Source organism: Emys orbicularis, chromosome 15, assembly GCF_028017835.1.
Source record: "Emys orbicularis isolate rEmyOrb1 chromosome 15, rEmyOrb1.hap1, whole genome shotgun sequence".
In the NCBI taxonomy this organism is placed as follows: Eukaryota; Metazoa; Chordata; order Testudines; family Emydidae; genus Emys; species Emys orbicularis.
Window position 1 is genome coordinate 10,782,845 of NC_088697.1, and position 70,616 is coordinate 10,853,460.

General features: G+C 52.0%; 2 protein-coding genes and 1 non-coding gene across 3 annotated transcripts; 1 reads left to right on the forward strand and 2 right to left on the reverse strand.

Moving 5' to 3' along the window:
- Positions 1-3,163: 3,163 nt before the first annotated feature.
- On the reverse strand, positions 3,164-3,235 carry TRNAG-UCC (transfer RNA glycine (anticodon UCC)). The gene has a single exon. It is a non-coding gene; the product is annotated as a tRNA-Gly (tRNA).
- Positions 3,236-15,262: 12,027 nt separating this feature from the next.
- On the reverse strand, positions 15,263-21,690 carry LOC135889556 (zinc finger protein OZF-like). The gene is made up of 4 exons (XM_065417417.1): positions 21,613-21,690; positions 21,254-21,380; positions 16,745-16,837; positions 15,263-16,392 (listed from the first exon to the last, which is right to left on the reverse strand). The coding sequence occupies exons 1-4, from the start codon at positions 21,688-21,690 to the stop codon at positions 15,263-15,265; spliced, it is 1,428 nt and encodes a 475-aa protein (XP_065273489.1).
- A 43,124-nt stretch (positions 21,691-64,814) lies between these two features.
- LOC135889557 (zinc finger protein 883-like) lies at positions 64,815-68,461 on the forward strand. Its single transcript, XM_065417418.1, has 5 exons — positions 64,815-64,830; positions 65,794-65,907; positions 66,244-67,061; positions 67,398-68,192; positions 68,420-68,461. Exons 1-5 carry the CDS (start codon positions 64,815-64,817, stop codon positions 68,459-68,461), a joined length of 1,785 nt encoding a protein of 594 aa, XP_065273490.1.
- The last annotated feature ends 2,155 nt before the right edge of the window (positions 68,462-70,616 follow it).

The following is a 70,616-nucleotide window of genomic DNA, read 5'->3' on the forward strand; positions in this document are numbered from 1 at the left end:
GGGAGCTTTCTGTGATGAACGGCTGGTGCCTGGTTCCCCCAGTTCAGTTCCAAATTCTCTTCTAGAAACGCCCCCCAGGACTAGGGCAACCAGACAGCAACTGTGAAAAATTGGGACGGGTGTGTGTGTGTGGGCGAGGGGGGGGGGGTGTAATAGGAGCCTACATAAGAAAAAGTCCCCAAAATCAGGACTGTCCCTATAAAATCAGGACATCTGGTCACCCTACCCGGGACCCTGCACTCCCCAGCAGGAGTGAAAGGAGAAACCCCCAGCTCTGCACTTAGCTCAGGCTGATTTATTCTTTGCTGCTGAGCAGGGAGCCAGGGCCGTTCTCTGGGAATCAAGGTGCCCAGCCTGACCCAGCTGCTTCATTGCCCCCTGGGGCCCTGCAGGCTCACACCGTCCCTGAGGCAGGGCCGGCTCTGGCTTTTTTGCCGCCCCAGGCAAAAAAGCCTCCCGCCGCCCCCCCCCCCCACAGGGGAGGGCGGCGAGCCCCGCCGGGGAGAGCGGAGCCCCAGCGGCCAGAGCGCCGGGGGGAGGGCGGCGAGCCCCGCCGGGGAGAGCGGAGCCCCAGCGGCCAGAGCGCCGCGGGGAGGGCGGCGAGCCCCGCCGGGGAGAGCGGAGCCCCAGCGGCCAGAGTGCCGGGGGGAGGGCGGCGAGCCCCACCGGGGCTCCGCTCTCCCCAGCGGCCAGAGGCAGCGCCGGGGGGAGGGCGGCGAGCCCTGCCGGGGCTCCGCTCTCCCCGGCGGCCAGAGGCAGCGCCGGGGGGAGGGCGGTGAGCTCCGCCGGGGCTCCGCTCTCCCCGGCGGCGAGCCCAGTCGCGGCCCCGCTCTCGGGCTGGAGCACCGCGCCGCCCCCCTCCAGGTGCCGCCCCAAGCACCAGCTTGGTGGGCTGGTGCCTGGAGCCGGCCCTGCCCTGAGGCCAGGCAGCTGCTCGGGGAGCTCTCCTGGTGCAGCTGGCCGTGCCTGGATATCCCACTCTCAGGGCCTGAGTTCAGCCATCAGCAAAGGCAGCAGCTTTACTCTCCACTTCAGACTTGTCAAGGTGTTGCCGGCACAGAGTGCCCGAGGACAGCAACAGCGGGGTCCGTTACCCGGTGTGCGTCACGCCAATAAACACACCACGGTGGAGAAGCAATCAAAGTTTATTTGAGATCTCAAAGTGGTGCAAGGAGACAGGCACGTCTCAAATCAAGCACACCAACATAAGCAGCCGTTGTCTTTTATACAGTTTGTAACTAAGCCTTTCCCTTCTTCCCCCGCCCTTTCTCAGCCCCCCCCCCCCCCCATTCCCACCTCTCCCCCTTTCTCCCTCTGGTTACATTACACGACCTTGGCTGTGCAGCTTGTTCTCACTGTTTCTTTCTGCAAGTAATCTTGTCCTTTAGCTAAAAGCATGTAGGTTTCCCTTATCACTACTGCTTCCCAGCTGCTGGCCTGTGAGGTTAGTAAAGTTTAACATGTAGGGGCTCTGATTCACTTAGGCCTAGAGCGGGGGGGCTTCATCGACTCTCGGGTCTTCCAACCCCCCAAGTTACCTAGGGTGATGCCTAGTGACACCAACAAAGGCAGAGCTCTGGGGGGGGGGAATAAAGACTCAATCGATTTGCCAGCGCTCATGATTTTGCCATGAGTCTCATGAGAATGATTGTTTTCCGTCAAGCCCCAGCTCCTGGAGTCCAGTGAGCATGTGATGATTTCAGCCTTGGCTTTTAAAGAAACAGTACGTGGCTGTGGAGAAAGCTTCAAAATGTCACCCCAGTGAGCCCTAAAGGCATATCAAGCAGAAGGCAAATAAATACATTAGATTCCTCAAATCTATTATTTTTACAGAATCTCCTGATTTCAAAGTCAATCTGGTGATTTTTGGTGAGCCTGATTCAGGGTTTTTGAACGTTCGGGGTCGGCCGTTCTGCAGACTGAGAGCTGGGCACCCTCCTCCACACCCAGCGCACCCAGACTGTTCTAAAGCTTTAACTCTCTCTTCTCCTTCCTGCCGCTGTAACGCAGCTGGGAATTCCCAGTCCTAGACGTGCTTTTCCACAGACAGTGAATTCCCCACAGGGCTGTTCCGGGGGCTCCAGTCCCCCACCCCAGGACAGACGGGGCAGTAACCTCCCATCACCCCTTTGTGACTCCCAGGGACCCTGCAGGGACAGCAGCTCCATGCTGGGCCCTAGGGCCCCCCAAAGCACCTGGGGGGAGGGGGTAGTAAACCCCCATGTCAGGGGGCTCCTGCTGCCTGGAGGTGACCATATCCTCACAGCCCCTCCCCTCACAGAGACACCCCATGGACCCTCCCCCTCACAGCCCCTCCCCCTCACAGAGACACTCCATAGCCCTCCCCCTCACAGCCCCTCCCCTCACACCGACACCCCATGGACCCTCCCCCTCACAGCCCCTCACACTGACACCCCCATGGACCCTCCCCCTTACAGCCCCTCCCCTTCCCACTGACACCCCTGTGGACCCTCCCCTCATACTTACACCCCATATCCCTCCCCCTCACAGTCCCTCCCCTCCCCCTGACAGTCCATAGCCCTCCCCCTCACAGCCCCTCATCCTCACAGGGACACCCCATAACCCTCCCCCTTAGAGCCCCTCCCTTCACCGTGACACCCCCATGGACCCTCCCTCTCACAGCCCCTTCCTTCACCCTGCCACCCCATAAGCCTCCCCCTTACAGCCCATAGTTTCACACTGCTACCCCATATCCCTCCCCCTCACACTGACACCCCCATGGACCCTCTCCCTCACAGCCTCTCCCTTCACGTTGAGACCCGCATGGACCGTCCCCCTCACACACAGAGGGACTTGTTTGCTGGGGCCTGACATTACAAACCCAGGGGTGAGATTTCTGAGGAATTTACTCACTGAGCCCCTCCCCCCCGACCCCATTTGGCGTCTTACCCTATGGCCCCACACAGGCTCATCCCCAAGGCTCTGACCCTGCTCAGCCTCTTCTCCCTAGGCCCACCCGGGCTTCACCCCGAGGCCCTGTCCCCACTCGGCCTCTTACCCCATGGCACCGCCCATGCTGCTCCTCTTCCCACACTTGCTCCAAGATCCTTGATTTGGGACATTAATTCTCTCGTTCCATTGATAAATGGGTAGAACGTGACTGAAATTAAACCAATTCCCGGCCAAGAAAAGGGCACATCGCTGCATTGGCTGGGAATTGAACCCAGGTCAACTGCTTGGAAGGCAGCTATGCTCACCACTATACCACCAATCCCTCTGGCAGGAGCATTTCTCCCAGATGCCACTTATGCCAAATGACTCACCCCACAGCGCTCTCAGGAGCTGGCCAGACAGGCTGGAGGCAGGCCGTGAGCAGAGACAGATTCCCAGGACAGATGGGAACGTGGGCTCGACATCCCAGCCTGAGGTAGCACCAACCCCATCTCTGCCCTCAGAGAAAGGAAATGAAAATCAATGACCCTAAGGGCAAATTTTACCCCAGAAGGAAGGAGACAGCTCCTTTTAAAGCACATTTTGTGTTGGTTCCCGCTACGTACAGATGGTTTTGTTGTTGCTGCTGATTCCAGTCCTTGAGCTCTGCCCAGATAAGGAACGATTCAGGTTGTCACTCAAGTGAAGACGGGAGATAATTTTTTTGACAGGGACGGCTGCCTCGTCTTAAGGGTGTTTGTCTGTCACTTTCTAATCTAGTGGGTGCTTGGTACATGCAGGCAGCCTCCGCTCCTGGAAATAAAGTTTCTACACAAAATCCCAAAGCTTTTAACCGAAAGGAGGGAAAGGAAATGGCCAGTAGGACATAAGGAATATAACACTACACGATTCTTAGGGGTAAGCCATTCTTTTTTGTCAAGGACCAAATTTCTTGGTCACAGTCTACTCAAAGTCCAGCCTCCAGAGAAAATAATAATAAAAAATAACAATAATGATAATGTTGCGGAGTCCCCGGGCGATGCTCTGGAACTGCTCCATACAAAGCCAGACAGGACTCTGGGGAGCCTCCTCTCAGAGCAGACTGTCTTCAGGGCAAGAAGCTTCCACAGCTTCCACCTTCCTGGGTCTGACCTCGGAGCATTCAGCTGCCCCTGCCCCACCAAGCGTTTCCCACAGTGAGTCTCCCGGGCGGGGTCCTGGGGAAGCCAGAGGGCCCTGCCCCCCAACTCCGCAGTCAGACGTGACTCTCAGCCAGCCGGGAAAACAGAAGGTTTATTAGATGACAGGAACACGGTCTAAAACAGAGCTTGTAGGTACAGAAACAGGACCCCTTAGTCAGGTCCATCTTGGGGCCAGGGAGGCCAGAGCCCCGTCTGGACCGCCCTCCATTTCCCCAGCCAGCTCCAAACTGAAACTCTCCAGCCCCTCCTCTGCCTTTGTCTCTGTCCCGGGCCAGGAGGCCACCTGAATTCTTTGTTCTCCAACACCTTCCGTTGGCACCTTGCAGAAGAGGAGGGGACCAGGCTATCAGTTGCCAGGAGACAGGGTGTCGGCCATTCTCTGTGCAGACACCATCACAGGGGCCCTCTTGGGCTCTGCAACAATCACACCCCCTGATTCCCACCACCTAGAGACTTAAGAACTGCATAGGGGAAACTGAGGCACCCACACAGTATTCAGAGAAAACATTAAGAACATTCCCACTTCTTCACAGTTGGTGCACCAACACCAGCACCAGGCCCATGGGCAGCAGGGAGCCCTTGGGGAAGCTGCTTTAAAAGGGCAGAAGAGGGGGTGTGGATCTAGAAGGCTCCCTGGCAGCGGGGTGGGGATGGGCAGGGGACTGGTGGCTGTGGGGTACTTCCATTGGGAGATGGGCAGGCACCTGCTGGGACTGGTTACTGGGTGACACTTGCTTCTCCCTTCCCCTCCTGTGCCCCTTCCAGGCCTATTTGCTTGCAGAGAATGGCCACCCCCTCCCACCCCAGAGCCAGCCATGTTTCAGGGCTCTCCCAGGCTGCGCCCTTCCCCATTTAGGGGATGACTCACAATTTCCCCCCCAAACAAGGACAAATCGCTGCAGATAACACGGGTGGGAAAATATCCCAAATCGGAGGAGATTTTAAACTGACCTTTGAGAATTAGGGAGAAAAAATGGAGCAACATCTCAGGAGGAGACCAGAGTATCAAGTATCAGGGGAGAGCCTGGGGACTGGTGCGGGCAGAGCCCGGGGGCTGGTCCCAGCTGGAGAAAGCCCCCCCCGGCCAGACAGGGAGGGGTTAATGATGGGCTCCCCCCCCCCCCCAGCACAGATCCCAGAGAGCAGCAGCGTCTGGTCTGGGCCAGGAGCTGCCCCGGGTCCAGGCTCTGGGCTTTGTTCTCCCGGCTTCTTCCTCCAGCCTCTTCCTGTGTCTGCAAACACCAACCTGGGCTGCAGCGCTGGCTGGGATGGGGGCTGAACCCAGAGATTTCCAGCCCCCCCCCATGTCTGCCAGTCCCAGAGCTGCAGGATGTGAGCCCCCCGGGTCCCATTCTCTCAGCCAGAGGGGGAGAGGAGATAGGGAAGGGGCTAGCAAGGAGAAGAGGAGAGAGAAATTGAAAGGGGGGAGAAGGAGAAAGAAGTGGGGCTGGGGGGGTGGGGGGGGAAAGAGTTTTTCCAGCTCTTTTTGCTGCCTGGCCCTGGTTGGTTCCTCCTGAGCGCTGGGGAAATCCCCCCAAACCCAATGTCTAGTGAGTCCCTGGCTCCCAAGTGAACTCACCCCGGTGTCTCCTTCAGGCCGGTGACCCGCCGGGCTGAGAACGGCAGAAACTCAATGCTGCTGCTGCCCCTTTGTTACCCCAGGGGGCAGGAACTGTGCGGGGGGACGCCAGGAACCCCCCCCCCATTATTATGTTACCCTGCTGATACCAGCGTGGTCCCGCTGCTGAGCGAGAGGTGGCCTGGGCCCTGCAGGTCGGTGGCTTCCCAGGGGAGGAGAAATCAGCGCACAGAGTCTAGGGTCACCAGCTGTCCCGATTTTATAGGGACAGTCCCGATTTTTGGGTCTTTTTCTTAAATAGGCTCCTATTCCCCATCCCCCACCCCCTGTCCCGGTTTTTCACACTTGCTGTCTGGTCACCCTCACAGAGTCTGTGCGGATTCTAAGTGTGATTTGCTTTTCTTTACACAAATACTCCTGCAATAGAGATCAGCCGCACACGGACAGCCCCTGTCTTCCAGAAATCTCAGCCCACCGCAGGGCCGGGGTCCCAGGAAGCTACTCTGGGGCCAGGAATCGCCTCCGAATCCAGAGAATGAAGCCGAGTGAACTCCACTGTCTGCCGCGGCTTCTCTCCCAGGACAGCTGCATCACTGATCTCACCGCACCCAGCCTGTCTGACAGCGTGACTGACCACTTCCTCACGTGCTGAGAAAGAGAACCTGTCAGCCAAGCAGGGCTCCCGGGTGCCCCCCTCGCCCCACCCCACCCCACCCAACCCCACTGATTCCTGGAGGAAAGAAGCCAGGAGCTCTTGGCTAAAAGGGGAGGTCAGTCTCCAGACCAGGGGTGGGCAAACTTTTTGGCCTGAGGGCCACATCAGGGTGCGAAACTGTATGGAGGGACGGGTAGGGAAAGGTGTGTCCCCATACAGCCTGGCCCCACCCCGCCCCCTATCCGCCCCTTCCCACTTCCTGCCCCCTGACTGCCACCCTCAGAACCCCCAACCCATTCAACCCCCCCTGCTCCTTGTCCCCTGACTGCCCCCTCCCGGGACCCCCGCCCCTAACCGCCCCCCTGGGATCCCACCCCTTATCCAACCACCCCTGCTCCCTGTCCCCTGACTGCCCTGACCCCTATCCACACCCCTGCCCCCTGACAGGCCCCCCTGGGACTCCCATGCCTATCCAATCCCCCCGTTCCCATCCCCTGACCGCCCCCCCAGAACCTGTGCCCCATCCAACCGCCCCCTGTTCCCTGTCCCCTGACTGCCCCCCCGGGACCTCCAGCCCCTTATCCAACCCTCCCGTTCCCTGCCCCCTGGAGGGGGGACAGCAGGGGAGGGGACGGGGGCTAGCCTCCCCGGCTGGGAGCTCAAGGGCCAGGCAGGACGGTCCTGCGGGCCGGATGTGGCCCGCGGGCCGTAGTTTGCCCACCTCTGCTCCAGACCCTGTTCAGCTTTGGCCTGACCTGCCCCACTATGGAGCATATTGCCGGGGAGCGAGGAATTCAATCAAGGTCTTTGTCCCTTGATGCTACATGGTGCCCCGTTTGCCTTCAATGGGATGAGCGCTTTACCTGAATTCATGCTGCTTTTCCTGTTTGGGGAGGAACAGAATGACAGAGGTTTACAATCTGTCTTCATACCATGGGCTACCAGTATTATAAATAGGATTAACGCATCCTGCACCCTAAAGTGGAGATGCCTGACACATTCTTACAACCCTTCTTACAACGGGTAGCCATGTTAGTCTGTATCCACAAAAACAACGAGGAGTCCGGTGGCACTTTAAAGACTAACAGATTTATTTGGGCATAAGCTTTCGTGGGTAAAAAAAACCCCACTTCTTCAGATGCAAACTCTAAGTGTGATTTGCTTTCTTTACACAAACACGCCAGCCCTGGAACAGAGGCAAACAGATGCATCTGAAGAAGTGAGGTTTTTTACCCACGAAAGCTTATGCCCAAAGAAATCTGTTAGTCTTTAAAGTGCCTCCACCGGACTCCTGGTTGTTTTTGAGGAATATTAGCTCCCAAAGCTCATTCGTTCCTCAGTGACCCTTACAGAGAGCCCAGCAAGTCCTGTTCATTCCCTGGCTTACCCCAAGCCCCCGTCACCAGCTCTGATCTCTCAGCATCGGAGGGGTGCAGGGTAGGGAGATGATCCTGAACAGACACACGGACGCTGAGCCCTGCAGGGTTCAACCTCCAGCTCTGGATTCTCCTGACACTCAGCATCGTACGTGAGCGCTGGTCCCCACGTGTCACAAACACCCTGTGAGGGGCCCGCCGGGGGCAGGGCCAGGCCCGGGTAGGATCCACCCCTTCCTGTCCCCCTCCCCAGCCCGGGAGCCCTTTGTGTTGGCAGCGGAGCCGAAGACAGTGGGGCAGTGCGGAGCGAGCAGGTCCTGATGGGGCGGAGGAGGGCGTGGGCCGGAGACACGCATGGGGCGGACACGATCCTGCCGGGAGAGGCCAGGCCTGGCTCAGCTGTAAAGCTTGGAGCGAGGGGATGATGTGTGTGGAGGTGTATCTGGGGGTCAGAGTCGGGGCTGTGGGATGGGAGGAATGGCTGGTGCTGGGGATTGAGCAGCTGCTTAGAGCTGGGACTTTGGGGTGTGTTTGTGGGTGGGTCATAGAATCGTAGAACTGGAAGGGACCTCGAGAGGTCATCTAGTCCAGTCCCCTGCACTCAAGGCAGGACTAAGTATTATCTAGACCATCCCTGAGAGGTGTTTGTTCAGCCTGCTCTTAAACATCCCCAATGATGGAGATTCCACAACCTCCCTAGGCAATTTATGTCATCCATTCTGGCAGTCACAGGCTAGGGACACCCAGCGCATGGGGTAGCATCCCTGACCATCTAGGTGAATAGCCGTTGAGGGACCTATTCTCCAGGATCTCACCTAATTCTTTTTTGAACCCAGTTATAATTTTGGCCTTCACAACATCCCCTGGCAACAAGTTTCTAATAACTGTCTTTTTTAGGTATCACCTTATCTGGAGGAGGTATAACACTAGCATACCAGAAGGCAGATGCAATTCTCGAATTGCCCACGTCTACTGACTTAACTTCTTTATGATATTTGCTAGGACACCACTGACACTTTATTCCTCACTTGGTTTCCATTGCAGGTCCACTGTATAAACGGCTGAAAAAAGGGGTTGCTTGGGCCTGGTCAGACCGGCATGGGAATGCATTTGTAAAATTGCAGCAAGCAGCAAGGCAAGCACCTGGGCGGATCACTCCAGATCCCAGCAAACTGTGTGCTCCTGATATCTTGGACAAAACATCCCTGTTCGTTGTTTTGTCAAACCATCTTATCTTGGACTAAACTGGGAGGTAGCTGGACTAGCTGGGATATATTTACGTAAATCTCTAGTGCCGAGGACACTACCAACAGCTTTGCCAAGTTCACGTACTGGGCAATGAACTTGTAAGCATCCACTTCAATACATGGCCTGACTTTGGTTCACAGCCTCTGGTTCAGGCCTCGGCACCAGGCCCGCTCTCTCTCTACTACTTTGGCAGAAGCCTATTTTGACAAAGGCCAAAGAGAAAACAGTTGTGAAATTGGAGATCATGTTATGCCCCTATTGTATGCTGTGCCAGCACACCATTTATGTAATTGATGGACTGGTCCACACCATATTATGGATAGACTCACTTCCTCTGTGTATAAGAAAGATTAGAATGGTGTCTCTAGCCTCTGTTTGCCAGAAGCTGGGAATGAGCGACAGGAGAGAGATCACTTGATGATTCCCTGTTCTGTTCATTCCCTCTGGGGCACCTGGCATTGGCCACTGTTGGAAGACAGGATACTGGGCTAGATGGACCTTTGGTCTGACCCAGTATGGCCGTTCTTATGTTTTTATGACAAAAGAAAAGGGTTCAAGGGCTGTCAAAAGAGAGAGCACCAGTGTGAGATCATGTGCAGCCGCAATTTGCTTATTGACTTTGTTCGTGTTTAGGGTGACCAGACGTCCCGATTTTATCGGGACTGTCCCGATATCTGCTTGTTTGTCCCGCGTCCCGACCGATGTTAGGTCGGGACACTGGACAAACAAGCAAATGCTCCGGAGCCCAGAAGTGCTCGCGCCCCCCGCCCCGCCCCCTCCTTCCCCCATTGGCTCCCTCCCCAAATCCCCGCCTCTTCCCCAGGCTCACCATTCCTCCTCCCTCCACTAGCTCTGGAGAGAGGACCTGGAGATGCAGTGGGAGTGCGGTGCCGTGAGTGAGAGTCCGGCCTGGCCCCGAGCAGGCAGGACTCAGTCGGGCGGTAGGGAGAGTAGCGGGGGCGGCCCGCGGGGCCAGGCGGCGGCTGTTCTCCCCCCCTGGGCAGCGGGACTCGGGAGCAGCCGCTGCAGCAGCTCCCACTGCCGCGGGGGGAGGAAGCGGCCGCTGGCCAAGCTCGGCGGCTGCGGCTCTGACGCCCGGGCCCGAACCCCCCGAGCCTGGGCCTGTTGCGGGGACCCAGCAGCGCGCACGCTGCGCCCAGCCCCTGGCCAGTCGCGTCTGGGCTGCTGCCCAGCTGGTGCTATTGATGGGCACCACATCAATCAACTGAGTTCCATTAGAAGAAAATCTATCAACCCATCCAGAGGCAACTTATGACCATTAAATTTGCAGCTAAAGCAGCTGTTGAAAAGGAAAGATTCACATTCAGCTGAGATTAGTAACAATAGGAATAAGGCAGAAGCAGCCCTGGCTGAGGTTTTGGACAGTAGCACTCCAAGTGAAGTATTCACCTCTCCTCAAGTGGTGTTCTAAACACGTTTTGATCTAGCGATAATTCACAACAGCTTCCTTCTCTGGGGTGAAAAACAGCAACTGGGGGTCTGCTATTTCTACCTGAGTTCTTGCCAAATCCTGGGCCTGAGTAAATTTGCTCTTCTCTGGGGCAAATCTCAACTGCATTCATGCAGAATGGGGACCCCAAACAAGCCCCGTTTCTTTCTTTAATCTGGTGAGACAAACCTAATTTAGGGTCCGGATAACAGCCTGGATCAGAATCTCTGTCAGTTACCCGAGGTGGGGTTTGATGTTCAAAAATTGTTATTTTTCTACAGCCATCTCACATTCAACACTAAATGAATTTAATATGCATGAGCAGCATCTACAAAATATGAGCTCAGCAGGAACCCCACTTCCATTTCCTCCACAGCTGCATAGTTAGGGGCACCATTTCCCAGGTCATAGGGCTAGCCAGAAGACATCTTCAGCAGTAACCTCCTGTAGGACCTGGGTCACAACGGCTTTGGGACCTAAATACATGTGGATTTTGCCTAGTTGCAAGTCAGTTCCTGTGGAATTCTCTTTATGGATCATCTGAGTCATAACTGATCTAAAACAACTGAAAAACACTGTGATCGTATCCAGTTAATTGCACAGTTTGGGATATGCTGTTTTTCGCCATTTCAGGCTGGAGATTTAAAAACACGACTGTTTCCTAGGTAGCAGGTTAAATAGTTTGGAGCATTCGCTGCTGTTGACTGAACTGCACTTAAACCTCTTCCCTGTGATCATGGAGGGTTGGTGGGAAAGCAAAAGTATAGTCAGAAATGATTATTTTAGCAAATGGCCATCTGTCTCAAAGCCCCCCGCCCCCCCCCCCCCCCCAAAATCTGAGCTATATTCGGTCAAACAAAACTAATATCCAGTTGGGTGACCAAAAAGCCTTCAGAAAAGAGAGAAAAAGCCACGTCTCGGATCAATATAAGACCCTTTCAGTTTCATAGAGGGTGACATTTCATATCAGGTTACATCTGATGACTCAGAATCAGGACAAAAGATTCTCCCATTGAGTTCTTCTCTCATCCGTTCAAAGCCGCTTCACTCAGTGTTGTCTCGGAAATATGGAGGTGTGTTATTTATGAAAGTTTTAGCATCGTCATAATAGGAGAAAAAAAATCAGCCAAACTTCCCATCTTCAAGCCATCCCAACTCGGCAGGAAAAAGCCAAGCAGTGGCTTTGGAAACTGGGATATAAATGCTGCGTGATCACACTGTTTGGGCTCCATGCATATTCCCCTTCCACTTCTGTGACACTTTCCTCTCCAGCTCTGATGAGTCTGTTCTAGGATCACAGAAATCAAAGTGTGAAGGGGTAGACCGTGAAGGAGATAAATGCTATCTGTCTCTGACCATAAGTGACACTGCTGGGGATGATGGGGAAGAAGGAAATTCCTCCAATTCACCCCATCTCCCTCGGGTGTCACAGAGGTTGAGACGACACTTCCCCTCCCACCTGCCCCTGCTCTTGTTATATTTAAATATCTTTTAAATGAGCAACATGGTACAAAAATAACTGAGGAAACGTGTATTGATATTAGAATCGCTAACTCGAGATGGCTAACTCCCTGGGCAATCTAGAGGAGATGAGGTCCAGGTAGATTTTCCCTTGATGTAGTTAGTTGAGGCCACCCCGGTGACACTGTTCCCCAAAGCAAAACCCTGGTACCCCATATTCACCATGGTAATATAATTATGATATATACATATATATATATATATATATATTTTTTTTTTTTACAAAGTATGCCTTATAACAGGGGTGGCCAAACTTTTTGGCCCAGGGCCACATTGGGGTTGCAAAACTGTACGGAGGGCTGGGTAGGGAAGGCTGTGCCTCCCCAAACAGCCTGGCCCCCACCCCCTATCCGCCCCCTCCCACTTCCCACCCCCTGACTGCCCCCCTCAGAACCCCCAACCCATCCAACCCCCCTGCTCCTTGTCCCCTGACTGCCCCCTCCCGGGACCCCCCACCCCTAACCGCCCCTGGGACCCCACCCCCTATCCAACCCCCCTTCTCCCAGTCCCCAGACTGCTCTGACCCCTATCCACACCCCTGCCCCCTGACAGGCCCCCCCGGGACTCCCACACTTATCCAACCCCCCGTCCCCTGACCTCTCCCCAGAACCTCTGCCCCATCCAACCGCCCCCTGCTCCCTGACTGCCTCCCGGGACCGCCCGCCCCTTATCCAACCCCCCCCCCCCCCCTCAGAGCAGCATGTCTGGCAGCCACGCCGCCCGGCTGGAGCCAGACATGTTGCCGAGCTACTCTGCAGGAGCATGCAACCCTGCCACCCAGAGCACTGGCGGCACGGTGAGCTGAGGCTGCGGGGGAGGAGGGACAGCAGGGGAGGGACCGGGGGCTAGCCTCCCCGGCCGGGAGCTCAAGGACCAGGCAGGACGGTCCTGCGGACCAGATGTGGCCCGTGGGCCGTAGTTTGCCCACCTCTGCCTTATAAGGATATCATTCTAAAAGTCTTGATCTGTTGACCATTAATATCCTGTTGGATTGTACGTGCTGTCATTGTATGTGGAGTTATGAAGTTTGGCTACGTGTATGTGACTGAAATAGGTTGTGAAGTGGGGAACACCCACAACCAGCCTTTCAGGTACAACAATGGGGCAGGCAGATACGGATGAGGGGAATACACACCCGCACAAGGACGACCCCAGGAACTGCATACAATGGAGACCTCTCAGAGAGAGCATGGAGACAGTGGAGGCCGCTTGACTCACCTCATAGCAAAGGGTCTTTCCAGCAAGCTGGAGGAACCTATCAAAGAGAGGAACTGACATCATCACTTGGCCTCACTTTCCCCCCACAACTCAACACCTGGAAACACATCTGGAGGACAAAGACTGACCTGGGGAGGTGGTCCAAGGCTGGAAAGAGGAATCCCTGCCTGTGTATGAAGGAACTATGTCATCAGGGTGAGATACGGCTTGATTCAAATCCTCTCTAGTTTATAGAACCCAGATTGTGATTTTATTTTTTATTTCGTAGGTAACCAACTGGGATCAGTGCGCTTATTACTTATAATCACTTAAAATCTACCTTTCTGTCTTTAATAAATCTGTTTTATATTTAACCTAAAACAGAGTGTTTTGCTTGAAGTGCTTGAGAAATCTGCTCAGGGACAAGAGCTGGTGCATGTTCAATATCTTCAACGACTTAGATATTGGCATAGAAAGTACGCTTATTAAGTTTGCAGATGATACCAAACTGGGAGGAATTGCAACTGCTTTGGAGGATAGGGTCAAAATTCAAAATGATCTGGACAAATTGGAGAAATGGTCTGAGGTAAACAGGATAAAGTTTAATAAAGACAAATGCAAAGTGCTCCACTTAGGAAGGAACAATCAGTTTCACACATACAGAATGGGAAGAGACTGTCTAGGAAGGAGTACGGCAGAAAGGGATCTAGGGGTTATAGTGGACCACAAGCTAAATATGAGTCAACAGTGTGATGCTGTTGCAAAAAAAGCAAACATGATTCTGGGATGCATTAACAGGTGTGTTGTGAGCAAGACACGAGAAGTCATTCTTCCGCTCTACTCTGCTCTGGTTAGGCCTCAGCTGGAGTATTGTGTCCAGTTCTGGGCACTGCATTTCAAGAAAGATGTGGAGAAATTGGAGAACGTCCAGAGAAGAGCAACAAGAATGACTAAAGGTCTTGAGAACATGACCTATGAAGGAAGGCTGAAAGAATTGGGTTTAGTTTGGAAAAGAGAAGACTGAGAGGGGACATGATAGCAGTTTTCAGGTATCTAAAAGGGTGTCATAAGGAGGAGGGAGAAAACTTGTTCACCTTAGCCTCTAAGGATAGAACAAGAAGCAATGGGCTTAAACTGCAGCAAGGGAGGTTTAGGTTGGACATTAGGAAAAAGTTCCTAACTGTCAGGGTGGGAGGGATAGCTCAGAGGTTTGAGCATTAGCCTGCTAAACCCAGGGTTGTGAGTTCAATCCTTGAGGGGGCCACTTAGGGATCTGGGGCAAAATCAGTACTTGGTCCTGCTAGTGAAGGCAGGGGGCTGGACTCGATGACCTTTCAAGGTCCCTTCCAGTTCTAGGAGATAGGATATCTCCATTAATTTAATTTAAACACTGGAATAAATTGCCTAGGGAGGTTGTGCAATCTCCATCTCTGGAGATATTTAAGAGCAGGTTAGATAAATGTTTATCAGGGATGGTCTAGACAGTATTTGGTCCTGCCATGAGGGCAGGGGACTGGACTCGATGATCTCTCGAGGTCCCTTCCAGTCCTAGAGTCTATGAATCTATGTCCTCTCCACACTGAGGGAGGGTGAGACTGGGTTATAAACTCACACTGGCCAGCCTTCTGACCAGGGCAAGACGGTACAGACCTGGGGTCCTAGTCTGGGGAGCTAGAGAAATTGGCTGAAGCTTCTCTATTGTTGGTTCATGAGTGGCTAGAAGTGCATTCATGTAACTCCGTTGGGTGTGTCCCAGCCTGTGGATGGCTGTGTAAGTGCAAGACCTGGAGAGGTTTGCAGCTTGTCACAGCATCATAGTGTGAAAGGGAGCCCAGGTTGGTAAGACAGAGGGCTCACCAGTACCCCAGTTCCCCAGGTTGCACCCAGGGGAACCTGTCATAACCCCTATCTCCCCAACATGGGGCTGATGGAAATATCTGGTAGGAAGGACACATACTCATAGGACAAGGGAGTTGATAATAAGGACCATGGGAGAGACTCCAAAGAAGGGTGAATTGCAAAGGCAAAAGCTGGCAATTCACGTGAGTAAGCTGAGGGAACACAGCAAAGAAAATGGTGTAAATACTCTTACAGGTCACTATGTAGCAAAAGACCTACAGAAAAAAAAATCCTTTTTCATGCCTAGACAAGATCTGTATGTTGTTGATCTCCCTTGCAGATTCTCTGATGATAAATGAGGTGTGACCTCTGATGGAAGCTTTTCCCACACTCGGAGCATCTATAGGGTCTCTCTCCTGTGTGGATCCTCTGATGTCTAACCAGGGCTGAGCTCACGTTGAAGTTTTTCCCACACTCACAGCACTCATAGGGTCTCTCTTTTTTGTGGATCCTCTGATGTTTACTAAAGGCTGAGCTGTCAATGAAGGTTTTCCCGCACTCACTGCATTCATAGGGTCTCTCTCCCGTGTGGATTCTCTGATGATTAATAAGGGCTGAGCTGTCAGCAAAGCTTTTCCCGCACTCACAGCATCCATAGGGTTTCTCCCCTGTGTGGCTTCTCTGATGCCTTACAAGGTGTGAACGCCGAGTGAAGGTTTTCCCGCACTCACAGCACTCATAGGGTCTCTCTCCTGTGTGGATTCTCTGGTGCGTAAGAAGGTCTGAGCGGTCGCTGAAGTTTTTCCCACACTCACCACATTCGTAGGGTCTGAGTCCGGTGTGGATTCTCTGGTGTCTAATAAGGTCTGAGCGGTAAATAAAGTTTTTCCCGCAGTCACAGCATTCGTACGGTCTCTCTCCCACGTGACTTCGCTGGTGTCTGATAAGGTCTGAACTCTGACTGAAGCTTTTCCCACACTCACAGCACTCATAGGGCTTCTCTCCCGTATGGTTTCTCTGATGTCTAATAAGGTGTGAGCTCCGAGTGAAGGTTTTCCCGCACTCACCACATTCATAGAGTCTCTCTTTCGCGAGGATTCTCTCATGGGTAATAAGGACTGAGCGGTTACTGAAGTTTTCCCCACGCTCAGTAAATGTGTTGTTTCTATCTCCCATGAGGGTTCTCTGCTGGGCTGTGGATTCCTTGAGGTCCTTGTGCATTCCTTCACAATTAATAGATTCACCAGCTTTCTCCCCTGACTGGTTGCCCTGCTGCGTCCATGGCCTGCGCTGACTCTCACAGGCTTTTCCCTGCTCACGACACATGGACGCATTCTTTTTAGATCTTTGTGATAATCCCCTATGTGCTTCCACTCCCTCAGCCTCTTCCTGCTGAGACATTGGCTCCATGTTTTCACTCACCATCCCGCCACCTGATGGGATAGAGAGAGAAACCTCAGAAACAGGAATGGAAACGCGGAGAGCAAACCAAAAGTGTTGGAGAGATGGGGGGGAAATGATCAGAAACCAAATTCCCCAAAACTCTTCCCTATGTGGGGAGAGAGGAGGGAATTGAGTCTGCCTCTACGTTGCATGAAAACACTCAGAGGGAAGGGAAGGAGCTCCTGCCAGGGGTCGGGATGGGTAGGAAGCCCTGAGCGATATCTGACCTGACACCTGCTGGGGACAATACTGAACATGCAGAGCTGACAAGGTCTTGGTAGGCAAAGCCACTTGTTTCCTTCAGGCACTGCCAGTCTTTGAGTTGGTTTAATGAGTCCTTACCTCTCAGGATCTCTCTTTCCTGGAGATCCAGGACCCACGGCTCCTCCCCTTGCTCCAGCTCGGAAACCGCGTCAGAATCGGAGGCTGGAAACCCTGCTCATGAGACGGGAGATCAGGGGAATTCATGGGACATTTGTCACAAAAAAATGTTCCATTATTTTAACCCCAGCTCATTTTAAAGCAATAAAGTCCCAGGGCCAGCTCCCCGTATGCTCAAAGGTGCAGGTCCCTCTGCTTATGAGTGAATTGCCTATCTCCATCTCTGCTGGGAACACACACAGCCAGACACTCCTCATCAAAGGGGCTCCTAAAACATAGGGTAGGTAACTCCATGGCCCAGAAAGTGAAGACTCCGGCCAGAGGGGAAGTCCCCCTGAAACTGCTTCTTACTGACAGAATGAGACCCAATGATAGTGGGAAAAGTCCTAAGGAAGCTGGGACCGGTGAGAATGGGCTAGAGGTGTTCAGTGCAGTAAGGAAGAGGAGGGAGAAGGGATATCACTGAATGCAGGATCTCAGGGGTATTAGATGTGAATAAAGCCCACTTTGAGGAATTATGGACTATAGAGAGTCAGGTGTAACGGTAGGGAATATGAAAATTGCCCAGTGTGTGGAGAAGGATATAGAATCGTAGAAAGGTAGCACTGGAAGGCACCTTGGAAAGATGTCCTGTGGCAGGACAAAGTAACCTTAGACCATCCCTGACAGGTGTTTGTCCAACCTGTTCTTAAAAACCTACAACGATTGAGATTTCCGCAATCTCCCTCGGTAACCTATTTCAGTAATTAACTCCCCTTATCGTTAGAAAGCTTTTCCGAATATCTAACCTAAATCTCCCTTGCTGCAGATTAAGTTCGTCATTTCTTGTTCTACCCTGGTGGACAGGCAGAATTATTCAGCACCATCCTTTTTATAGCAGACCATAACATTTTTATCAGGCCCCCCTCTCAGCCTTCTTTTCTCAAGACTAAAACAGTCCAGTTTTTTTAAAAAACTTTCCTCTTAGGTGAAGTTTTCTAAATTTCTTGTTTTTTTGTTGCTTTCTTCAGGACTCACTCTAATTTTTCCACATCTAAAGTGTAATGCTCAGAATTAGACACAGTACTCCAGCTGAGACCGCATCAGTACCAAATAGAGCAGGACAATTATCACCCGTGTCTTACATCTGACACTCCTGGTAATACACCAAACAATGATCGGAGCTTTATTTGCACCTGCGTCACAGTGTTGACTCGTATTCACTTTGTGATCCGCTATAGCCTCCGATCTTTTTTGGCAGTACTGCCACCTAGACCGACGTTCTCCATTTGGTAGTGGTGTATTTGATTTTTTTCCTTCCGAAGTGGAGTACTTTGCACTTACCTTTATTGAATTTCATCTTGTTGATTTCAGAGCAATTTGTCAAAGTGATTTTAAATCCTAATAGTGTTCTCCCAAGTGCCGGCAATCCTTCCCAGCTTGGTGTCATCCACATATTTCATAGGGCTGGTCTACACTGGGGGGGGGGGGGGGGGAAATCGATCCAAGATACGCAACTTCAGCTACGCAAATAGCGTAGCTGAAGTCGAAGTATCTTGGATCGAATTACCTGGGGTCCAGATGGCGCGGGATCGACGGCCGTGGCTCCCCCGTCGACTGCGCTACCGCCGCTCGCTCTGGTGGAGTTCCGGAGTCGACGGTAAGCGTGTTCGGGGATTGATATATCGCATCTTAACGAGACGTGATATATCGATCCCGGATAAATCGATTGCTACCCGCCGATACGGCGGGTAGTGAAGACGTACCCTTAGGCATCCTCTCCACTCCATTGTCCATGTAATTAATTAAAATATTGAATCGTACTGGACCCAGGACTGACCCCTCTGGGACCAATTAAGAGACAGCCTCCCAATATGAGAGCGAACGATTGATAATTACTCTCTGATTACTGTCTTCCAAACAGTTGTGCACTCATCATATAGCAGTTTCATCTACCCCATTTCCTTATGTAAATGTCATGTGGGGCTGTATCACTATCCCTAAAATCAAGCTATGACAACTCCACTGCTTCCCCCCATCCACTAGGCCAGTAATCTAAGTTCCCTCCAAGCTGCGCGGCCGTGCAGCAAGCTATCAAGAGCCGTGCAGGAGCTCAGGACTGCAGCCGGGGAGAGGCACCTCTCCCCCGGCCCCAGCCTTGTAAGGATCAGGCCTTCGTCTGCAGCCAGATTAAAAGAGCAGCCGAGCAGCTGCCATTGGCTGAGAAGCAGGAAGTCACATCCTCACATTCCATCTAAATGACATTAAAACAATGGAATATCAGGCTGCTAAGAAGGAGACCCCCGTCCTAATGGCCCCCACTATCACTAGATAAAGAAACAGATCGTAAGATGGTTAAAGAAAACTTAGTTCGCTAGCATCCTGTCTGGCAAGAACTCACTTCTCAATAGTTGTGGTTGTGAAATCCTCATTTCTGTATTGTTTTATCTTTATGGTCTCCCCCCAACCCCAGAGCTACTGCAGTGGGGAGAGGCACACCAGGTGCTGGTGCGGGGAAAGAGGGTTGGGGGGAGCCTGCAACCCCGGCCCCACCCCAGAGCCCGCACCCCCCCACATCCAAACCCTCTGCCCCATCCCTGAGCCCCCTCCCGCACCCTGAAACCCTCCTTCCCAGCCCCACCTCAGAGCCTAAACCACCCCCGCCCCAGCCCTGAGCCCCTTCCTGCACCCCAAACCCCTCATCCCTGGCCCTACCCCAGAGCCCGCACCCCCAGCCGGAGCCCTCACCCCCCCACAGCCAAACCCTCTGCCCCATCCCTGAGCCCCCTCCCACACGCCGAACCCCTCAGCCCCACCCCCGCCACACATCACCTCCATACTGGTGCCCATAACAAAATTCATTCCGCACATGGATGGGAAAAACGAGAGGGAACATTGCGGCCGTAACCTTCTCAAAGAAGGAAATTAGCTTGGTTTGGCATGATCATTCTAACTGCGGTGACTTACTCACACTTACTCATATTGTCTTGAAATTTGCTACTCTTTATTGGCATGCCGAGCTGGGCTACTGGTTGAAATCTGAGTTTAATTGATCAAGGGGCTCCTGAGATACAGCTTTCGGACAATGTATGTTGCGTATTTTTATTGCATTTTGAAGGAGTTCCTTTTGGAAGTTTTGCCCTCTGATATCAACATGCCTGGGTTAAGAGCACTATTTTAGAGTACTTAAATCCAAATGCAGACTTTTGCCTGGTCTACACTTAGACTTAGCTCTGTGGGTAAGGGATGTGAAAAAAAAAAAAAAAACCACACCCCTAACTCGAAAGAGCTATGCCAGCAAAATCTCTAGTGTAGACGCAGTTATAGCGGCAAAAAAAGGTCCATTAAAAAAAATCAAGGAAATCAAATGTTCATGAACTACATTAATTATCTACAGTTGCCCAGTGTGGCCTCATGCCCTTCCAGCATATAGATGGTGGGTAAAGTTAAACCTCTGAAAAAACAGAAAATGAAGAGGTAAAGTACACTCCACCCCTGCATTGTAACCTTAACTCTGCCCCCGCCCACAAACCCTGGAGCCGGCAATAGCCGCTGCGAATATGTCTTTCAGGGTGGTGCAGAGGTTAAGAGCTACCAAGGGAAGTGGAGGATTCTCCATCACTTGAAGTCTTCAAGTCCAGACTGGATGCCTTTCCGGAAGATGATTTAGTCCAACACAAGGTATTCAGCTCAGTACAGCAGTGACTGGATGAAATTCTATGGTTTGTGTGATACAGGAGATCAGAGGCGATGCTCTAATATCCCCTTCTGGCCTTAAAAAAAATCTATAATAGATATGAGGAAGGACTAAGAACGTCCCATTGTTTGTGTTGCGTTCACAGACGGGAACACCAGCATTTATCCGCATGCCCTGCAGCTGTGTGCTCTGGGCCAGCTGTAGCTGTAATCGGATGGTGGAGGGAGCAGTTGGAGCAGCCTGGCAGAGCTGTGACCGTGGTATGCAGAGAGGTGTATGTGACCTCTGTGGGCCCAAGTCTGCCCCATTTCAGGGCTGAGTTTTCTAGGTGGTGCCAGTGAAGGTGCACAAGGGGGAGTTCTTGCCATGGGGACTGTCAGCACTCCGGTGGCGTACGTGTTAATGGTCTCCAGGGCTTCATGAGGGGTAAATGAAGACAATGACCCCGAAGGAATCCTCAGGGAGAGGGGAAATGGGTGGTAACATTTTGCACGTCTGAGCTGGTTTGTGTGGAGGAAGCTCAGAACAGGTATAGGCAGCTTCCAGTCACGAGGCCAGACCTAAACCCCAGTTCTGCCTTAGCAAAGAGAAGTTGTTAGATGTTGCCCTGTTCTGCTCCTGGGCCCTGTTCCTGGAGCATTCTGTAACGGGGGAGGGCTGAGTGTTAGGGTGCGTGTCACTGGCATGTCGGGGTGATGCTGAAACTGGGCAGAGGAGAGGTGGCATTGTGGGGGTGACGTGAACCTTATTTCGTCACTTCCCCTTCCAAGAACGGAGGGGACAGGAATCCTTACCCAGCGAGGTCACAGTCTCATAGTTCTCCTGCATGACGGCTCTGTAGAGAGCTCTCTGAGCGGGGTCCAGCAGAGCCCCCTCTTCCCTGGTGAAATACACAGCCACCTCCTCGAAGGTCACCGGCCCCTGAAAGAGCAAGAGTCCCACACTCAGTACCTGCTGCCCCACTCACAGCCCCACTATTCGTGGGGGAGAGAAGCCAATCACATGGAAGCTCTGGGAGGCTCCCAGTCAGAGTCCCACCCCCAACCTGCTCAGAGCATCCAGGAGGCATCAGGGTGAGGGGAGAAAGAGAGAGACCTTCACCCCTCCCAGCAGAGAGAGGGGACAGGGGTCCTCACACTCATCACTCACTTACTAGCCAGAGGCTGATACAGGAGATGGAGCCTCCAGCAGGCTCCAGGCCCCCAGGTAATAAGCCCAACTCCCTCCTCATTCCCAGCAGCTGGATGCAAGGGGATAGAGCATCTCCCCTAAGCCCTACTGGTGGGTGCCCCCTTCTTATCTCACAGCAGCCGCTGGTTGATCCGTTCCGGCTCCAGCGCTAGGGGTCAGGAAGGTTTTCCCAACACTGTCCAGGGGGGTTTGTTTCGTGTTCCAAAAATGAAGGAATTTCCAACCCCAAACCCTAAGAGTCTCTTCCTAGACTCTAGGAACCAGGTGACACAAGTCCCAGCAGGTTTGTCACACCCTCTTTCTGCACCACGGCATATTTTTCTGCCTCCTCCCACCTCCTATGTATTAACTGTTCCCTTCCCACCAGCAACTCCCCAACAGTCCCTACCTGAACCGGTGCCAGTGCAACCCTTGCCCTTCCCCGTCCCACAGGAGAACCGGATGGTCGGGAACAAAATGTGGGTGTTATTCTGCAGCCCGTCAAGGCGAGAGGAGCATCTGGGGAGATGTTAGAAGGGGCTTTAGTTAGCTTCACATCCCGGCTCTTTGCCCACCCCACTCCCAACACTTTCCCTGCAGAAAGACATTCCAGGCTCTGCCACTGAAACAACAGAAAAGTCCCAAACACAAGACCGGTAATAAGAGGGGGGTAAGAGTAACTAGATATCTGTGGGTGAGGGGCTCAGGGCTGGGGACTGGGGCGGTGCTTACCTGGGGGGGGGGGCTCCCCAGAAGGGCGACAGGAACGCCCCTCCCTCAGCTCCTAGCTCCAAATGCTGTCTCCGCCCGCAAGCACCGCCTCGGCAGCTCCCATTGGCCGCGGTTCCCAGCCAATCATAGAATCACAGAACTGGAAGGGACCTCGAGAGGACATCTAGTCCAGTCCCCTGCACTCAAGGCAGGACTAAGTATTATCTAGACCATCCCTGAGAGGTGTTTGTCCAGCCTGCTCTTAAAAATCCCCAATGATGGAGACTCCACAACCTCCCTGGGCAATTTATTCTGGTGCTTAACCACCCTGACAGGAAGTTTTTCCTAATGTCCAACCTAAACCTCCCTTGCTGCAATTTAAGCCCATTGCTTCTGGTCCTATTCTCAGAGGTTAAGAAGAACAATTTTTCTCCCTACTCCTTGTAACAACCTTGAAAACTGTGATCATGTCCCCTCTCAATCTTCTCTTCTCCAGACTAAACACATGCAATTTTTTCAATCTTCCCTCATAGGTCATGTTTTCTAGACCTTTAATCATTTTTGTTGCTCTTCTTTGGACTTTCTCCAATTTGTCCACATCTTTCCTGAAATGTGGCGCCCAGAACTGGACACACTGCTCCAGTTGAGGCCTAATCAGTGTGGAGTAGAGCAGAAGAATGACTTCTTGTGTCTTGCTTACAATACCCGTGTTAATACATCCCAGAATGATGTTTGCTTTTTTTGCAGCAGCGTTACACTGTTCAATCATATTTATCTTGTGATCCACTATGACCCCCAGATCCCTTTCCGCAGTGCTCCTTCCTAGGCAGTCATTTCCCATTTTGTATGTGTGCAACTGATTGTTCCTTCCTAAGTGAAGTACTTTGCATTTGTCCTTATTGAATTTCATCCTATTGACTTCAGACCAGTTCTCCAGTTTGGAGAGCTGCAGAACCAGGGCTGGGGGTGGAGCAGAGGCAGCACGTGGAGTTAGGCGCTGGAGGTCGCGGCTTCCCAGGAGCCGAGTAGGGACCCTGCCCCAGCCCCACCAACTCCCCCCGAGCACCTGTGCTCCCCCAAGCACCCACGGTGCCCCCCCGGGCTGCAACCCCCCCAGCAGGAGTGGGTGAGTGGTCTGGGCTGGGGCAGGGGGTTGGGGTGCAGGAGAGGGTCGGCGCTTACCTCGCTCCCAAAAGCGACCGGCACACCCCTCTGGCAGCGGCTCCTAGGCGGGGGGGCCCAGGGGGTCTCCACACACTGCTGCCGGCAGGCACCGCTCCCGCAGCTCCCATTGGCTGCAGTTCCCAGCCAATGGGAGCTGTGGAGTTGGCGCTCGGGGCAGGGGCAGCGTGCGGAGACCCCCTTCCCAGGGGCCGCAGGAAGGTGCTGGCTGCTTCCGGGAGCGGTGCGGAGTGAGTGTGGGCAGGAAGCCTCCCTTAGCCCCGCTGCATTGCCGGCGCTGGGGGCCCCCAGGCCCTGTTAAATCGCCCGGGCCCCTGGGAAATTGACACCCCCCCCCCCCATCAGTAGGCCTGGGGATAAGAACTCAGGGCAACAGTTTTCCCTTCAGATGATGAAGTTCCTGCATCTTAGATTGAGGGGAGAGAAACAAAACCTGTGGTGATTTCCTATCGCGATTGGATAAATAGAAAGAAAGTTGCCACCAGCACCTGCCGGCCATCCACACCGGCAGCGGGGAGCTCTGGGGGATGCTTCTTGAACAAGAGGATGCTGGGCACGGAGGAGCCGAAATATTTAAGACATTTCCAGGCAAATAATGGTCACTGACCCACCCCAGAGGTGGCTGCATCTCAGCGCTGGGGGAAGCAACCCCTCATGGAGACCATTCCCTCAGAGGTTTTGGGGATATTTCTGCTCATAATCAAAGAGTCCTGGTCAGAGAGACTGAGGCCAGAAAGGACCACCAGATCATCTGATCTAGCTTCCAGCGCATCTCAGGACACTGTCGCTCGATGTAGATTTGACTTGGTAAAAGATAAGCAGGACTAGCACCACGGGGTTTGGACTGGATCACCGATGAGTGTGAATTAGGTGTGTAGGTAAGATAAGGCTGCCCACTTCCATTTGAACAGTTTCTGGCAACATGGGTTAATTTCTTATGCTTGACAATCTGTTCTAGTCTGAGGATCTTCCCCAGACCAGAAGAAAAGCTCTGTGGAGCTCGAAAGCTTGTCTCTTTCAACAACGGACATCGGTCCAGTAAACGCTGTCACCTCACCCACCTGGCCTCTCGGGGCACTTTAGATCAGTTCTTGAGAACCGGGGAGAAAAATGGGTCAAAACCTAAATATTTGATAATATAAGATCAAAACCCCAAGATCTGAGGGATGGTCAATAATTAGAGGGGAACGTTCGAAAGGATTGGATTGGATTGTACAGGTTTCAGAGTGGTAGCTGTGTTAGTCTGTATCCGTAAAAAGAATGAGGAGTACTTGTGGCACCTTAGAGACTAACACATTTATTTGAGCATAAGCTTTCATGAGCTACAGCCCAATTCTCCGGATGCATGCAGAGGAAAATACAGTAGGAAGATATATATACACAGAGAACATGAAAAAATGGAGGTTGCCATACCAACTCTAACGGGACTAATCAATTAAGGTAGGCTATTATCAGCAGGAGAGAAAAAAACTTTTGTTGTGATAATCAGGATGGCCCATTTCCAACAGTTGACAAGAAGGTGAGTAACAGTAGGGGGGAAATTAGCACGGGGAAATAGGTTTCAGAGTGGTAGCCGAGTTAGTCTGTATCAGCAAAAATAACGAGGAGTCCTTGTGGCACCTTAGAGACTTACAAATTTATTGGAGCATATGCTTTCGTGGGTTAGAACCCACTTCATCTGATGCATCAGATGCATCTGATGAAGTGGGTTCTAACCCACAAAAGCTTATGCCCAAATAAATGTTAGGCCTTGTCTACACTACGAGAGTACTTCGATTTTAGTTAATTCGACTATGTGGAATCGATATTACTAAGTCGAACGTGTGTGTCCACACTAAGGACAGTAATTCGACTTTGTGAGACTTTGTGAGTCCACACTAACGGGGCAAGCGTCGACATTGGAAGCGGTGCACTGTGGGCAGCTATCCCACAGTTCCCGCAGTCCCCCCTGCCCATTGGAATTCTGGGTCGAGCCCCAAATGCCTTCTGGGTAAAAAAATGTGTCGAGGGTGCTTTTGGGCGCCTGTCGTCATCCGTCCGTCACTCAAGCCCTCCCTCCCTCCCTCCCTCAAAGCGCCGGCGGGAAATCAGTTCGCGCGCTTTTCTGATCAGTGACAGCGCGGACGCCACAGCAGTGCGAGCATGGATCCCGCTGCGACCATCGCTGCAGTTGTGGCAGTTCTCAACGCCTTGCAGCGTCTCCTCCACCTGTACCAGAGGCAGCTGCAGATCAATCATGAGAGGAGGCTACGGCACTACCGTGACGGCATGAAGTCGGACACTAGCTCCAACCTCTCTGAGAACATGAGACCCAGCGCCCAGGACATCTCGCTGTCACTGGGTCTTGTTGATACTGTTGAACGGCGATTCTGGGCCCGTGAAACCAGCACGGAATGGTGGGACCGCATAGTGCTGCAGGTCTGGGATGAATCCCAGTGGCTGCGCAACTTTCGCATGCGGAAGGGGACTTTCCTCGAACTGTGTGAGTTGCTGTCCCCTTCCCTGAAGCGAAAGGACACCCGGATGCGGGCAGCCCTGACTGTCCAGAAGCGAGTGGCCATAGCCCTCTGGAAGCTCGCAACGCCAGACAGCTACCGGTCCATCGCTAACCAGTTTGGCGTGGGCAAGTCTACCGTGGGGGTTGCTGTTATGCAAGTAGCCAGGGCAATCGTCAAGCTACTGCTATCTAAGGTAGTGACCCTGGGAAACGTGGAGCTCATCAGAGATGGCTTTGCCGAGATGGGATTCCCAAACTGCGGTGGGGCTATAGATGGGACTCACATCCCTATCCTGGCACCGGACCACCAGGCTAGCCAGTACATCAACCGGAAGGGCTACTTTTCCATGGTGCTGCAAGCACTGGTGGACCATCGGGGACGTTTTACCAATATCTACGTTGGATGGCCTGGCAAGGTTCATGACGCTAGGGTGTTCAGGAACTCTGGTCTGTGTAGACGGCTGCAGGAAGGTCTTTACTTCCCGGACCACAAAGTAACTGTTGGGGATGTGGAGATGCCAACAGTCATCCTCGGGGACCCTGCATACCCGCTAATGCCCTGGCTCATGAAGCCCTACACTGGCGCACTGGACTCAGGGAAAGAACTATTCAACTACCGGCTCAGCAAGTGCAGAATGGTGGTGGAGTGTGCTTTTGGCCGTCTCAAGGGGAGATGGAGAAGCCTACTCACTCGCTGTGATCTCAGCGAGACCAATATCCCGATTGTGATAGCTGCTTGCTGTGTGCTCCACAATTTGTGTGAGAGCAAGGGGGAGACCTTTATGGCGGGGTGGGAGCTTGAGGCAAATAGCCTGGCTTCTGATTACGTCCAGCCAGACAGCAGGGCGATTAGAAGATCACAGCGGGACGCGCTGTGCATCAGGGAGGCTTTGAAAGCCAGGTTCCTGACTGAACAGGGTCTCCAGTGACTTTTTACTTTGTGGACACAGATGCTGAACCTGCCCCCGTTTCTTTACCCAGTTACTGTTGACTATCCTTCCAAGTTACATACCCCCTTCCCCACCTTCCCAACAAATAAAATCTGTTCTGTTCTGTTAATGAACAAGGTTCTCTTTTTTACTGTTTTCGCGGGAATGTTTTAAACCGGGGACGCAGACTGTGGCGGGGGGCGGGCTTAGTGTTTTGATGCAAATGATGCTTCTAAAGTCCGGGAATGACAGGCTCCGCAGTGCTGGATTGGTTGTTTCAACGCAGCCTGCCAGCAGTCCTGGGCGGGACTGGATGTATGTGTCGGCCAAGTGACTTTCTGGCAGGGGGCGGAGGGTAACAGATCCCCTGCTGCGTGGCTCTGTGATCCAGGATAAGGACCGCGGCATAGGATCTCTAACTGCCCTCCCCCGACACAAAGTCACAGATCAACCCCCTCGCACCCCAGAACAAGAAAACCGCCTCCCAGACTGACCAGGGTAACTGGTGACTGTGCTGTGTATGTGTCCTGATGCTGGACCTGCCCCCGCCTCTGTAGCCTGCTACAGGTGACTGTCCTGTCCAAGTAACAAACCCCTTCCCCCCCTTCAGACAGAATCCCCTCCAAAAGACACTCTCGGAAACAGTACTTAACAGAAACAGATGTTTTATTATGAACCGCACATGAAAAGGGGGGGGGAGGAAACTTGGACATGGGCTAGTGTGAGATGGGTAGGAAAGGACTTTTCAAACTTTGGAACGAGAGCCTTCCATTGCTGCAGCAGTGTGCAGTGGCCGACTGACAGTTTTAACGGACCTTGCCGCCCCTCCTTCTTTGTACTTTTGGTGAGGGGGGTGTGGGACTTGGTGGCGGGGGAGGGCGGTTAGAGATAGACAGCAGCAGTGCTCTGTCCTCCTGCCTCCGGTCTTGCAGAACATCCACAAGGCGCCGGAGCGTCTCCGTTTGCTCCCTCATTAGTCCAAGCAGGGTTTGAGTAGCCTGCTGGTCCTCCTGGCGCCACCTCTCCTCCCGTTCCATGACTGCTCTGTGCATTTGTGACAAGTTCTCCCTCCACTGTGTCGTCTGGGCTGCCTGCTCTCGTGAGCACTCCATAAGTTCATAAAACATGTCTTCACGAGTTTTTCTCTTCCTTCTTCTAATCTGCGCTAGCCTCTGGGAGTGTGATGCCAGGCTGGGTTGGGAGACAGTCGCAGATGTGTCTGTGGGAATGGGAAAAAGGGAGTAAATTCCTGAGACAGATAAATGAAGTTGCTAACAAAGAGCATAGTCTTTCTCTGTGAACAACACCATGCACTGCACCTTTCACATGCGCACTCAGGACAAGGTCGAATTTTCGGCCCTCGCCCTATGTGTCTGGGGTCCTGCAGTTGCGATCAGAGAAGCGTTGCAGGACACCTCTACTTCTGCTGCAGGAAAACATGGTAAGCCGTAGACTTGTGGCAGCTTAAGCATGTAATAGTAGCACTGGGCTCCTTTCGCACTGAATGCAAGGCCACTCTCTGCTGGCAGCAATCAGGGAAGCATGAGCTCTGCCCCTGTCCCACCACCTCGCGGCTGTCCCCGGGAAAGATCCCTGTATGCTGCCCCTGTGAGGCCTCCACCGCGTGGCTGTAAAGCAGTCCCAATACTAACATTCCCCTCCCTAATTTAAAGCAGGGCGTCATGTGTGACATAACACTCATGAGGATCTCGGAGACCGAGAGGGGAAGGATGCTGCGTGAAAGCATGCAGAGGCCTGGGCCGTATGCCGCCATGCTGTGCCGCGCACTGATCCCCGACTACCTGATGGACTCATGGCGTGGGAACGTGTGTTACCACGGGGGACCAAACAAGATCGCCCTGCCGTTGAACCTCGTGCGCATGCTGGAGCGGTACCTGCAGGAGAGCTATGCCGAGCTATCCCAGGAGGACTGTCTGTCCATTCCCGGGCACATTGACCGCCTTTTCATTTAAGTTCAGCATAACGGACTACAGAGTGGAGCGTCCTGTGGTGGACTAATCATGAATATCCGGACAGTACTTGATTTTCTATACATAGTTAGGAGTAAATAGTTCACTAAGCCAACTAAATCATGAACAACAAATTACTAATATAGTTAATATTCCTGTTTTGTTATAAATAAAAGTTTCTATGTTTAAATGAGTGACTGAAAAGCCCATTCTTAACAATATAAATATTCCACTTATGTTAAAATGAAATGTTTAGATGTTTAAAGCACTCACTGCTTGATCCTTCCCCTGATTCGGTGTCCGGGGTAAGGGCTGTGGACGGTTGGTAGGGGATCTCGGTAAGGGTGATGAAGAGCTCCTGGCTGTCGTTGAAATCAGCGGTGCAAGCGCTGTCGACTGCCTCGTCCTCCTCATCTCCTTCCTCATCTTCCCCGTCACCTAACATTTCCGAGGAGGAACCGGCCGTGGACAATATCCCATCCTCGGAGTCCACGGTCACTGGTGGGGTAGTTGTGGCGGCCGCACCTAGGATGGAATGCAGTGCCTCGTAGAAACGTGATGTGTGGGGCTGGGATCCGGAGCGTCGGTTTGCCTCTTTGGTTTTTTGGTAGCCTTGTCTCAGCTCCTTGATTTTCACGCGGCACTGCGTTGCATCCCGGCTGTATCCTCTCTCTGCCATGGCTTTAGAGATCTTCTCGTAGATCTTTGCATTCCTTCTTTTGGAGCGCAGCTCGGAAAGCACGGACTCATTGCCCCACACAGCGATGAGATCCAAGACTTCCCGATCAGTCCATGCTGGGGCCCTCTTTCTATTAGATTGCACGGCCAACTCTGCTGGAGAGCTCTGCATCGTTGCCAGTGCTGCTGAGCTCTCCACGCTGTCCAAACAGAAAATGAGATTCAAACTGGCCAGACAGGAAAAGGAATTCAAATTTTCCCGGGGCTTTTCCTGTGTGGCTGGTCAGAGCATCCGAGCTCGAAGTGCTGTCCAGAGCGTCAACAGAGTGGTGCACTGTGGGATAGCTCCCGGAGCTATTACCGTCGATTTCCATCCACACCTAGCCTAATTCGATATTGCCATTTCGAATTTAGCGCTACTCCTCTCGTTTTCGAGGATTACAGAAGTCGAATTTAAAAGAGCTCTATTTCGAACTAAGTAGCTTCCTGGTGTGGACGGGTGCAGGGTTAATTCGATGTAACGGCGCTAAATTCGATATAAGCTCCTAGTGTAGACCAGGCCTTAGTGTCTAAGGTGCCACAAGGCCTCCTCGTTATTTTTTCACGGGGAAGTAGTTTTTAGTTTGTGTAATACACAGACAGTAACAGTTCCCCACCATCCCCCTGGGCAGCAGGGAGCCCTTTGTGAAGGTGTTTTAAGAAGGCCAGGGAGGGGGGCTGGAGCAGGAAGGCTCCCTGGCCGTGGGGAGGGGGCAGCAGGATGGGAGGGGCAGGGGACAGGCAGCTGGTGGCTGTGGGGTGCTGCACTGGGGAGATGGGGGGGCAGCTGCTGGGCCTGGTCACTCCACTGAGAACAGTCGCTTCTCCCTTCCCCTCCTGTGTCCCTCCCAGGCCCTGTTACTGGCAGAGTCCGACCGGCTGCCCCGTCCCACCCCAGAGCCAGCCGCATCTCCAGGCTCCCCTCAGCTGCACCCACTAACCCCTCTTTCAGTTTGGGGGAATGACTCAGGGCGACAATTTCCCACCTGAACAAGGGCAATTGGCCGCAGATAAAACGGGTGGGAAAATTTCCCCAGGCCGAGGAGATTTTAATCTAGCGTGTGAGAATTAGAAACCGGGGCAAAGCCTGAGGAGAATAGAGACATGGACAATCACTGGAGAGAAAAGGGTGTGTGTGTGTGTGTGTGTGTGTGTGTGTGTTGGGGGGGGGGATCTACATGGATTTGATCCCCATATTTGATAGTTGGAGAAAAGGGGGAAGAATTCAGGGGAAATGATTCAGTCTCTGAGACTGAAGTGACAAAACCAGAGAGAAACCCCCCTGCCCCCCCCCCCATCTCCTGCCTGCCCAGAGCCGGGTCCCGCCCCCCGTTCACACGGTCTGTCGTCCCCCCCCGCTCATCCCTCCCTTCCCCCCACCCCCAGACACACCCAGGGGAACCTCACTGGAGCCCGGCCTCTGGCCCCATCTGACCCCCCCCCCGCCTCTGGGGCAGCCCCTGGCTGGAGGGGGGGGCAGAGGGGGGTTAGCGGGGTCACTGGTGTGAACGCAGCTCGGAGCCTGCCCCAGGGATGGGAATAAACCAGGGGGCCGGTTCCCAGGGGCGGGGGGGATCTGCCCCCCCCCCCCCCCGCCAGCCCTTTGTTAATTACCTGCGGGTTCCGGTCACACCGGCCCAGGGCTGGTCCCAGCTGGGGAAAGCCCCCCCCCCGGCCGGGCAGGGAGGGGTTAATGCCGGGCTCCCCCCCAGCACGGACCCCATGGGGGGGGCAGCGTCTCGTATTGCCCCGCCCGGAGCTGCTGCAGGATTTTCCTGCCTCCGCCCCCGGCTGCTGCATCCAGCCCCTTCCTGCGCCTCCTGCAAACCCGGGCCGGGCTGCTGCGCTGGCTGGGACAAGGGGGGACCCAGCCCCCAGCCCCTGCAAACGGGAGGATGCCCAGGAGCTTTGGCTGCAGCCTTCCCTCGGGGGGACCCTCTGCTCCCTGCTGAGGTTAGAGGGGGGAAATCTAAAGGGAATCTGTGCAAGGGCCAAACTGCCCCTCCAGGAGGGCCAAACAGCTGGAGGCAGGGGCAGGAGAGGGGCCATGGGGCAGGATCAGGGGCCGGGGGGTTAAGAACAGGGAGCTGCACTTGCAGTGGAAGAGGGAACCCCCAGGAAAGGGGGCTGGAAGTTCCCACAAAAGGGATGAGCCCTTCTTCCAGGGGGTACATCCCCTCATCTCGAGATTTGCCACCGGCTCAAGAAAAAGCACCAGCAAAGTCAGTCCCAACTAAAATTGCAGACTGTGGCATGTTCCTACTGCTCTCTATCCTGTCTGCTGCCATGTCTGCCCAAGGTTTATTCTCCAGTGGATTTATAACTATCTGGTACAGTGAGAAATTCAGCCGTTGTTCCAGTCCTGGTGCACTGGGACACCTTTGTATTTTTCAGAGTAACAGCCGTGTTAGTCTGTAGCCGCAAAACGAACAGGAGTACTTGTGGCACCTTAGAGACTAACCAATTTATTTGAGCATAAGCTTTCATGGGCTAAAACCCACTTCATCGGACGCATAGAATGGAACATATAGTAAGGAGATATATATACACACACATACAGAGAACATGCAAAGGTGGAAGTTGCCCCACCAACTCTAAGAGGCTAATCAATTAAGATGAGCAATTATCAGCAGGAGGGAAAAAAACTTTTGTAGTGATAATCAAGATGGCCCATTCCAGACAGTTGACAAGAAGGTGAGGATACTTAACATGGGGAAATAGATTAAATTTGTGTAATGACCCATTTCAGAGTAACAGCCGTGTTAGTCTGTATCCGCAAAACTAACAGGAGTACTTGTGGCACCTTAGAGACTAACAAATTTATTAGAGCATAAGCTTTCGTGGGCTACAACCCACTTCTTCGGATGCAAGAAGTGGGTTGTAGCCCACGAAAGTTTATGCTCAGATAAATTTGTTAGTCTCCAAGGTGCCACCAGTGCTCCTGTTCTTTGTATTTTTATGTTAGATTTTGCAGGCAAGCAGAGGTGAAATCAGTCTCCTGAAAGGGGTACAGGGTAGGGAAGTCAGCTCTCCCCTGTCAAGCAGGGCCAGCTCCAGGCACCAGCCCACCAAGCATGTGCTTGGGGTGGCACCTGGAGGGGGGTGGCCCGAGAGCAGGGCCGCGACTGGGCTCGCCGCCCTCCCCGCGGCGCGCTGGCCACCGGGGAGAGCGGAGCCCCGGCCGGGCTGAGCAGAACCCCGGCCGGGCTCTCCGCCATCCTCCCGGCGCTCCGGCCGCCAGCGGAGCCGCGGCGGGCTCGCCGCCCTCCCCCCGGCGCTCCGGCCCTTCGGGAAGAGCGGGCCCGCGGCCCGGCTCGGCACCCTCCCCTGCTGCGCTCCCCGTGGGGGGGTGGGGGGGGGCGGGAGGCTTTTTTGCCTGGGGAGGCAAAAAAGCCAGAGCCGGCCCTGCTGTCAAGGGTGACTTATCGAGCTGCAAAAGGAAACTCGGTTCCGGAAATGTTCTGCATACGTACACCCCATGCATGTTGTTAGTGTTTAAAAGAGTTGTTTCTCCGTTTATACTGGACCTCGGCTGGTCTCAGTGGTGGCAGATGACAGAACAAGGAGCAATGGTCTCAAGTTGCAGTGGGGGAGGTTTAGGTTGGATATTAGGAAACATTATTTCACAAGGAAGGTGGTGAAGCACTGGAATGGGTTCCCTAGGGAGGTGATGGAATCTCCTTCCTTAATGGTTTTTGAGGCCCGGCTTGACAAAGCCCTGGCTGGGATGATTTAGTTGGGGATTGGTCCTGCTTTGAGCAGGGGGCTGGACTAGATGACCTCTGAGGTCCCTTCCAACCCTGATGTTCTATGAGTCTATACATCTGCAGAAAGCCTCCTCGCAGTGCCCAGATTTGGCTTATCTGCTCTTCTGAGTCCCTGCATTGGGAATCCACTGTGAATGGAGTGGCGCTCCTTTTATTTGCTTTTTAAAAAATTTTTTTATTACTCTTAGCATTTCCTCATTTACCTGTGTTAACATTGTGCAGATGGATGTCACGGTGGTATTGAATTGATATGTTAATAGCCAATAATCACTGAACATATTAATACTTGCTACTTTTAGCAACTACAGCTCAGTGTTTCTAGTATAATGTTTCCTATGTTTTTATTAAAAAGAACGGGAGTACTTGCGGATACAGACTAACACGGCTGCTACTCTGAAACCTGTTATTATTGTGATTTTGTAATTTGCAATATTTCATTCAAAGTTTTTGTTCATATATGTTTATTCGTTTGGTACATGTGATTTCAAGGCTGACCGATTTTCAAGGCTGATGTCAAAACTAGGTCTGCCAATTACTCGCAGTTAAGGCAAGCGATTAATGCAAAACAAATGAACTAGATTACAAAAATATTTGTGATTCATTGCAGTTTTAATCGCACTGTTAAACAATAATAGAAGACCAATTTAAATGTATTATAAATATTTTGGATGCGTTTCTACATTTTGAAATATATCAATTTCTGTTATAACTCAATACAACGTGGACAGTGCTCCCTTGATATTATTATTTTTATTACAAGTATTTGCATGGTAAAAAAGATAAGAAATAGTATTTTTGAATTCACCTCATACAAGTCCTGTGGTGCAATCTCTTTATCATGAAAGTGCAACTTAAAAATGGTTTGTCTGAGTGATTGGCTGAACAAGAAGTAGGACTGATTGGACTTCGAGGCTCTAAAGTTTTACATTGTTTTATTTTTGAATGCAGGTTTTGTTTTGTTTTTTTTTAACATAATTCTACATTTGTAAGTTCAACTTTCATGATAAAGAGATTGCACTACAGTACTTGTATTAGGTGAATTCAAAAATACTATTTCTTTTGTTTTTTTACAGTGCAAATATTTCTAATAAAAAAAGTGAGCACTGTACACTTTATTGTGTTGTAACTGAAATTAATATATTTGAAAAAGTAGAAAACCTCCAAAAATATTTAAATATAGGGTATTCTATTATTGTTTAACAGCGCAATTGATCATGCAATTAATCATGATTAATTTTTTTAATCGCTTGACAGCCCTAGTTCTTTTTATTTGCCCTTTTGTTCCTGAGCCTTTAGGGTGCACTAGGACGAGATCCACAAAAGTATGTAGGATTCTAATTTCTATTGGTTTCCTTTGTGGATCTGGGCCTATGCTCATATTTTTGCTGTTACCTTTCCCAAAGAATCCATATATCGAAAATGGCTCTATGATATTCCGTACTGTTTTGGACTCCCCCCTTTCCCCCCCCATCGAAAATTTATTTTAAAAGCCTTATTTCTGTAAGTAATTCCCCACATCCTGCAAACACTGAAACACACGCTGTACTCTTCCATTACCTCATTTGCTGCATAGCTAGATGCTGATTTTTCTACGGACTGGTTTACATTTCTAATTACATACTTGAAAGTTGTAGCCTTTGATGTATGATACATAGTTTTGCAATGACCCAGCTCAGCCATGTTCTTCATACTGTGTACAAACCAGTAAACTTTTCAGTACACAAATCAACACAGATTTTTAAAACTGAATTATTTTGTTCCTCCTTTGCGTTGGTCACGTGGCAGGGCAGACTGTTGCACTCACCAATTTGACGTTTTGGTGAAACTAAAGTGTCTTGGCTCCCCTATGTTTTTGCAGTAGGATAGGTTAAGGCGTGTTAGTTACCCCCATAGCAAAACCACACACTGTGGCTAGCCACAGGTGACATAAACCCTCCGTTTTACTAACGGGGTGCTCCTTGGAAAATGTAACTTGCAAACCTAGCATTGTCTCTTGCACCTTTCTTACATTAGTTATGATTGATTCAATTGCGATATCCACAAAGGTGTGAGGACCCAATCTGACAACCTCTTTGCTGTAGCCTGTCAGCTCACTTCTAGCTCTGAGACGTGTCTCTGCCCTCATGCAAAGGGCAGAGCAATCACTGGCCAGAAACATCCAGAAGTAAGGGGGTTGCCGTTATCAGACACTCTGTGTTTGATGCCCTAGAGGCAGTTTTCATTGTGGGCGATCCACCGGGCAGGCCACTCCCTGTTTACTCACCTGATAGCTGAGCCAGTCAGGCCCCAAGGTGGGAAATGTTTAGAAATAGATCTGCTTAAGGCAGCCGCGTGAAGAGCAAGGCCCTGTCTGCTGTGAGGGCTGGGTTTGCTGACAACCCTGAGAAACATTTTGAAAAGGAGGAGGAGGAGCTGATATTCTTGTCAAGAAGAAGTCAGGGGTGTACACTGGGTGTTATGGCCACATTACAGAGACATTGTCGACCTTTTCCTCACTGCTGAAAAAGGTGATTTCCCCCCCCCACACACACACATTTGGGTAACAAAGGTGTATGAGCTATCAGAGCTAACAACCCAGTGATACCAGGCAATTACCTCGAGTGTCTCCTGTAGAGGTGCAGAGTCACCCAGCAGCGCCTCCTACTGGTTGCTTCAGGGAATCAGCTCATCCAGAGCACCTTCTGCAGGCCAGTGATCCGCCTCTCCTCTGGCCCCATGCCCTTCCCAGGACCCCTATTACTGGGATGCTGCCCCTAGCAGTACCCCACAGATCTGGGTCTCCCCTCCCTGGGGAACCCCCACCAATTATCCCCACCTCACCTCAGTTCCAGGCCACTGCCAGTCACTATCAAGCCCCCGCTCCCTGGGGCAGACTGCAGTATCAGCCACTCATCACTGGCAAGGGGGGTTTGGACCTGCTGCCTCTGCCTACCCAGGGCTGTCCCTTTGCAACCCCAGTACCTAGCTGGCCTTACTCTAGGCCTGCAGCCTGGGGTTTTTCCCAGGCCAGGGCTCCCCAGCTCCTTTAGCCTTCCTCCAGCCCTGCTTCCCTGAGGTACCTCTCAGCTCCAGGCAGCCAGGCCCTTCTCTCTCTCTCTAAAACAGAGAGAGAACTGTCTGGGCTCCTGGCTGCCCTGGCCTTTATAGGACCAGCTAAGCCTTAATTGGGGCGTGGCCCCAGCTGAGCCTGACATCCCACTCAGCCAGGGAGCTGCTTGCCCCAGCCACAGCCCTCTCATGGCAGGAGCGGGGTGACTACCCCGCCACACTCCACTTACCATCCTCCAGTGAGACAACTGATCCTTCAACGCTCTTCACCCACTAGTAGAAGTCCTAGGTACCCAAAGATTTAGGGCCTTCTTGACCGAGTCCATCAAGCTCCAACAGGTTAAAGACAACAGCACACACAAAAAGGAAGTCGCTTTGTGCTTTTTGAAATGTATTGCCTGCCCGTGATCACCATGATATTGAAATTTGCATGTTATACAGGTTTCTTGTAGGTTCTTTTGAATTACAGCAAGTTCTGTTTGCTTGTTTTTCAAAAGTTGTACTAAGAGGGAAAAAAATCACAGTAATAAATGTCAATGAGGCAGGTGAAGGAGAGGGCTTAACTTAATACATAATCCAATATCTTCAAATATGCTTCCTTGTATTTTTTTTCAAAATTCTCATAGTCTTTGTGCTGTTATGTTTCCTGTCACTGTGATTTTACTTGGTTACAATTTTATAGGTGACCTAATGAATTCGAATGACACTTGATCTCCATTGCTCCGATATGGCCCCGATTTTATCAAAGGGATTTAGGCGCTTCGCTCAGATTTACTTTTGTTTCTAATGTGATGAGTGTGACAGTGTTATTTGCAACATAGGCCATAGCAAACCAAGTGACTGATGGGCGGGGGCGGGAGACAGCAAGGAACAGCGGCCGGCGGGGTGCCTGCCAGAGCAAGTGCTCAGATGGGCACAGTAAAGGAGATTTTGGTGGTAGGACTCATGAACATGAGGCAGAAGACACTGCCCCACGCACTCTAGGGTGGCCGTCCTGCTCACAGTTTTATGATTATGAATCCCGCTTGTGGCATTTTCCCTAATTAATGTCGGCTGACTTCCCTCCTTTCATTAAACATTTCTTTTCTACACTCAGACTCTGTGCTTGCGAAAGAGGAACTACTGCCTCTTAGAGGCACCTAGGGGTGCTGTGTAATTCCCCCAGGTTACTGGGTGGGGGCTCAAGCCGGTTCTGTGTTGTATTGTTTACAAGGAACCGCGAGATATTGAACTCAGCCCTGGATGCTGCCGGCTCCACCTGGCAGAAAGGTTACACTGGCACTACCCTCCTGCACGCCGTTCTCCCCTAATCCCTGCCACCTCCTATATTATGTTCCCATAATATAAGAACTAGGGGCCACCAAATGAAATTAATGGGCAGCAGGTTTAAAACAAATCAAAGGAAGTTCTTCTTCGCACAGCGCACAGTCAACCTGTGGAACTCCTTGCCTGAGGAGGTTGTGAAGGCTAGGACTGTAACAGGGTTTAAAAGAAAACTGGATAAATTCATGGAGGTTAAGTCCATTAATGGCTATTAGCCAGGATGGGTAAGGAATGGTGTCCCTAGCCTCTGTTTGTCAGAGGGTGGAGATGGATGGCAGGAGAGAGATCACTTGATCATTACCTGTTAGGTTCACTCCATCTGGGGCACCTGGCATTGGCCACTGTCGGTGGACAGGATACTGGGCTGGATGGACCTTTGGCCTGACCCAGTACGGCCGCTCTTATGTTCTTCCTCATGGCCTGAGCCCCCCACCCCCACCCCCCAGACACTCCTACCTCTCTTCCCCCCTGTTCCTCCCAGCTCCAACCCCCACTCCTGGACTTTGCCATCCACCCCAGACAGGCCTCTGTTCCCCTCCCACACTGCCCCCCTGCATTCCCCTGATATCCCAGCTGGGCTCCCCCGACACCCCCACTGCTCGCCAGCAGATCCTGTCTGCCCCCCAGATTCTGCCCCCATGCCCCCCCCCCACTCACCCCGGTGTAAAACTGTGCTCTGCTGATCTGTGTCAGGGCCTGCAGGCTGGGGAGACGGGGAGGGCTGGCGGGGGTAGAGGGAAGGGGACCCCCACCTCTGCCCCCCCGAAAGGCAGGATCCCAGTGGGGGGCTCTGAAAGGGCCCCCCAGTTCTAGCACAGACCCCCCCCAAGTCACCTGCCTCAGATAAAAGGGACGTTCTCTCCCCCACAGGATGTAAGGGGCGCATCCCCCATCTGGTGCTGGTGCCCCACAGCGATCTCAGGGGCCGATGACTGCACCTGGATGTGGGTATGGACCTGCTGGGGGCGGGTGGGGGGTGGATACAGGGATATCTTAGATGCCCCAAGGAGACCAAGTGGGGGCATCTGGAATCTCTGCCCCCAAACATGCTACAATGGACCTAGAGAGAACCCCGGTCGCGCCCCACCCCCCCAATCTGCCCTGGCCCTTCGGCCCCCCCCTCTTCCCTGGCCGCACCCCACCGCCCCAATCTTCCCTGGCCCTACCGCTCCCCCTGCCCCCCATTCTTCCCTGGCTGTGCCCCAGCCCCCCAATCTGCCCTGGCTCTACGACCCCCTTTGCCCCCCATTCTTCCCTGGCTGCGCCCCAGCCCCCCAATCTGCCCTGGCTCTACGACCCCCTTTGCCTCCCATTCTTCCCTGACCGCGCCCCACCCCCCCAATCTGCCCTGGCTCTACGACCCCCTTTGCCCCCCATTCTTCCCCGGCTGCGCCCCAGCCCCCCAATCTGCCCTGGCTCTACGACCCCCTTTGCCTCCCATTCTTCCCTGGCCGCGCCCCACCCCCCCAATCTGCCCTGGCTCTACGACCCCCCCCCTTGCCCCCCATTCTTCCCTGGCTGCGCCCCACCCCCCCAATCTACCCTGGCTCTACGGCCCCCCCCTTAGCCCCCATTCTTCCCCGGCCGCGCCCCACCCCCCAATCTGCCCTGGCTCTATGACCCCCGCCCCCCCATTCTTCCCTGGCCGCGCCCCACCCCCAATTTGCCCTGGCTCTACGGCCCCCCCTTTGCCCCCCATTCTTCCCTGGCCGCGCCCCACCCCCCCAATCTGCCCTGGCTCTACGGCCCCCCGCCCCCATTCTTCCCTGGCCGCGCCCCCCCAATCTGCCCTGGCTCTATGGCCCCTCCGTGCCCCCCATTCTTGCCTGGCCGCGCCCCACCCCCCAATCTACCCTGGCTCTACAGCCCCCCCCGCCCCCATTCTTCCCTGGCTGCACCCCACCCCCAATCTGCCCCGGTCTAGGAACCGCCCCCTGCCCCCCATTCTTCCCTGGTTGCACCCCACCCCCCAATCTGCCCCGGTCTAGGTCTGGCCCCTGCCCCCCATTCTGCCATGGCCGTGCCCCACCCCCCAATCTGCCCCGGTCTAGGTCTGGCCCTGGCTCCCCAAGAGGGCACCCAGGACCCCGGTCAGCCCGCTACACAAGGGGCCGAGGGGCCGGTCAGGCCCCCAGGGATACCAGGCGCCATCCGCCAGCCCGTACCGGCCCAGCCCGACCCCGTTGGTGCCCCGCTGGCAGAGCAGGGACAGCGCTAGCCCCCGCGGCAGGGTGGCCGGCCCTGCGCTCGCCCAATGGCCCAGACAGCGGCAGTAGGGCCAGGGTAGGTGCCCTGCGCCCGGAGCCCCCCCGGCAGCTGCACCCGCGTCTTCATCACCATCACCCGAGCAGCCGCTGCAGCTCGCAAGCCTGCAGCCCATGGCCCGGGATGCTGGGGGCACTCGGGTGGAGGGGGGCCAGGGGGTGGATCAGAGGCGCAAGAGATTGGGGTTTTAGGGGGGCTGGGGAAAGCAGAAAGATGGGGGAAGTCAAGGAGGCAATGGGGGGAGGCGGGGTAGTAAGGGATTGGGGGGGACCTTTTGGGGGGGTGGGGAGATATTAGGGGTGGCGGCCGCTCTGGGGGGTTGGATGAAGCAAGAGATCAGAAAGAGTGGGGTGGGGCGGGGGGGGGGGGGGAAGATCAGGGATTTGGAGAAGGGGAGGGTGGAGACTGGGGGAGCTGGGGGCAGGGGGAACCAGTCTGTTGGGTGGGTGGGTGGGGAGGTCGGGAAGGGACCTGAGGGAGATCGGGGTGCTATGGGGGGTCCCTTTGGCGCTTGGTGCAGCTGGTAATGGAGGGGTGTGGGGGGAGGGAGGGTCTCTGGGCACACTGACCTGGGAGGGCTCTGGCCATGGGGGGGGGGATCTCAGCAGGAGCAGGGATCTGGGGACTGGGTCAGGGGGTCCCAGACAGGCAGTGGGGGACTGAGTTTCCAGTGGGGCACCCCTGACTGGTGAAGTGTGTGTGTGGGGGGGCTGGCCGCTGGTAGCCGCTGGTGGGGATCTCCCTTTGGGGGTCCTAGGCAGGTGGTGGGGGGTACCAGGAAGGTGGAGTGGTGGGATTCTGGGGGGGGGTCCCTGGCCTGTGAGGGGGGGTCCTAGTGGTGGTCCTGGGGGGCTCATGGAGGGAGTGTCTGGGGAGAGTCTCGGGGCAGGCCCTGGGGGGGTCTGGGGGCTGTGTCCCTGCAGGCAGTGGGGGTCTCTGGCCAGGAAGATGTCGGGGGGTTCCTGGCTGAGGGGGGCTGGGTCCCGGGGGGGTGTCTGGGGGCTGCTCCCAGCCACACTCCTCACCCGTCAGCTGGTGCTGGACTCCCAACTCAGGTCAGGCAGGAGGGTTTCTCTGCCCACGCCCCAAGGTGGGAGGGTCCGAGCTGGACCTGTGGTGCCATGAGCCTGGGGAACTCCCTGCCACTGGACCCTGCGAAGACTCAGCCACCTCGCCACAATAGGGATGTGGAAGAACCATGGTGGGAGAGATGGGAGGATGCCCCCCCCCCCCCGCTTCCCAGCTTTTCCCACAACTCCCTGAGAGGCATGTAATCAGCTTCAGGTTACCCCGGGGGAAACTGAGGCAGAGAAGGACAAAAATCCCCCAAGGTGAGACACGAAGGATTAGAACCCAGGCATCCGGGCTCCCAACCCCCACTCTAACCACTAGTCCCCACGGCCCTCCCAGAGCCAGGATAAAACCCAGGAGTGAGCTGGGGCCTATGCCCAATGGTGGCCCCTGGGTACCTCCCCTTGCAATAGACACAGGGTGGCTCATTCTTCTCCCCCCTCGCGTGGGAGCAGGGAACGTGCCCACCCCCGCTCTAACCACTAGACCCCACTCTTCCCCTGGCCCCCGGGATAGAAACCAGGCATCCTGAGCTGGGCTAGCTGGCACCAGTAACCACCTCGTCCCGCAGGACTGCCCCTGGAGCCAAGACTCAGCCCTTTCCCAGTGCTGCCTGGGCAACAGGCTGCCCCTGGGCACGAACCCCAGGCATCCTAGCTCCCAGCACAGGACTTACAGGTCTGGGAGCCAGGACTCCTGGGTTTTCTCCCCGGCTCTGGGAGGGGAGTGGGGGCTGGTGGGTTAGAGCCGGGGGGGCTGGGAGCCCGGACTCCTGGGTTTTCTCCCCGGCTCTGGGAGGGGAGTGGGGGCTGGTGGGTTAGAGCCGGGGGGGCTGGGAGCCCGGACTCCTGGGTTCTCTCCCCGGCTCTGGGAGGGGAGCGGGGGCTGGTGGGTTAGAGCAGGGGGGGGCTGGGAGCCAGGACTCCTGGGTTCTCTCCCCAGCTCTGGGAGGGGAGTGGGGGCCGGTGGGTTAGAGCAGGGGGGGGCTGGGAGCCAGGACTCCTGGGTTCTCTCCCCAGCTCTGGGAGGGGAGTGGGGGCCGGTGGGTTAGAGCAGGGGGGGGCTGGGAGCCAGGACTCCTGGGTTTTCTCCCCAGCTCTGGGAGGGGAGTGGGGGCGCTGGGGACCCAGGAGTCCGGGCTGCAGTGAGCGCTGCCGCCCGGGCTGGTATGCGCAGGGCACAGGAAGGGGGCGGGAGGAAGGAGGCAGGGAGAACAAAGGACGGTGAGTAGATGGGGGGGGGGGGGGCAGAGACTGGGCCCGGCGGGGGGGGGAATGTTGAACGGTCTCTGGGCAGCAGGAAATTCCCGGGGGACTGTGGGCGGAAACCGGAGTTGGGGGGGGGGGAGTTAATTGGATCCGGTCCCTGTTCGTGCCACTTGCCCCCCCCCCCATACAGCTTCTCTCCAGTTCTTCCCCTTTTCTCTCCCCGTGTCACACGTGTCCCTTTACAACCCCCTCCCATGGGGGGGGGGGGTCCCCACCCACTGTACCTGCAGCGATTTGTCCTGGGCCCCGTGGGAAATTGTTGCCCTGAGTCGTTCCCCCAAAGAGGTCGGGGTCGGGGGGGCTGTTTGGGGGAGCCCTGAGACCCGGCTGCCTCTGGGATGGGGGTGGGGGGGCTGTTCTCTGCCAGGGCGGGGAAGGGGGGAGCACGTGTCCCCCATGGGGACGGCCCAGATCCCGTTACACAATCCCCCGAACTGCCGACACAGTCGCCCCCAGCCACCTGCCCATCCCCCACTGCTTCCCCCTTCCCTCATCCAGGGACCTTCCAGCTCCCCCTCCCCGGCCCCCTTCAAACTGGTCCCCCCGGGATCCCTGCGGCCCGTGTGAAGGGGGGGGGGGGAACCGCCACTTTCTGTTTATGTATTGGACAGTCACATAAAATCCCTTCAAACTGTCCCCCTTTCCCCTCTCCTTATTTAAAATCCCCTCAGATACTGGTGTTTTCCTTTCATGTGATCAAATGGGGAGTTTGTGACCCGTTTTCTCCACAAATCTCAAAGATTGATATAAAATATCCTAAAATTTTGCCCCACTTTCTCTCTAGTTGTCTATTACTAGTTTAATACACCCTGAGAATTTTCCGTCTCTCTAATGATAAAATAATAACAAAATCTCAGATTTAGCCTTTTTCTCAAATTCTCGAGCATGAATATAGTTTTTTTTTTTGCAAATGTCGCCCATTTTCGCTCTGTTCATTTATCAAATATTGATGTAAAACACACTCAGATTTTACCTCTTACAACAACTGACATAAAATCCCTCTGATTTTCCACTTTTCTCTCTAATTTGCAAAAATGGATCCAAAAATCCCTCACCTTTCCACCCTTTCTCTTTCATTTCTGAACATTGATCTCAAATCTCAGGGTTTGCCTCTGTCTATGTCATTATCAAATGTCAGTTAAAAATCCTCTCGGGTTTGGGGCTGTTCCCCATGTTCCTAAATCCCAACAACTTCTCCTTCCTTGGAGGGAACCTGTTGCCCTGAGTCGTTCTCCATCCTGGATGATGCAGGCGGTTAAATTTCCCAGTGATCATCTTCTTCCCTCTCCTTTGAGAATCATTTGTCCCTCCCCCCCCCTTTATCTCTGTTAAAATGTTTGCCGATGAAAGAGACCAGCCACATCTCTAATACACGTCAAAGCCAGAGGCCACCCCCTGTTTGGGAGATCAGTGGTTCCCAGCTGGTAATAGGAGAGTTGGCTGGACCCTTTTCTCTGCTCCAGCTGGCACGGAATGAGGAGGTCTCTCTGAGTGCAGCGTGGGTCCAGAAGTATCCCAAACCCCATGACAAAGGGTCTCCATGAGGGGTTGCTTTCTGCAGTGCTAAAATGCAGCCACCTCTGGGGTGGATCCATGGTGGTCATTATTTGCTAGTGACAGGGCATGGAAATTTCTTATCTATGTTGGCCCCTCCAGGCCTTCCCTTCTCCTGTTAAAGATGCACCCCCCAGGGCTCCCTTTGCCTGTGTGACTGGCCAGCAGAGACAGGTGGAAACTTTCTATCCACTTATCACTGTGAGGTGAAACCACCACCGATTTCTGCTTCTCTTCCCGCTGGAAAACTGCAGGAACTTCAGGTTCTGGAGGGAAAACTGTTGCCCCGAGTCCTTGTCCTAGATCAAGGGAGGTGGGAAGGGGGTTAGCACTGCCACACAGTGATCTGTTGAAGAGGATTCTGGCCTTATCCTTTCTGAACTGTGCTTCTGGTGTCATGGAGACCAGTGTTAATCCAGAGTCACGGCAAGGAAAGACAAGGAGTGACTCCAGATTAAGAGTGGGGCAAATGAGATCAGCACCAGTCCCTGTGGTGAGGTGGTTTCATTAGCTGCTCTCCCCACAGAGTTCTGGTTGTTGCTAAAGGAGGGAAGGCGGCTCAAATGCTCTGTCCCCCTCTGTTGTCAGTGCTTGGCTGTGTGTGTGCTCTCTGCGTGCTGCACCAGTTCTGGCCAGGTAGCCGGCACCACAAGCCTGGATCAAACTGCCCCTAAGGACCACGGACTTGGGTTGAGTGGCAAAGGCGCTTGGCCAGGTTTATTGTTAACGATGCACAGTCCTAATGCCTGGCAGATTCTATGGGGACACTAGCACATGGACGCCCGTTACAATGGACTTGGCTCAGTGAGTGGTGGGACTTTCCACCCCCTCTGTGACCCCTCTCTTCTACACTGATACAAACAAGTTCTGTATTACCCCTCTGACATGGTTAGTTACCACCTTCACCTTGAGCTTGGTGGTTAGATCCAAACATCTCTATCCATCACCCTGTCCTCCTGCCCTGATCTTTGGGAGGGGTCCGTGTGTCCCTGTATCATCTCTGGGGCATGTGTTTATACCATAACTTTGTATCGGGGTGCTCTGGTACTACCACTCTGCTAGGTGTTTACATGACTTCTTAGCGCCTGGGACTGCTTGTGTTTGTGTAACACCAGCCCTGTTCTTGCCAAGTTCATGGACCACACGGTGAACTTGCAAGTTGGCATCTGTTTCCTAACATGGCCTGACTTTTTGCTCAGATCCTGACTCTTTGCTAACTTTGCTTTATAGCAGCAGGTCCTTACTTTAGGCCTTACCCCAGGCCTCCTGTCTCAGACTTTCTCTTTTCCACTACACCAGGGACTAGCATGAAAGTGACTCTGTGCAAACAGCCCCTCCTCATTTCTCCTCCCATTAGCAATTGCCAAGAGTAAATCCAGCCATGGGAGAGCAAACAACCCAGGAATGGGACTTTTCCAGCCAGAGGGGCAGGGAGAGGGGACACAGGAAAGAGAGACTGAAAAGGAAAGTGGGAGAAAGAAGTGGGGAGAGAGATTTCCAGGACTCTAATCTGCCCAGACACATGTAACACAGCACCCCTGGGCAGAATCACTTTCCCGTGAACAAGATGAGGATGCGAGAGAGGAAAAGCCAGTTCCTGACTCCATATCCCCCCAGCTGGGGTGTGGCTGCCCTGGAGTCAGTGTTAGAGGGAACCCTCGAAAGTGACTCCTTTGGTTCTGCTCTTTTCTAGCAGAAGCTTCATTACTGGGACAACGAGGAGTCCGGTGGCACCTTAAAGACAAACAGATTTATTTGGGCATAAGCTTTCGTGGGCTAGAACCCACTTCATCAGATGCATGGAGTGGAAAATAGAGTAGGCAGGTATAAATACACAGCCCATGAAATGATGGGAGTTACCCTCGTTAGCACTGACCCCCCAATTGGTAAGGCAATTCAATTAGGATGGATGTGGCCCATTCCTAACAGTTGACAAGAAGGTCTGAGTATCAACAGAGGGGAAATTATTTTTTGTCGTGACCCAGCCACTCCCAGTCTTTATTCAGGCCTAATTTGATGGTGTCCAGTTTGCAAATTAATTCCAGTTCTGCAGTTTCTCATTGGAGTCTGTTTTTGAAGATTTTTTGTTGAAGAATGGCCACTTTTAAGTCTGTTATTGACTGTCCAGGGAGGTTGAAGTGCTCTCCTACTGGTTTTTGAATGTTATAATTCTTGAGGTCTGATTTGTGTCCATTTATTCTTTTGCATAGAGACTGTCCGGTTTGGCCAATCTACATGGCAGAGGAGTATTGCTGGCACATGACTGCTCTTGGAAATGGGCCACATCCACCCTAATTGAATTGGCCTCGTTAGCACTGACCCACCACTTAGTAAGGCAACTTCCATCTTTTCATGGGCTGTGTATTTATACCTCTCTACTGTATGTTCCACTCCACGCATCTGATGAAGTGGGTTCTAGCCCATGAAAGCTTCTGCCCAAATAAATTTGTTAGTCTCTAAGGTGCCACCAGACTCCTCATTGTTTTTGTGGATACAGACTAACACGGCTGCCCCCTGATATTTGTTACTGGGGAGGCTTAAAAATGTGTCTGTGAGCATAGCCTGCAGGAGGGGCCAGGTCTACATTGTAACAAAGAGATCGAGCATGTTCCCAGCATGGCAGAATCTGGGGTGTCTGTCTGCAGGGAAAGGGCCTGGGGGAGTCGTGATGTGAAATGAACTAAAGTCTGTTCTGAAACCTCCACAACTGCCCTTCTCACCCTGCCAGGCTGCAGAATGACGCCCACGTTTCGCTCCAGCTGATCCCAGCCTCCCATGGGACAGGGAAGGGAAATGGCTGCAGAGGAGCCAGTCCAGGTAGGGATCATTGGGGGGTTGCTGGTGGGTTCCTGCTGGAGGGAGAGGGGCAGCAAATACACAGGAGGTGGGAAGGTTTGTGCAGTCTGGTTTGGTGGTTGGAGCGGGGCAGGAAATACACAGGGTGGAGAAAGGGAGGAGGCCAGGGTGAAGCAAACCTGCTGGGAGTTGTTTAATAAGTGGCCTAGATTCTAGGAACAGACCCATGAGGTTGGAAGGTGGAAATGCCCTAATCTGTGGAACAGGAAACAATCCACCTGGATGGGGCTAGGAAAACTGACCAGACTCCCAGTGTTGGAGCCTGACCCGACTAACCAGCGACTGCTGTGAGATATGAAGGGGGCACTCACCAATCAGACTTAGTGGAGGTGCCCCTCCCTCATATCCAGCTCCTCACAACGAGGAGGGTGTTGGACTTCCTACCAGGGAGTTCTCCCTGGACTCTGCTAGGGGCTCCATCTCCTGTATCAGTCTGTGGCTAGTAGGGGTGTAATGGATCTGCTGGGAGAGACAAGGGGCTCTCTCTTCATCCCCTCACCCTGGTGTATCCTGGATGCTCTGAGCAGGGTGGGGGTGGGACTCTGTTGATGGTGAGCCATCCAGAGCTTCCCTTTGATTGGCTCCTCTCCCCCACAAATAGTGGGGCTGTGAGTGGGGCAGCAGGTACTGAGTGTAGGACTCTTGCTATTTCAGGGGCCGGTGACCTTCGAGGAGGTGGCTGTGTATTTCACCAGGGAAGAATGGGCTCTGCTGGACCCCGCTCAGAGAGCCCTCTACAGAGACGTCATGCAGGAGAACTATGAGAATGTGACCTCGCTGGGTAAGGGTTCCCGTCCCCTCAGTTCTTGGAAGGGGAAATGAAGAGTTAAGGTTCACATCACCCCCACAATACAACCTTAACTCTGCCCTGGCTCAGCAACACCCCGACATGCCAGTGACACACACACTAGCACTCTGCCCTCCTCTGCTACACAACACTGCAGGAACAGAGCACAGGAGCAGAACAACATAAAGTCTAACAACTTCTCTTTGCTAAGACAAAACTTGGATTTAAGTCCAGCGTAATGAACAGAAGTTGCCTACCCCTGGCCGGCCCTCAAACACTGAGCCTGCTCCGCACAGACCAGCTCAGACTTGCAAAGAGATCTCATCCCCGAGGATTCCTTCTGAGCCACTGACTTCATTTACCCCTCATTGAGCCCTGGAGACCACTAGCACGTACGGCCCCCAGGCCGCTGCCAAGCTCCGTGACAAGAACGCCCCCCCTGCCCCTCCGTGCTCCTTCACGGACACAACCTACAACACTCAGCACGGAAATGAGGGATACTTGGTACTTGGTCCCCCAAGTTCCACACACACCTCTCTTCATATCACAGTCACAGCTCTGCCAAGTAATCCATCCACCATCCAGTTACAGCTACAGCTGGCCCAGGGCACACAGCTGGAGGGCGTGCGGATAAACACAACACAGCACAAACAATGCCATGTTCTTCGTCCTTCCTCATATCTGTTATAGATTCATAGATTTTTTTAAAGCCAGAAGGGATGATTAGGTTATCTAGGCTGATCTCCTGTGTAATTCAGGCAATAGAATTTCATCCAGTTACTGCTGTACGGAGCTGAACACCTTGTGTGGGACTAAATCCTCTCCCAAAAAGGCATCCAGCCTTGACATGAGACTTCCTGAGATGGAGAATCTGTCACTTTCCTTGCTAGTTTCTTAACCTTTTCCCCAGCCTCACTGACCCATTGCCAGTGGTTCGTGCCAGCTGCAGGGTTCGTGAAGGAGCGGAGCCCCAGTTGCATTGCAGGTGTGGTTTGTACTTTAACTCTTCATTTCATAGTTATCAGAGGTTTAAGTGTGGCTGCCGTGCACATGCTGGAAGGCCAGGAGTCAGCACTTGGCAATTTGAACTCTGCATGAATGGCACGTGTGGGTATTTCATTACCTTGATTTTTTTTTTAATGGCTCTGTGGCGGGCTTCGTACCTCGTCGACCCCTTAAGTCAGGGGGACGGGAGGTAACCCCGCCTCTCTTGGCCTATGTCCGTTTTCTAACCCCCCCTCCCCCAGTAGTCAGCTCAGTGTGGCCCGATGGCCAGGGTCCGTCTGTTGCCTCTTCCCGAGTGGGGTAATGCAGCCTAGCGGACAGAGTCGATTCAGTGTGCCCCTAGGGCAGTGTGGCCTAATGGCCAGAGTCCACCTAATTCTCCTCCTCTAGTGGGATAGCACAGCCTAGCGGCCAGAGTCAATGCGGCCAGAGTCAATACAGCCACCTTTGGAGGCAAAACAGGGGCCTAGTGGCTGGTGCCTGGGGGCCGTCACAAGGGGGTGGCAGCCCCCGGTAGGGGGGCCCGGACCCACCCAACTCCACCGGGCCCCGACCCAGGGTCCTGACAGCGGTGGAGCCGTCTGCCACGGGGTCAGTGGGGAATCCTACCGAAACACGCTGACCTCATAAGGGGTGGGAGGTACCACTCCCCCACCCTCCCTGGGTCACTTCCTACCGGCTCTCTGGCAGCAGCAGTCCATAGAGTATTGGGGTCTCCAGGATCCACAGCACCAGACACTCCCTGGGGTTCTGGTAGCAGCAGGTCTCTGGTACAGGTTTCGGGCTCCTCAGCTCTCGTAGGTAAGGGCTGTAATGGCTCCTGGGATGGAGCCCCTGCCGAGTGTCCTTCCTCCTCGGCAGTCCGCCCCGACTGAGCAGCTCTGCAGGCTTTTATACCTGGTGGCACATGCCCAGCAGAGCCTGGGGGCGGGGCTTCGTCTGCTAGGAGGGAAGGATTAACCCCCTCCGTACCAGTGCAGGGCCGATCCGCCCCATCACAGGTTCTTTTTTGTCTTTGCCACAATAACTGTGCCTACCTTGGAGCTTTCTCCAGCCTCGCTGTGTTGATTTTTTTCACACCCCGACCTGGCAGGACTATACTGGCAAAACTTTTAAGTACAGACCAGGCAAGAGTCTGCATGTGGATTTTAGGGCACTTTAAAATACTACTCTTGACCGAAACGTTTTGGTATCCAAGGGCAAAACATCCAAGAAGCGCGTCTGCAGAATGCAAGAAAAATGCACAACACACATTGTCTGAGAGGTCTGGCCCAATCTCAAATTCAAGTTCTGGTTCAATGGCCACAGCACATCCCCTTGGGCCAACTTTTTACAGTGACAGCAGCTTGCAGGAAACCTCTAGCAGTTAAAAGGGATTTAGTCTTGCAGCACATGTGCATTTCAATGTCATCGACTCACCAGTTTGGCTTGTGCTGCTCTGAAATTCCAAATTCTACAGTTATTGACTTTTTCAGTTCTGGCTCCCCGCAGAAGTAGTGGGTACGATGTATTAACTGAGTGACTGAGATAAGTCAGGGGACAAGGAGAACCATAGCCTGAGCCCCAGCTGTGTGCAAGGAAATGTTATAAGAACGAGACGATTTTGTAAGAGGACAGAAGATGCTAAAATATGGGTCGGATCTGATGAGAAACAGTCAAATGAAAAAAAGTCCCATTCAATTCCATCATGTAATGGCAGACAGCTAAAAAGTGACAGGTTTTTCAAGTGCTTATGTACGAATGCTAGAAGTCTAAATAATAAGATGGGTGAACTAGAGTGCCTCGTATTAAATGAGGAGATTGATAGAATAGGCATCACAGAAACTTGGTGGAATGAGAATAATCCACGGGACACAGTAATACACAGTGATGCGTCTGACGAAGTGGGCATTCACCCACGAAAGCTTATGCTCCAACACATCTGTTAGTCTATAAGGTGCCACAGGACTCTTTGTTGCTTTTTACAGATCCAGACTAACACGGCTACCCCTCTGATAAATAATACCGGGGTACAAAATATATCGGAAGGACAGAACAGGTCATGCTGTTGGGGAAGTGGCATTATATGTGAAAGAAAGCTTAGAATCAAATGAAGTAAAAATCTTAAATGAACCAAACTGTACCATAGAATCTCTATGGATAGTAATTCCATGCGCTAATAATAATATAGCAGTAGGGATATATTACCGACCACCTGACCAGGATGGTGATAGTGACTGTGAAATGCTCAGGGAGATTAGAGAGGCTAGAAAAATAAAAAACTCAATAATAATGGGGAATTTCAACCAGGGCCGGCTCCAGGCACCAGCCCTCCAAGCATGTGCTCTGGTCGGCCGGGGAGAGCGGGGCCGTGGCCGGGCTCGCCGCCCTCCCCCCGGCGCTCCGGCCAGCAGGGAAGAGCGGGGCCACCCTCCCCCAGCGCTCCGGCTGGCAGGGAAGAGCGGGGCCGCCCTCCCCCAGCGCTCTGGCCGGCTGGGGACAGCGGGGCCGGGCGGCGGGCTCGCCGCCCTCCCCTGGTGCTCTGGCCGGCAGGGAAGGGCGGGGCCGCCCTCCCCCGGCACTCCGACTGGCTGAGGAGAGCGGGGCCACGGCCGGGCTCTCCGCCCCCCCCCCGGCGCTCCGGCCGCTGGGGAGAGTGGGGCCGCGGCGGGCTTGACGCCCTTCCCCAGCGCTCCGGCCAGCAGGGAAGAGCAGGGCCGCCCTCCCCCAGCGCTCCGGCCGGCAGGGAAGAGCGGGGCTGCCCTCTCCCGGCGCTCTGGCCGGCAGGGAAGAGCGGGGCCGACCTCCCCCGGTGCTCCGGTCGCCGGGGAGAGCGGGGCCGTGGCCGGGCTCGCTGCCCTCCCCCGGCGCTCTGGCCGGCCGGGGAGAGCGGGGCCGCGGCGGGCTCACCAACCCGCTCCCCCCCGGCACTCCGGCCGGCTGGGGAGAGCGGGGCCGTGGCCGGGCTCGCCGCCCTCCCCCAGGCGCTCCGGCCAGCAGGAAAGAGCGGGGCCACCCTCCTCCGGCGCTCTGGCCAGCAGGGAAGAGCGGGGCCGCCCTCCCCCGGCGCTCCGGCCGGCACGGGAGAGCGGGGCCGCGACCGGGCTCGCCGCCCTCCCCCCGGTGCTCCGGCCGGCAGGGAAGAGCGGGGCCGCCCTCCCCCGGCACTCCGGCTGGCTGGGGAGAGCGGGGCCGCGACCGGGCTCTCCGCCCTCCCCCCGGCGCTCCGGCCGCTGGGGAGAGTGGGGCCGCGGCGGGCTCGCCGCCCTTCCCCGGCCGGCAGGGAAGAGCAGGGCCACCCTTCCCCGGCGCTCCGGCCGGCTGGGGAGAGCGGGGCCGTGGCTGGGCTCGCCACCCTCCCCCTGGTGCTCCGGCCGGCAGGGAAGAGCGGGGCCGCCCTCCCCTGGCGCTCCAGCCGGTCGGGGAGAGCGGGGCCCCGGCCGGGCTCGCCGCCCTCCTCCCGGCGCTCTGGCCGGCTGGGGAGAGCGGGGCCGCGGCCAGGCTCGCCGCCCTCCCCCGGCGCTCCGGCCGGCAGGGAAGAGCGGGGCCGCCCTCCCCCGGCGCTCCGGCCACTGGGGAGAGTGGGGCCGCGGCGGGCTTGCCGCCCTTCCCCGGCGCTATGGCCGGCAGGGAAGAGCAGGGCCGCCCTCCCCCGGCGCTCCGGCTGGTTGGGGAGAGCGGGGCCGTGGCTGGGCTCGCCACCCTCCCCCTGGTGCTCCGGCCGGCAGGGAAGAGCGGGGCCGCCCTCCCCCGGCGCTCCAGCCGGTCGGGGAGAGTGGGGCCCCGGCCGGGCTCTCCGCCCTTCTCCCGGCGCCCCGGCCGGTTGGGGAGAGCGGGGCCCCGGCCGGGCTCGCCGCCCTTCTCCCGGCGCCCCAGACGGTTGGGGAGAGCGGGGCCGCGGCCAGGCTCGGTGCCCTCCCCTGCTGCGCTCCCCTGATTTCAACTATCCCCATATTGACTGGGTACATGTCACCTCAGGATGGGATGTAGAGATAAAGTTTCTTGATACCTTAAATGACTGTTTCTTGGAGCAGCTAGTTCTGGAACCCACAAGAGGAGAGGCAATTCTTGATTTAGTCCTAAGTGGAGCGCAGGATCTGGTCCAAGAGGTGAATGTAGCTGAACCGCTTGGTAATAGTGACAATAATATAATTAAATTTAATATCCCTGTGGCGGGGAAAACACCACAGTGGCCCAACACTGTAGCATTTAATTTCAGACAGGGGAACTACACAAAAATGAGGAAGTTAGTTAAACAGAAATTAAAGGGTACAGCGCAAAAAGTGAAATCCCTGCAAACTGCATGGAAACTTTTTAAAGACACCATAAAAGAGGCTCAACTTAAATGTACACCCCAAATTCAAAAACATAGTAAGAGAACCAAAAAAGAGTCACCGTGGCTAAACAACAAAGTAAAAGAAGCAGTGAGAGGCAAAAAGGCATCCTTTAAAAAGTGGAAGTTAAATCCTAGTGAGGAAAATAGTAAGGATCATAAACTCTGGCAAATGAAGTGTAAAAATATAATTAGGAAGGCCAAAAAAAGAATTTGAGGAACAGCTAGCCAAAGACTCAAAAAGTAATAGCAATTTTTTTTAAAGTACATCAGAAGCAGGAAGCCTGCTAAACAACCAGTTGGGGCACTGGACGATCGAGATGCTAAAGAAGCACTCAAGGATGATATGGCCATTGCGGAGAAACTAAATGAATTCTTTGCATCATTCTTCATGGCTGAGGATGTGAGGGGGATTCCCAAACCTGAGATATTCTGTTTAGGTGACAGATCTGAGGAACTGTCCCAGATTGAGGTGTCATTAGAGGAGGTTTTGGAAAAAATTGATAAACTAAACAGTAATAAGTCACCAGGACCAGATGGCATTCACCCAAGAGTTCTGAAGGAACTCAAATGTGAAATTGTAGAACTACTAACTGTAGTCTGTAACCTATCATTTACATCATGATGACTGGAGGATAACTAATGTGACGCCAATTTTTAAAAAGGGCTCCAGAGGTGATCCCAGCAATTACAGGCCTGTAAGCCTGACTTCAATACTAGGCAAACTGGTTGAAACTATAGTAAAGAACAAAATTGTCAGACACATAAATGAACATAATTTGTTGAGGAAGAGTCAATATGGTTTTTGTAAAGGGAAATCATGCCTCACCTGTTATATCCTTGGGGGCAACAGTTTTAGGAAGAAATCACTGGAGACACAGAGAGCTTGTAAACCTTGGAGTAGCCATTTATTGCTACACACAGAACTAACCAACAGCCAGCCAAACAGGCTGGGCTATCCCCAATAATCTAACTCAGTTGCCATAGCAACACAAGATTCTATTACCACGTCAACCAAATACACAACATATTCCTCCCCCCTTAATAAGAATGTCCCCAAAATAAAACAAACACTAACTAGAGAAGGAGGGTAGACTGCCTCCATTCCCGGCTAAACCCTGGGGATTATTTTGCCCCGTAACTGTGGGTTCACCCTAGCTAAAGATCCAGCCGACGAGGAGGCCTTCTGTCTCTAGGTGGATTACGGCGGACTTCTGGTGTTGTTGCACCCGAAAGTGTCTTGGGCACGGGCCTGACAATGGGCTCAGGGTTCGTAGGGTGAATGGGTGAGGATGTGGTATCAGCTCGTGCCGGGCAGAGGGGTATCTCTGCCGCTGGCAGTAATGGAGGGGAAAAGTCAGGAACAGGTGACTCTTGATTCGGTGTCTCGCCGGAGGTGGTGAAGTCAGGCAACTCAACTGAAGATGTGTCCTGAGGACTGGTATGACCTGGCAGCAGCTGATCTACATGTCGCCGCCAGGTGAGATCCTCTGCAGTCCGGACTGTGTAGGAAACAGGTCCCGTTTGAGCGATGACAGTGACAGGGACCCATTTAGCTCCAGAAGTATAATTCCAAGCCAAAACCGGCTGTCCCAGGCTAAAGGTTTGGTCTTTTGCTCTGGGTGCACGCCTGATGACTTGATCTTGCTGCTGACGTTGCACAATTTGTTGGGGTTCAGAAGGTTTCAGCAGATCAAAGCAAGTGCGCAGCTGTCGTCCCATCATTAGAAAGGCCGGGGATGCCTTGGTCGTAGCATGAGGTGTGTTTCTGTAGGATAGTAAGAAGGTGTCCAGACGCTTTTGAATGGATAATTGTCCCCTTGCCGATTTCAAAGCTTGTTTCATTGTCTGCACAAATCTTTCAGCTAATCCATTGGTGGATGGATGATATGGTGCTGAAGTGATGTGGTGTATCCCATTTGCCTTCATAAACTTTTGAAACTCCTGAGAGATGAACTGTGGTCTGTTGTTACTCACAAGTTGTTCTGGCAGACTGAAATGACTAAAGAGTTCTCGTAGTTTTTGGATAGTACTCTCTGCAGTAGTGGACTGCATTATAGAGACTTCTGGCCATTTAGAATGGGCATCTACCACCATCAAGAACATGCTTCCTTCAAGGGGGCCAGTGAAGTCAACGTGAATACGTTGCCACGGGTTTTCAGGCCAGTCCCATGGATGTAGGGGTGCCCACTGGGGTGCATTCCTCACACCCTGACATGACATACAAGCTCTTGCCTTCTCTTCAATAGCACTGTCCAACCCAGGCCACCAAAAATAGCTTTGTGCAATTTCCTTCATGCGCACTATTCCACAGTGACCGGAATGGAGCTGTTCTAACATCTGTGATCTCAGTGGTGGTGGCATAATGACACATCTCCCCCACAACAAACAACCAGATTGGATTGATAACTCCGTCCTCCTGGACATGTAGGTAACAAGGTTGGGTGAGACCAGAGAGGTTCATCGAGATGTTCCATGCATTACCAGGTCCATAACCTGGGACAATACTGGGTCAACTCGAGTTGCCTTCTTTACCTGAATAGCGGTGATGGGTGTATTCTCTACCTGTTCAAAGTAAAAGATTTCCTTCTGGGCAATATCTCGACGCTTGACTGGCAAAGGCAGCCTTGAGAGACCATCCGCACTGCCGTGCAGAGTGGATTTCCGATATTTGATTTCATATGTGTGCGCGGAAAGCAACAATGCCCTCCGTTGCATACAACTAGCGGCTAATGGAGGAATGCCTGCGTGGGGTCCAAAAATTGAAGTCAGGGATCAATGGTCTGTGAGAAGAGTAAACTTCCGTCTGAACAGGTACTGATGAAACTTTCGAATTCCGAAAACGATTCCCAATGCCTCACGTTCGATTTGGGCATAGTTAGTTTCTGCTTTGCTTAGAGTGCGTGAAGCAAAAGCAATAGGTCTCTCTTCTCCCGAAGGCATAATGTGTGACACGACCGCTCCCACTCCATAAGGGGACGCATCGCAGGCCAACTGTAGGGGTAAGTATGGATCAAAGTGCGTCAGAACTTCAGAATTTAGCAATGAATCCTTAGCTTTGTTAAATGCAACATCACAGGCTTCAGTCCACTTCCAGGCCTTGTTCTGCCCAAGGAGTTCGTGAAGTGGTTTTAGCAGTGTGGCGAACTGTGAGATAAACTTTCCATAATAGTTCAATAGTCCTAGAAACGAGCGAAGCTGGCTAACATTTCGAGGTGGGGGAGCCTCCACAATAGCCTTAACTTTGGCGGGGCCTTACGAAGACCTGTAGCATCAATAATGTGTCCCAAATATTCAACCGAGAGCTGGAAGAATTCACACTTGACTTTGCGGACTCGCAGTCCATACTCTTCCAGTCTTTGTAGGGTAGCCTCTAAATTCTTTAGGTGATCCTCCTCATTCCTTCCAGTGACCAGGATGTCATCCAGATAGCACTGGACTCCTGGCAAGCCACACAAGATCTGGTCCATAGCCCTCTGGAACAGGGCGGGAGCAGATGTTATTCCAAAGGGTAGGTGACAGTATCGATAAAGCCCCTTATGCGTCACAATAGTCAACAGCTCTTGGGACTTTTCATCAACGTGCATCTGTAAATACGCTTGACTCAGATCAATCTTACTGAACTTTTGTCCCCCAGCCAGGCCTGCGAAGAGGTCATCAATGCGGGGAAGCGGGTATTGCTCTGTACATAACACTGGGTTGACAGTGACTTTAAAATCACGGCAAATCCGGAGGGAGCCATCTTTCTTCACTATTGGAACAATAGGAGTTGCCCATGGGCTATGGGTAACTGGTATTAGGACTCCATTTGTGACCAGGCGCTCCAGGTCCGCTTCAACTTTTGGCTTGATGGCATATGGCACAGTTCTGGCTTTCAGATATTTCGGTTGACTGTCAGGTTTAATGTTCAATGTCACAGTGATTCCCTTCATACTTCCCAGATCCTCTCCAAAAACAGCAGCATGTTTCCTTAGTATAGTGGTCAGACCGGTTTCTTCTTTAGTCACTCGGTGCACTTCTGCCCAATTCAGCTGTATCTTCCTAAGCCAAGACCTACCCATTAAGGCTGGGTAATTACCTCTCACCACAAACAGTGGCAATTTAGCAGCCTGTCCATTGACCTCCACTTTAACATCCGTGTTGCCCAACATGGGCACAGCTTCTCCCGTATACGTCTTCAGAACAGTTTTTGTTGCTTTAAGTGGAAGATGCTGTAGCTTTTCTTTATACACAGTCTCAGAGACCAGCGAGACGGCTGCACCGGTGTCCAGTTCCATGCGTATAGGTTTGCCGTCCAACAACGGGGTTACCCAGTATTCATGTGAGCCCACTGCCAAAGACAAAACGTGGAGTGGCTCTTCTTCTTTTGAGGAGGTATCTCCTTGGTCATCCTGGGTCTGCTCTAGGGTATGCAGGGTTCCCCTTTTGGTCGGCCAGACCACAGGCCTCTTTTTCTTTTGTTTACAGGCACACTCGATGTGTCCCTTTTTGCCACAGTGTCGACACACCAGGTCCTCACACCAGCATTCTGACGCCTGGTGACCCGGCTTACCACAGCGGTAACATTCCTGACTCCCCACAGTTTTGTGGGTAGGTTCTTGTGACACCTTATGCACCCTAGGGGATGCACCGATGTATTGCGCCTCCTTTGTAGCCAGTTGCATGGAGACAGCAATATCAACAGCCTTCTGTAAGGTAAGCTGAGACTCTGTCAATAGGCGCTTCCGTATAGCTTCACTGTGCAGGCCACACACTAACCTGTCACGTAGGGCATCATTTAAGATCTCCTTAAATTCACAGTGTTCTGCAAGCTTTCTCAAAGTTGCTACAAATTGTACAACTGTTTCATCTTCTTTCTGGTCTCTTTTGTGGAACCTATATCTTTCAGGTTTCAGAGTAGCTGCCGTGTTAGTCTGTATCCGCAAAAAGAACAGGAGTACTTGTGGCACCTTAGAGACGAACAAATTTATTTGAGCATAAGATTTCATGGGCTACAGCCCACTTCTTCGGATGCATAGAATGGAATATATATTGAGGAGATCTATATACACATACAGAGAGCATGAACAGGTGGGAGTTGTCTTACCAACTCTGAGAGGCCAATTAAGTATGGATGTAGAAGCCCTCTACACCAATATTGCACACAAAAATGGATTACAAGCTATCAGGAACAGTATCCCTGATAATGTCACAGCTAACCTGGTGGCTGAACTTTGTGACTTTGTCCTCACCCACAACTATTTCACATTTGGGGACAATATATACCTTCAAGTCAGCGGCACTGCTAAGGGTACCTGCATGGCCCCACAATATGCCAACATTTTTATGGCTGACTTAGAACAACGCTTCCTTAGCCCTCGTCCCCTAACGCCCCTACCTCTACTTGCGCTACATTGATGACATCTTCATCATCTGGACCCATGGAAAAGAAACCCTTGAAGAATTCCACCATGATTTCAATAATTTCCATCCCACCATCAACCTCAGCCTAGATCAATCCACACAAGCGGTCCATTTCCTGGACACTAATGTGCTAATAAGCGATGGTCACATAAATACCACCCTATACCGGAAACCTACTGACCGCTATACTTACCTACATGCCTCCAGCTTCCATCCAGGACACACCACACAATCCATTGTCTACAGCCAAGCTCTAAGATACAACCGCATTTGCTCCAATCCCTCAGACAGAGACAAGCACCTACAAGATCTCTATCAAGCATTCTTAAAACTACAATACCCATCTGCTGAAGTGAAAAAACAGATTGACAGAGCCAGACGAGTACCCAGAAGTCACCTCCTACAAGACAGGCCCAACAAAGAAAATAACAGAACGCCACTAGCTATCACCTTCAGCCCCCAACTAAAACCTCTCCAGCGCATCATCAAAGATCTACAACCTATCCTGAAAGATGATCCCTCACTCTCACAGATCTTGGGAGACAGACCTGTCCTTGCTTACAGACAACCCCCCAACCTGAAGCAAATACTCACCAGCAACCACACATCACTGACAGGGCCGGCTCCAGGGTTTTGGCCGCCCCAAGCAGCCAAAAAAAAAAAAAAAAAAGTCGCGATCTGCGGCGGGAATTCGGCGGAAGGTCCTTCGCTCCGAGCGGGAGTGAGGGACTGTCTGCCGAATTGCCGCCGAATAGCTGGACCTGCTGCCCCTCTCCGGAGTGGCCGCCCCAAGCACCTGCTTGCCAAGCTGGTGCCTGGAGCCGGCCCTGATCACTGAACAAAAACACTGACCCAAGAACCTATCCTTGCAACAAAGCCCGATGCCAACTCTGTCCACATATCTATTCAAGTGACATCATCATAGGACCTAATCACATCAGCCATACCATCAGGGGCTCGTTCACCTGCACATCTACCAATGTGATATATGCCATCATGTGCCAGCAATGCCCCTCTGCCATGTACATTGGCCAAACCGGACAGTCTCTACGCAAAAGAATTAATGGACACAATTCTGACATCAGGAATCATAATACTCAAAAACCATTGGGAGAACACTTTAACCTGTCTGGTCATTCAATGACAGACCTGTGGGTCGCTATTTTACAACAGAAAAGCTTCAAAAACAGACTCCAACGAGAGACTGCTGAGCTGGAATTGATATGCAAACTAGATACAATCAACTTAGGCTTGAATAAGGACTGGGAATGGCTGAGCCATTACGAACATTGAATCTATCTCCCCTTGTAAGTATTCTCACACTTCTTATCAAACTGTCTGTACTGGGCTATCTTGATTATCACTTCAAAAGTTTTTTTCTCTTACTTAATTGGCCTCTCAGAGTTGGTAAGACAACTCCCACCTGTTCATGCTCTCTGTATGTGTGTATATATAGATCTCCTCAATATATGTTCCATTCTATGCATCCGAAGAAGTGGGCTGTAGCCCACGAAAGCTTATGCTCTAATACATTTGTTAGTCTCTAAGGGTACATCTATACTTACCTCCGGGTCCGGCGGTAAGCAATCGATCTTCTGGGATCGATTTATCGTGTCTTGTCTAGACGCGATAAATCGATCCCGGATCGATCCCGGAAGTGCTCGCCGTCGACGCCGGTACTCCTGCTCCGCGAGAGGAGTACGCGGAGTCGACGGGGGAGTCTGCCTGCCACGTGTGGATCCGCGGTAAGTTCGAACTAAGATAGTTCGTGAATAACGTAGCTGAAGTTGCGTATCTTAGTTCGAAGTGGGGGTTAGTGTGGACCAGCCCTAAGGTGCCACAAGTGCTCCTGTTCTATATCTTTCAGCAATTACCAGAGGTTTTGGAGAAAAATGGGACCCCAGGATTTCCACAATGTCACTGTAAGATTTAGTGTCTGGCTTAACAGGGTGTAGTAAGCTGTGTAGCAAGGAGTAGGTCTTAGCCCCTACAACACTTAAGAATATTGGCACCTTCTTCTCTTCTGTAATGTCATTTCCAATAACAAAAAGCTCAAAACGCTCAGTATATACATGCCATTGCATTATAGTCTCCTCAAAAGGTTCCAGTGGCCCTGTAAGTGTAGTCATGATTTTAGTTTCAGTTTGCACAGTCAGAGCAAACAAGCCAGTTCTCACCCCCTTCCAGCAGCAAACAAGGTTTGTTTTTGTACCTTAACTTCTACTTCCTTCTGTTGCTGGGGCAGCACAGAGATCCCATCCTCGTCGCCATGTTGTTATATCCTTGGGGGCAACAGTTTTAGGAAGAAATCACTGGAGACACAGAGAGCTGTAAACCTTGGAGCAGCCATTTATTGCTTACACACAGAACTAACCAACAGCCAGCCAAACAGGCTTGGTTATCCCCTAATAATCTAACTCAGTTGCCATAGCAACACAAGATTCTATTACCACGACAACCAAATACACAACATCACCAATCTACTAGAATTTTTTGAAGGGGTCAACAAGTACGTGGACAAGGGGGATCCAGTGGATATAATGTACTTAGATTTTCAGAAAGCCTTTGACAAGGTCCCTCACCAAAGGCTCTTAAGAAAAGTAAGCTGTCATGGGATAAGAGGGAAGGTCCTCTCATGGATTGGTAACTGGGTAAAAGATAGGAAACAAAGGGTAGGAATAACTGGTCAGTTTTCAGACTGGAGAGAGGTAAATAGTGGTGTCCCCCAGGGGTCTGTACAGTTCTGTTCAACATATTCATAAATGATCTGGAAAAAGAGGTAAACAGTGAGATGGCAAAATTTGCAGATGATACAAAATTACTCAAGATAGTTAAGTCCCAGGCAGACTGTGAAGAGCTACAAAAGGATCTCACAAAACTTGGTGACTGGGCAAAAAAATGGCAGATGAAATTCAATGTTGATAAATGCAAAGTAATGTACACTGGAAAACATAATCCCAACTCTACATATAAAATGATGGAGTCTAAATTAGCTGTTACTACTCAAGAAAGAGATCACGGAGTCATTGTGGATAGTTCTCTGAAAACATCCGCTCAATGTACAGCGGCAGTCAAAAAAGTGAACAGAATGTTGGGAATCATTAGGAAAGGGATAGATAATAAGACAAAAAATATATTGTCTCTATATAAATCCATGATACGCCCACACCTTGAATATTGTGTGCAGATGTGGTCGCCCCATCTCAAAAAAAGATATATTGGAATTGGAAAAGGTTCAAAAAAGGTGAACAAAAATGATTAGGGGTATAGAATGGCTTCCATATGAGGAGAGATTAATAAGACTGGGACTTTTCAGCTTGGAAAAGAGATGACTAAGGGGGATATGCTAGAAGTCTATAAATTCATGACTGGTGTGGAGAAAGTAAATAAGGAAGTGGTATTTACTACTTCTCATAACACAAGAACTATGGGTCACCAAATGAAATTAATAGGCAGCAGGTTTAAAACAAAGGGAAGTATTTCTTCAGTCAACCTGTGGAACTCTTTACCAGAAGATGTTGTGAAGGCCAAGACTATAACAGGGTTCAAAAATGAACTATGTAAATTCATGGAGGATAGGTCCATCAATGCCTATTAGCCAGGATGGGCAGGGATGGTGGCCCTAGCCTCTGTTTTCCAGAAGCTGGGAATGGACGATAGGGGATGGATCACTTGATGATTCCCTGTTCTGTTCATTCCCTCTGGGGCACCTGGCATTGGCTACTATCGGAAGACAGGATCCTGGCTAGATGGACCATTGGTCTGACCCAGTATGGCCGTTCTTATGTAAAAAGCTGCCTCTGGTGGCAAGGTTGTATCAAGGGCCGGCTCTAGGCACCAGCAAAGCAAGCAGTTGCTTGGGGCAGCAAATTTGCAGGGGCGCAAGAATCCAGCATGGGAGCTGAGAACCAACCGGGGGCCATGGGAGCTGTAGTTCCTTGGTTAGCTCCCTGCCTATAGAGCCAGCCCTGGAGCAGGGAAAGAACTACATTTCCCAGCATTCCCTCGGCCGCAATTAACAGGAAAGGGAGGGGGAAGGAGTGTGGAACTGAAACCTCATGCTGCAGCTTGCTGTGAATGTTAGGGACAAAGCCAGCTGTAGGTTTTTTGCCGCCCCCACCTCAGCCCTGGGCTTCCCCACACCCCCATGTTGCCCCAGCCCTGGACTCTCCCTTGCCCACACCCCCTGCTGCCCCAACTCTGGCCCCCACCTGCACCCCCCTGCTGCCCCAGCCCTGGGCTCTCCCCCCACCCGCACCCCCTGCCACCCCAGCTCTGGGCTCTTCTCCCCCCCACACACCTGCACCCTCTGCTGCCCCAGCTCTGGCCCCCACCTGCACCTCCTGCCGCCCCAGCCCTGGGTTCTCCCCCCCTGGCATCTCCTGCCGCCCCAGCCCTGGGCTCTCCCCCTAAGAAAGAATTGGGTGGACTAAATGGACAGTGCACCTCTCTATCTGAAGCCTAGCAAGGGAGGTACGTGGATCCCACTAGAATTTAAAATGAAAAGTAAGGCAGGGAGGCTCTACTAGGACCTGGGCAGATTTAGATACAGTACCAGGCACGTAGGAGGATTTACACATCTGAGCCATGGAAGCAGAAATTGACTTTTCTTTTCCAGATTTAGCTAATATTCAGAAAGGGAATCTAGCACCTGCCTTCCAGATTTGAACACCCTCAAAATTCAGGAGTGCTCAAGCTCAATTTGGGCAACTGTTACTTCATTTCTCCCAAATCAAATATACTGATCCACTGTAACTTGCTGTAGAAAAAGTAGAATAAATTGAGCAAGAAATGCTTCCCAGTGGTTATTGGGACTGGAATTGCTATTTTCAACAGCCATTGCTTTTTTTCTTTAGTTTTAGTTTTATTTGTTTAAAAGGAAGACAGTGATATTGCATTGGCAAATTCCCCATAGAAACAAAGAATGGAACAAAAGAATAATAAAGGCACCTCAACTTTTCCTCATTTATGTAGGACAGTCTTATAATATGCATCCAGATATCCTCCAGTCACACAAGCTGAAAATTATTCCACTTTACTGCAGTTCTGTAACCATATGGGAACCAATCCTGTCTGTGTTCTGTGCACATCCAAAATTCCTGCTGAATGACCCGCCCTGGGAGCGAGTTACCAGTGACCCAGGGCTGGGGCAGCAGGAGGGTGCAGTTGGGGGAAGCCCAGGGCTGGCGGGGGGGGGGCAGCCAAAAATTTTTTTGCTTGGGGCAGCAAAAAACCTAGAGCCGGCCCTGGTTGTATCTCAGGAATCTCTTGATCAAATCACCCAATATTTGGACCAGTCGCCCTTCACTGAATGCCCATAAAAACCAGAAAATGTCAAGACAATTCAAAGAAATATGTGGCTTTTACAGTTGTTAGAACAGATAATGTTTAAACAGGAAATAAGGCTTCTGTCCACCGAGCCGGCAGGAGAACCCTTCGCATTGCTGGAGTGAGTGGCTACGCTGAAGCGCCACAGAAGTGCAGCTACAGTGTCTCAATTGTAGACAAGCCCTGAGATACGACATTTAGTGACACCCCCCCCGTCCCTCCTATTCCTTACTGCCCTGAACCCCACCAACGCATGCACGCCGATCCCGGCTCTTGTACAACTCTCTGGGTTTCTCTCTGTGATGAAAAAACAGGTCCAAGGTGACTGCTGTAGCCTGATTTAGGGTGTACTAATAATATTAATTTGGATAATATGGGAATTTAATTTATGTATTTAATTTTAATTTAATTTTCATTTAATTTAAGTAACAATATTAATAATAATTAATCATTAATATTAATAGTATGGGTTTTAGGCTCGCCAATCTGTTTCATCAGAAAATAAAAGTTCTTGTCCTGAATCAGGCTCCCCAGAATTTACAAAGGACCCTCGGGGGTATGACAGGAAGCTCACACTGAGACAGATGTAGCCTTAAAGACTTTTTATTAAAATTAATGAAATAGTAAGTAAATGGTAAAATAACCAGAGTTCCAAAGTTACAATTGCATTACTGCTATTCAAAAGATACATGTGCTAATAGAGTATTATATGCAACAAAGCTTTGGTTAATATACTCACATCCTTCCTTGATAACCTGGGGGTAAGAGACACAGGAACAGCCTTGCAGTTCAGGTTTTTCAATTCTTGAGTGAAGGATGCAGTGCTTAGAAGAAACTAATGCTATGAGCTATTAAAGTGAACTTAGGGTTTACTTGACTAACTTAAACTTAAAATCAAAACCTAATAAACAAACTAAGAATAAAACTTAGGGAAACCAAGCTTAGCCTGCATGCGTCTGACGAAGTGGGTATTCACCCACGAAAGCTTATGCTCCAATACGTCTGTTAGTCTATAAGGTGCCACAGGACTCTTTGTTGCTTTTTACAAGCTTAGCCTAGTTCCCTTGAAACTTAAAGTTTAAGAAGAACAAGTATAGCCTACTAAGTAGTAGTAGCCATTGTAGGTAGATAGAATAGATAGAGAATAAGTAAGAATAGAAATGGAGTAAGTAAGAATGGAGCAAAGTGAGAAATGGAGATGGAGCAAAGTGAGAACTGGAGATACTCTATTGAGGTGGGTCCCCTCTTTTGTAGGGCAAATGCCGGAAATCCTTCCTCTTATGCCAAAATTTCATTCCTCACCCACAGAAATGTTAGGGTCACTTACCCCATAGGCGTATTGATGACAGGTATGTACGCACATCAGTCTCTTGTGGTGTACTTGTTAAGTCTGTGGGTACAACACTGAACCCCCCCCCCCCATGCCATTCTCCATTGTCTACTGGTCTAGGTAAAGGGCTTAGCCTCAGGCGTAGGCACTTTATTTGGGGATAGGAAAAACAAGCTAAAAGGTCAACTTTGCTTTTCTGGGTAAAAGAGCGCAGGATATAGATATGCTAACTTTGCCTTAGCTCAACATGCAGGATCTGGCCTGTCGGTCTCCTGCATTGCAGCCAAACTTACCTTAATATACATCTATAAACCTATTACGATAAACCAAACACTTAAACTATAAGAAAAGATATAGATATATCCATATATCTATATAGAAATATATATTATCTATCTATCTATCTATCTATCCCATACGCCCCTCTCTATCTATCTATCTATCTATCTATCTATCTATCTATCTATCTATCTATTCCCATAGACCCCATCTATCTATCTATCTATCTATCTATCCACAGACCCCCCCTCTATCTATCTATCTACAAGCAAGCAGGTTAGTCCTATAGGCTACATCTCTTCTCTGGCTGGAGTCTTTACTTTCTGGGACATGTGTTTTAGCAGCTCCTTTAATGAGGAGTGTCTGGCTGTGTGTGTTCCCAGCAGAGATTGGGATTGTCAAATCCCTCCTAAGCAGAGTGTCCTGCACCTTTGAGCCCCTGGGGAGCCGCCCTCGGGATTTTACTGCTTTAAAATGGGTGGGGTAAAAGTCATCCAATCTTCCTTGTGACAAATGTCCCACAAATTCCTCTCCTCCCCCTTGTTTTCTTTCCCCTGAGCAGGGTGTCCCATTGCCAAACCGGACGTGATCTCGCAGCTGGAACGAGGGGAGGAGCCGTGGGTCCCGGATCTCCAGGACTCTGAGGAAGGAGAGATCCCGAGAGGCGCCTGCGCAGGTGAGGGATCATTAAACCAATTCAAAAACTCTCAGTGCCTAAAGGAAAGAGCTGGGACTCCCTAGAAAAGCCTTGTGAGCTCTTGGGATTCAGGAGTATCCCCAGGAGGCCTTGTACCCTATGGGCAGCGATCGCTCACGGCTTCCTACCCATCCTCACTGGCAGCATCTCCCTCCCTGATGGGATGCGGAGGCAGAATCGTTCCCCTCCTCTCTCCCCTATGGGGAAGGGTTTTGCAGAATTCAGCTATTAGGTTTTTTCCTGTCTCTTCAGCTCTAATTTCAGTTTGTTTCCCTGTTCCACCCGTTTCTGAGATTTCTCCCTCTGTCCCAGCAGGGGATGCGATGGTGAGTGAGAATGAGGAGCAGGAAGATGGTGAGCACGTGGAAGCACACGGGGGATTATCGCAAGGATCCAAGGGGAATGTGTCCAGGCGTTGTGTGCAGGGAAAAGCCTCTGAGAGCCAGCAGAGTCCAGAGAGAGACCAGGGAAACCAGCCCAGGGAGAAAGTGGGCAAATCCATTAATTGTCAGCGAATTCACCAGGACTTCAAGGAAATCACAGCCCAGCAGAGAACCCTCACAGGAGAGAGAAAAAACACATGTACTGAGTGTGGGAAACACTTCATTCTGAACTCCACCCTTATTAAACATCAGAGAATCCACACAGGAGAGCGCCCCTACGAATGCTGTGAGTGCGGGAAACAGTTCAGTGAGAAATCAAACCTTATTAAACATCAGACAAACCACACCCAAGAGCGACCCTATGAGTGCCGTGAGTGCGGGAAAAAATTCACTCGGAGCTCAACCCTTATCAGACATCAGAGGAGCCACACAGAAGAGAGACCGTATGAATGCAGTGAGTGCGGGAAAAGGTTCACTCGGAACTCAGTCCTTATTAATCATCAGAGAATCCACACAGGAGAGCGACCCTATGAATGCAGTGAGTGCGGGAAAACCTTCCCTCAGAGCTCAATCCTCTTTAAACATCAGAAGATCCACACGGGAGAGCGCCCCTACAAATGCTGTGAGTGCGGGAAACAGTTCATTGAGAAATCAACACTTATTAAACATCAGACAAGCCACACGGGAGAAAGACCCTATGAGTGCCGTGAGTGCGGGAAACAGTTCAGTCAGAAATCAAGCCTTATTAAACATCAGACAATCCACACAAGAGAGAGATCCTGTCAGTGCTGTGAGTGCGGGAAAAGCTTCACCCACAGCTCATCCCTTATCAGACATCAGAGGATCCATACGGGAGAGAGACCCTATGAGTGCTGTGAGTGTGGGAAAAGCTTCACTTTCAAATACGACCTTAATAAACATCAGAGGATCCACACAGGAGAGCGCCCCTATGAATGTTGTGAGTGCGGGAAACAGTTCACCTGGAGCTCAGGGCTTATTAATCATCAGCGAATGCACAGGGGAGAGCGCCCCTATGAATGCTGTGAGTGCGAGAAAAAGTTCACTCAGTGCTCGGGCCTTATTAGTCATCAGAGAATGCACACGGGAGAGCGGCCCTATACATGCTGTGAGTGTGGGAAAAGCTTCACTCAGAATTCAGGCCTTCTTAATCATCAGAGAATTCACACAGGAGAGCGACCCTATACATGCTCTGAGTGCGGGAAAACATTCCCTCAGAGCTCAGCCCTTTTTAAACATCGGAGGATCCACACAGGAGAGCACCCCTATGAATGCTCTGAGTGCGGGAAACAGTTCAGTGAGAAATCAAAACTTATTAAACATCAGACAAGCCACACAGGAGAGAGACCCTATGAGTGCCGTGAGTGCGGGAAAAGCTTCACTCAGAGTTCATCCCTTATTAGACATCAGAAGATCCACACGGGAGAGAGACCCTATGAGTGCTGTGAGTGTGGGAAAAGCTTCACTTTCAAATACGACCTTAATAAACATCAGAGGATCCATACAGGAGAGCGCCCCTATGAATGCTGCGAGTGCGGGAAACAGTTCACCTGGAGCTCAGGGCTTATTATTCATCAGAGAATCCACACAGGAGAGCGACCCCATGAATGCTGTGAGTGCGGGAAAACCTTCACTCAGAGCTCAGGCCTTATTACTCATCAGAGAATGCACACAGGAGAGCGACCCTATACATGCCGTGAGTGTGGGAAAAAATTCACTCAGAGCTCAGGCCTTATTAATCATCAGAGAATGCACACAAGGGAGCAACCCTATATATGCTGTGAGTGCGGGAAAACCTTCCCTCAGGACTCAGCCCTTTTTAAACATCAGAGGATCCACACAGGAGAGAACCCTATGAATGCTGTGAGTGAGGGAAAAGTTTCATCCGGCGCTCAGACCTTAATAGACATCAGTGATTTCACAGGATAGATAAACACCATAAAAAGTTTGTGCAGGGCAGAGAAATTTTTTTTTTTAAAGACCTTTGCTAATTCCCACCTAGTGACTTTTTTTTTAGGGCTGTTTGTAGCATTTGCATCACCGTGTTCTCTCAGCTCCCCCAGGTGAGTTGCCCGCTTTTCCTTTTGCAGGTCACTCTTCTCAGGGGTGAATCCCGTGGTCCTTTCCACTAACTCCTTTCTCCTGGGAGTCATGGGAGTGTGTCTCCCTCCTGCCAGGAGCGTCCATTAGCCCCAGGTGCGGGAAATTGGGGTGACCTCAAGTAGCTAAACTGAGTGAAAGTTGACCGGGGCTTTGTCTCTCTAGGATACTGCGTAAAGATGTGGTCTCCCTATCTCAAAAAAGATATACTGGCACTAGAAAAGGTTCAGAGAAGGGCAACTAAAATGATTAGGGGTTTGGAAAGGGTCCCATATGAGGAGAGATTAAAGAGGCTAGGACTTTTCAGCTTGGAAAAGAGGAGACTAAGGGGGGATATGATAGAGGTCTATAAAATCATGAGTGATGTGGAGAAAGTGGATAAGGAAAAGTTATTTACTTGTTCCCATAATACAAGAACTAGGGGCCACCAAATGAAATTAATAGGCAGCAGGTTTAAAACAAATAAAAGGAAGTTCTTCTTCACACAGCGCACAGTCAACTTGTGGAACTCCTTACCTGAGGAGGTTGTGAAGGCTAGGACTATAACAGCGTTTAAAAGAGAACTGGATAAATTCATGGTGGTTAAGTCCATTAATGGCTATTAGCCAGGATGGGTAAGGAATGGTGTCCCTAGCCTCTGTTTGTCAGAGGGTGGAGATGGACGGCAGGAGAGAGATCACTTGCTCATTATCTGTTAGGTTCACTGCCTCTGGGGCACCTGGCATTGGCCACCGTCGGCAGACAGGATACTGGGCTAGACGGACCTTTGGTCTGACCCAGTACGGCCGCTCTTATGTTCTTATGATTTTTCATGGAGTTGGCCTGCTGGAGGTAGCTATCCTAATGTGTAAACACTGCTATATGTGCAGTGCTGATATAGCGCAGACTCAGTGATTGGGGTTAGCTAGCACATTCCCCTTTGACCTGTCCTAATCAACACCAATTTTCATAGTGTAGACAAGCCCTGAGCATCACATTCATACTGTCACCCTAGTAGCAGAGCGATTGTTAGAGTCAGCAAGCTCCCCCTTTGGCGACATATTGTCTCATTCCCAGGTTTTCTCACGCTGGTCCACGTTTGCGCTGGACAGCAGGTTGTTTGGTTTATTCACCGTTTTTCTCATTTAAAATATATTTCAATATAAAATAGAGGAGGAGCAGGAGTGGGACAAATGCATATTTTCGGCCTCCGCAACATCAGAAGGAAATGGGGTGAGTTGAGGGAATGAGTGAGTTCTCCATCACCATCACTAGGCTGGCTCACTCCAGCAGCGCTGGCGTCTGTCTGAGCCCCGATGGAGTTTATCCACCTCTATTCTATCCCTCCACTTCCCAAACGTAATAATAGCAATTTGATCCTAAATCCGACTCCTGAGGGCTGGAGATGAAAGTGTCCCAGACCTGGATGGGGAATTCCAGGGGCTCCCAAACACACTGTGATCATTCCCAGTTCAAATCCCAGTTTCTGCCCAGTGACAAATCCACTTCTGGGCTTTTTCCTGCTGAGCTGGGATAGTTTGCAGGCGAAAAGGTCGGCAGTTTTTCCCTATTACAATGATGCTCATTTTTGTTTTTGTGAATAACACGGCTCTGTAATAATGAAGTGCTGTTGAGTGGAGCAGGTTTGAATGGATCAGAGGAGAAAGCGACGGGGGAATCTGCTCTCCTCATTTGTGAGTCATCAGATGTAACCTGCTCTGGAATTTCATTTTGTATGAAAGAGAAAGTGACTTATACCGCTCTATGTTGCGGGTTTTTCTCTCTCTCCTGAAGGCCATTTGGTCACATAACTGAATATTAGTTTTGTTCTCCAGGATGTAGCTCAGATTTATCGGGGACTTTGGGACAAATGACTGTTTGCTAAAAGAGTCCTTCCTTATCTTATTTTTCACTTTCCTCCACCGCTGCACGATGACATGGAAGAAGCTCATGTGAAGTTCACTCACCAGGAGAGGATGCTTCAAGCCACTGGGCAGGCTACCAAGAAAACAGTTGTGGGTTTAGATCTCCACTCTGAAATGGTGAAGAACAGCACGCCTTAAATTGTGCAACTAACTGAAGTCACTGGGTGCGTGTGGCCCATGATGTGGGAAACGCTGTCTCTGTCTGTGTTGATGTGGAGAAAATAAAAGTGGCACTTTTGCTGAACTTGTCCCTGGTAGATGCTGCAAATGTGAACTACAATGA

Bases quoted from the DNA above. Each gene is read 5' to 3' on its own strand.
- LOC135889557 (XM_065417418.1), top strand. The intron at 65,908-66,243 runs GTGAGGGATCAT...CTGTCCCAGCAG, and splicing joins CCCGAGAGGCGCCTGCGCAG to GGGATGCGATGGTGAGTGAG. The intron at 67,062-67,397 runs CATCAGACAATC...GGCCTTATTAGT, and splicing joins AGAAATCAAGCCTTATTAAA to CATCAGAGAATGCACACGGG.
- LOC135889556 (XM_065417417.1), bottom strand. From the start codon at position 21,690: ATGAGGAGGGAGTTGGGCTTATTACCTGGGGGCCTGGAGCCTGCTGGA. The intron at 21,381-21,612 runs GTAAGTGAGTGA...TTGCTCTTTCAG, and splicing joins CCTGTATCAGCCTCTGGCTA to GGGCCGGTGACCTTCGAGGA. The intron at 16,393-16,744 runs GTAAGGACTCAT...CTATCCCATCAG, and splicing joins GGAAAGAGAGATCCTGAGAG to GTGGCGGGATGGTGAGTGAA.